This window comes from Crotalus tigris, unplaced genomic scaffold (assembly GCF_016545835.1).
Source record: "Crotalus tigris isolate CLP2741 ecotype Arizona unplaced genomic scaffold, ASM1654583v1 scf7180000017575.500234, whole genome shotgun sequence".
Lineage (NCBI taxonomy): Eukaryota > Metazoa > Chordata > Lepidosauria > Squamata > Viperidae > Crotalus > Crotalus tigris.
This window is the reverse complement of record NW_024096486.1, coordinates 197942-254540: the sequence shown is the minus strand read 5'-3', so window position 1 is coordinate 254540 and position 56599 is coordinate 197942. Positions and strand designations below refer to the sequence as shown.

Below are 56599 nucleotides of genomic sequence, written 5' to 3'. Positions count from 1 at the left end.
ATTTTGCATTACAATATTTAATGAAGATTAATGCATATTTTCTCTCTCTAGATAAGAATGAATGTGAGGAAAAAGATGTCTTAAAACAGAATTAGTCAAACTCTCAGTACAGGTTATTCTCAACTTACAACAGTTTGTTTAGTGACCATTCAAAGGCACTGAAAAAAATGACCTTATAACCATTTTTCACAATTATGACCTTGGCAGCATCCCTATGACCATGGGATCAAAATTCAGATGCTTGGAAACTGGTTCATACTTATGACCGTTGCTGTATCCCAAGGTCACATGATCTCCTTTTGCAACCTTCTGACAAGCAAAGTCAATGGGGAAGCCAGAGTCACTTAACATCCAGGTTACTAAGTTATCAACTGCAGTGATTCACTTAACCACTGTGGCAAGGGAGATCATGAAATGGGGCAAAACTCACTTAACAAATGTCTCACTTAACAACAGAAATTTTGGACTCAATTGGGATTGTAAGTCGAGGACTACTTAATGACTGTCCTGTTTAGCAACCATTTGAAGTCACGGCTGTGCTGAAAAAATAAATAACCCTTGCATTTAGGATCATTTTAGTGTCTCGTGGTCATGTGATCACCATTTTGACACTTCACAGCTTGCTTTCGATAAGCACAGTTAATGAAGAAGCTGATAATAAAATTGTAAGTTGTGGTCACATAATGTTTTGCTTAGAAACTCTATTACTATTATTATTATTATTATGCTATTACTGTGGTCAGTAATGAGGGTTACCTGTACTTCGGAGCAGGTTGGTTGCAGGTGCAAAATACCTCAGTTGCAGAATCTTGTAATACCTTCCCTTTTATTTATAAGTAACTTTGCTAAAGAGATGAGAAATTCCTTGCAAAAGGAATTTTTGGTTTTAGACAGAGCCTGCGTGCCTGAGATTAACCTAAGAAATAGCCTAATTCAGAAACAAGCTAGGGCATGATCTGGTCTAAAAGTAAATAAACGTCAAGGGCTGCTGCCACCTAATTCCAGATTCAATGTAAATTTATTTATTATCTAATACTATGAATATTATGAATGAATACTTGATTAAACTATTATTTAAACAATTGTCCATGTGGAATTTCAAGTAAAGTTGAATCTGAAAGAAAAAAAAAACCATCTACCTTGGGCATGATAGGTTTGTCCTTGTAACAATGCCTCCTAAACCCCAAGGCAAGGATGGATGCAAGATACAAAAAGCAATGGATGGCAACTGATCACGGAGAGAACCAATCCAGAACTAAGGAGAAATTTCCTGACATTAAGAACAATCAACTCGTGGAATGGCTTGCCTTGGAAGTTGTAGGTACTCTATTACTGGAAGCTTTTAGGAAGAGACTGGACAGCCATTTATCTAAAATGATACAGGGTCTCCTGCTTAAGCAGGAGGTTGAACTAGAAGGCCTCCAAGGTCCCTTCCACTCTATTATTCTGGATCTGAATCTGAAAAGTTTTATTTTGTATAGATGTTTCTATGGGAGTATGCTTTATTGCAGTAATCCCCAACCTTTGGGACACCAGAGACTGGTTCCATGGAAATCATTTTTTCCATGGACTGGGGGATGTGTGGTTTCATGTGCTACCTAGATCCTGAGCATGTGCCTAGTTCCTAACGGGCCACGGCCCATGGCCTGGTTCCAGTCTGTGGCCCAGGACCTGGGGACCCCTGCTTTCTTGGATTCAGTGGGACTTATTTCTGAGTAGACACATATTGTTTTGCCCTCATTAAAAAAAGTCAGATCAATATATTTTTCTGAAAGAATCATAGAAAGTTGCAAGGGAGTTTGCAAATTGTCTAGTCCAAATCCTCACCTAATGGTATGTATGTAGGAATGTTTTGGGAAAAGATTAGGGAATAATCAAGAGAAATGGTGACTTTTGTGCCATTCTGTATAAATATCTATTCTAATCCATGATTTAATAAAAATTAAATAAAATTGTTCCTTTTATATGTCCATTTATTGTTATCTTAGTTTTTTCTACCATTCTACTATTGTGTTGGTGGGTTTTCGTTTTCACATTTTTTCCAAATCTTTTCTAGTTCTGCTTCCTTGAATATAGTGCCTCCAAGCATTCCTCATCATTTTTTCCTTCCAGACCTTTTTCACCTTGATTGCTTCCTCTGGATTATTCCAGTTTGTCAGCATCTATCCCTAAGTGTGGTACCTGAATTTTAGATTTAGACTGACAACACAAAATAAAGAGAAATGGTGACTTTTGTGCCATTCTGTATAAATATCTATTCTAATCCATGATTTAATAAAAATTAATTTGTTTTTTGCTGTACTATATGTTAATTTTCTTAGGTAGCAGAGACATCTGGTGGTGGGTGTCTTCAGCTATTCCCTGAAACTATAATTTTATGCTCCCTTTTATTGTTTTTTTTAAAAAGTTATTATTAGTCTTTCACATCTTGAAATTTACAAATGACTTACTAGCAAGCTGTGCATGCTAATTATCCTAAAATTACAAACAGCATTTATTTATATTTCACTTTTTAATGTTTGTTATTGCTAAACTGTATTTCCTATGCATTTTTAGAAAATGTAGTAAATGAAAGACATTTTTCAAAAATAATGCCAATAAGGATTTCATCGATTTACAGAATACTTTCCCCCTCTGCCAATTATTGAAGTCTCACTGTAATTTAACTCAAGTGAATAAAGTACCGATATATAGGTAGATCCATATAGTTTTCTGGACAGCAAATACAAGTGGTTTGCCATTGCCGTTCTCTGAGAGATATTTATCTGGTGATCTATGATCAATATACAACTTCCCTCTATGGTCACAAGCTCTGGGCCTTCCTGGGTGAAAATAATTATCTCAAACCATGAATAGAATAGAGCTGGAAGGGACCTTGGAGATCTTCTAGTCCAGCCAGCCACTCATGCAGGAGAACCTATACCATCTCAGACAAGTGACTGTCCAGTCTCTTCTTAAAAACCTCCAGTGATGGAGTGCCCACGATTTCTGAGGGCAAGCTGTTCCACTGGTTAATTGTCCTCACTATTAGGAACTTTCTTCTTAATTCCAGGTTGCTTCTTTCTTTGATCAATTTCCAACCATTGTTTCTTGTCCTTCCCTCTGCTGATTTGGAGAATAATTTGACCCCATCTTTTTCATGGCAGCCTCTCAAATACTGGAATACTGCTATCATGTCACCCCTATTTCTTCTTTTCTTTAGACTAGCCAAACCCAAGACCTGCAGCCGTTAGTCTCCAGGCCTTGGATGATCTTAGTTGCTCTTCTCTGAACTTTTTCCAAGGTCTCAACATTTTTTGTAGTATGGCGACCAAAACTGGTTGCAGTATTCCAGGTGTGGTCTCGCTAGGTTTTTATATTTATATTATGCATACTATGCTAACATTTTTCATCATTACAATGCCATATTTACAGTAGAAAAAAAAGAAAAATTCTTCTGAATATTTTTTCTGGATAGAGCAAGCCTATATATATATAAGGTTAGCATGCTCTGAGTTCCTTTGATTAAAAAATGTCATCTATTAGGATCTTGGATATGTACCTTCTGTTGAAGCACTGGAATGAAGTTCCCTCTAGGATTTTGGTGGCTTCCCACTCTGCTGATGTTTCAGAGGGCCTTGAAGACCTGGCTCTTGACTCAGGCTGTCGACCAGGTTGATTGAACCTACTTCTGGATAGCATAGGGTTGCTTTTTTTTTTCTTGCTTGGTTTTTACCATTTTTGTTCTTTATTTTTACCATTCTGTTTTTATCTGTGAACTACTCAGAGTTAGGTAGTGTAAAAAAATAGATCAAAAATAAATAAATCATAAAAATGTAAAAATGTATGGCTGTGAAAGTTGGACCATAAGAAAGGCTGAGAGCAAAAGAATTGAGGCCTTTGAACTATGCTGGAAAAGACTCCTGCGAGTCCCCTGGACTGCAAGGCAATCAAACGGTTCAGTCCTAGAGGAGATCAACCCTAACTGCTCTTTAGAAAGCCAGATCCTGAAGTTGAAACTCAAGTACTCTGGCCACCTAATGAGAAGGAAGGACTCACTGGAGAAGAGGCCTAATGCTGGGAAAGATTGAGGGTAATAGAAGAAGGGGACGACAGAGAAGGAGGTGGCTGGATGGAGTCACTGATTTATTTATTTATTTATTTATTTATTTATTTATTTATGAGATTTATATACTGCTTTAAGTGCAAGCACTCTCTAAGCGGTGTACACCAGTAAGCAATGTATATATATATTTACATTGCCCCCAACAATCTGGGTCCTCATTTTACCTACCCCGGAAGGATGGAAGGCTGAGTCAACCTTGAGCCGGTGAGATTTGAACCGCTGACCTGCTGAACACAGTCAGCTAAAGTGGCCTGCAGTACTGCACTCTAACTGCTGCGCCACCTCGGCTCTGATGCAGTAGGCGTGAGCTTAAATGGACTCCAGAAGATGATAGAGGACAGGAAGTCCTGGAGGAACATTGTCCATGGGGTCGCAATGGGTCGGACACGACTTCGCAACTAACAACAAAAAAATAGGAGGGAAGAAATGAGTGCTGTATCATCTATCCAAACCAGCATCTCCTAAAGACTAAATATGTCTGTAATGAGTTGTATGGAGCAGTTTAGGAAGTTTCACTCAAGAGTATTTTTTTAAAAAAACAACAACCCCATGACAAATCCTATGAAATAGTGGCTGGGTTCACAAGAGGTGTAAAGCAGAATGTTATTTAAATTTGATTCAATGTATATAGCCACCCATCTCACATACAGGACTTTGGACAGCTCACACAATTAAAACTAGTATTGTTCGTTGAATAAATAAAAATGGCATTAACAAAATTATACTTATTTATAATTTCATGTTTCTATACTGCCTGTCTCCCATAGGGAGAGGATCTATTTAACTAAAATTTAGTTTAACACGAACACTATTAAGCTCTCCCTACTCCTGACAAAACAAACTATGAGTATTTCCAGCAGAGCAAAAAGCACTTATTAGGATTGGTTGTGTAGAGTATAGAAATAAATGATTAAATACATTTGATATATATGATGTTTCAGAAAACCATAAATCACATAATAAAAGCCACTAATGTGCAATAAAAGCTTTATTTTGTTAGACATAAAACAATAAAGAATTCTATTCTATTAAAATACTAAAATAAAGCCTGAAGTTCAATGTAAAAACAATACAGCAACTTAAAAAACCCCAATCTGAATAAAAAAGGGTGGTTTGCCAACCATCGTTTACAAACCATGACCAAGTTCACACAACATGTGAAAACCAAAACCAAGCAAACTGAATGAATTGCTTAGTCCGTTGTGTGAATCTTGTGGATTAAACCTATGTTCAGTCCTCTGTTGGGGAGAGCAACCAGTGAATCTTGTTGCCTTACTTTGCCGCAAATATTAAGGTTCTCGGTTTAAGCCCAAGGTTGCCACTCCCAGCTTCTGAAGCCGTCAGGCAAAAAACCTTGCTATTACTGGGGGGATCGGAATCGTAGTCAAATATATCTAAAAGTCATCCAGGAGAGTCGTGTGATGGGGAAGCCCTTCAATGTATCATTATTAAAAGGGAAAGTCAAGGGCGGGAGCGCAGCGAAGCGATCGCTCTAGAGTTCACGGGAAACCCTTGGAAAATATTCTTGGAAGCGCGTGAGTTCACGAAACATAGGTGATAAGACTGTAGATCTGGGAGAATTTATGCAACAACATTATAGTCATGAGGACTTTTAGCTCGAAAGGCGTGAGGTGAAAGGAAGGCGCAGTCCCCCCGTCAAGAGACAAAGAAAGAGCACGCGACGCCGACGACAATTGAAAAACCGTTATTCGCCCTTGAGTAGTCGCCATCTGATTGGCCGAACCGGCGCAGAGGGCGGGGCAAGAGAGTGTGCCGGCGAAGGTATAAAGAGCCGCTTCCCCCCGCCTCTTCAGGCACCTATCATCCTCGTGATTGGTTCCTGAGGCCACGGAACTAGCGATTGGAACAAAAAACGCTTCGCTCTGCGTTGATTGGCTGAGGGAGGGAGTGGCGCCCCTCGAAGGTTCTTGTCAGCCCCGCGGATCGTGGCGGAGCTTGTGAGGGAAGCCGATTGTGCGTTCTGACCTTTTCACGCGCTTCCTCGCATGCTCTGCCGCGGTAGTAATGCCATTTCTTAGTGGAGTTTCCATCGATAATAGGGCCTGATTGTCCTTCCACCGCCTCGGGAATAAGAAATGACGAGAGGGCGGAGGTATCCGCAGGGCATGGTCAGTAAAAGTCAAGCTGACGGCTTCCAAACTGCAATCACACCTTCACCTTTTCTGTGAGGCTTGGTTGTGGCTGCCGTTTTGACTTTTTTGACCTACGCTGCTTGACACCAATGCTTTCCTTCCTCTTTCGGCTTTTCTGTGGTGCATACTGAATACCCTGCCTCAATATTATTCTCGTCCTGTTTCCTTCTTAAGGATGTGTTAGGGTTTGACAATCACAATAGAGGTGCAGTGATCTGAAAAAGCTAAGAAAGGTCAGTGGGATTTGGAATCACATTGCTACAGACTGACTGGCAATAGAGCATCCTTGAAGAACCAGTGGGGTTGATTTTTGCATTGTTAAGCAAAACACTGCATATGGCCGGAGGATTGCAGCTCAATAAGGAAACCTTTAATTTTTATAGCACTACACAGTCTTTGCTGTGGCAGTAAGAAGACCTGTCTCAGTGATTTTTCTTGTTGAATAAGGTCATTGAAGGGCATAGTTCATTAGGGTTCTGAATGCATCAAACCTTGCACAATTAAGCCATTCCTTTTGCCAGCTTCTGAATTGGTGAAAAAAAAAATGCATCTGCTGTGCCATATTACAGTAATTTTAATCCTTTAAAGTAGGGGTCCCCAACCCCTGATCCATGGACTGGTATTGGACCGTGGCATGCCAGCACCCGGGTCACACAAACAAGCAAAGCCCCATCCGCGGGATGCAGGAAGTACATGAAACATCTCTTCCAGTCCACAGAAAAACCTATCTCCACAGAACTGGTCCCTGGTGCCCAAAAGGTTGGGGACCTCTGCTTTAAAGCAGCTATGCTTTTATTAGCCTGAGAAAAATACTGCTTTAAGGAATACAGTGCTCAGGCAAGGTCAGAACAACTTGTAAATAATTTTTAAAGTATGGAGAGCCCAATAATTCACTACAGGGTAATCGCAGTAAATAACATTGTATTTAGATCCAGTCTTCCATTACCATTGACTATTACACTGATGGTTAATGTTGAAGTCCAAAACTTCTGGAGGACATTAGCGTGTCTATCCTAGCATGAAAATGGTCTAAAATTTACAAAAATATCAGCCTTATGCTTAGGTTATAATCTAAAAACATATTCTTACTAGTTTTTCTCATCTTTCAACTTCCATCTCCTTAAATTAATTACTTCCCTAACAAGCATACATTTTGTTCTGAATATCCTGAAATAGACATAGCAGATGTTTTGTGTGGCACACAAAGCTAACATATGGTCTGGGTATTCCTTGTTTAGTATGTTGTGTTAACTACTCACTGGTTTGTATAGCTGAGTTTCCAATTTTTTTAATTAACCCAACTGTGGCCTTATTTCAGGAGAAAGCCATCAAACCTCTTTCATATTTTAAAGATACAATAAAAAGTTAATAAAAGACTGGATTGTTCTACAAAACAGTCGGAAGAGGTACTATCACTTTCCAAACTTGTTAGGAATGAATCGGTGTCCTTGTACAATTATGGTTTCCAAAGCTTTTGAGACTCTTTGAAGGGGCTTTCTGTTGTCATACTGTGACAAAATGAAGTAGGTAAATATTCTGCCGTTGTGTCATTCAAAGCAGCTACATGGGGCCAAAAGATCAAAATGGTGGGCACAATTGAAACCCTGTCCCTTAGTGCAAAGCTTTTCAACCGATGGTATGCATACCACTGGTGGTACTTTGGCACCTAGCAGGTATGTGACCATCCTAGACAAGTGTAGTGGGGGAGGGGAATGAGCTGAAGGCGTCAGCACTGCACAAGGCTAAGGAAGTGTCAGCTGGAGCTTGGTAGAAGCCCCAGGATCGTTGTGTGCTTCTGCAAGGCTGCAGGGGAGAGACAGAAGCCCCAGGATTGGTGCTTCCGGTGGCCATCATTCCTCACCCCATTTGCCTCCATGGAGGCTGATTCAATAATTATTGGTTTAGTGTAATTTGAGAATTCTATTTAAGACCTTTTGCCTTTTGCAGTCTATTTACTGAATATGGTTGTTAGTATAACACTTGTTGTTTAACATAACCTTGGTTTGCTAAATCCAGTTTTTTAAATTTGCACGACACATTGATGTATAAACTTTCTCCATGCTGGTTTCCATATTACGTGTTGCTTCCAGAGACTTGGAGGGCACTTTCCATTCTGCTATTCACAAAAACAACAGAAACTTTTGTTTTTCAACAGACTTAAACTGATTGGTGCTTGGAGATTCTGTCACACATTTATATTTTTGTTGCATATTTATTTGATTAGTATTTGTGCTTTATCTAACAAATAAACAGTGAATTCAATAGTCATTCCAGGTCAGTGGTAAAAATATCTGTATTGTATCAGTATCATTTAAGTCATGCTGTTTTTGTTTTGTTATAAAGTTTGTTCTAGACTTGCAAATATGGCTTAGAAGTACAATCATAAAAATGAAGCTTTTTGTTATGTTTTTATATTTAAGAACATTATATAAAATGAAATAGGATAAAATAAAAAACACAAAAATAATTCAGGCATAAAATCCTTATGCTATATAATCTTATTATATTTTTCTATAATTCTTTTGATGGCCAGCTATAAGAGTTTTATTTTTTAATTTTTATTTATGACACTTATTGAAAAAATAAAATAATAGTTGAAATGTAGCTAGATGTTTCTGTTTCTATTAAGGTAAATGGGATGAAAGCATTTCAGAAAGAAACCATCAATTTTGGTCTTTTAATTGAATAATTATAGCCCTGCTTCTAGTCTTGTCTGTAGCATCATGAAATAGTTGCTGGATGGCTGATGGATGAGGAAAAACCTTAATAAAGACAGCTTCTCAAAATAGCTGGATAGTTTCTATCTTTACCTTATTAGTATGAAGGAATGGTTTGTTTTTGATTATGTGCCATCAATTGAGTGTCAGCTCTCAGTGACCACATAGATAAATTTTCTTTAGGACAAAAAATGATTACTAAATGCTTGGTGACATAAAGCAGCTGTTTAAAGAGATTTGATTTAAAAAAATCTTGATTATTTTAATACAGACTATTTTAAATGAACAAATTATTAATAAATTGTCCTACTTTTCTACATTAAATATAATTGTGCAGATACAAATGTAACTATATAATATGCACTCATTTTTTTCTGTCTTTTTAGATTATATTGCTTAAGTATATGAAAGAGCCAAAATGCCTGTTAAGCGTGAAGGACAGGTATGGCTTGATCTGTTTCTTCTGATTGTAACCCTAACCCTAACCCCAATAATCTGGGTCCTCATTTTACCAATGAAAAACTGAGTCAACCTTGAGCTGGTGGAAATCGAACTGCCAAACTGCAGGCAGGCAGCAGAAGTAGCCTGCAGGATTGAATTCTAATCACTGTGTCACCAAGGTTTTTCTATATATAAACCATGAGACCATGAGTTCTAGCCTCACCTTAGGCATGAAGCCAGCTGGGTGATCTTGGGCTAGTCACTTTCACTCAGTCCTAAGAAGGAGGCAATGGCAAAGCACCTCCAGAAAACCTTGGCAAAAAAACTGCAGTGACTTGTCCAGACAGTTCTAAGAATTGGATACAATTGAACAGAAGTAAAAAATGGTATCATTGATTGTCCATTATTTAACATGCAGTTTTGTCAAGAAACTTGCTATACTTGTTTTATAGTTATCCACTTTAAATAATTCTCTATTTTTCCATCTGTGCCCCACTCATAAATCAAATATATCATGATGGAAATTATGGTTGAATACCGTGTACTAAAGTAATATTTATATATATTTTTGACAGCTTGAAAAATGTGTAGATGAAGCTATAAGAAAACATGATTTTCACGCATTGCAACAGTTTTTGGAAACAGATTTTCCTGATGATATTTCCCATAAATGCAGTAAGCAGTTTCTCAACAAATTAGACAAGCTTATATGCCAGGTGATGAAATCTTTTTTGAACTATATAAATTAAGATGGGAATTTATATAAAATATAGTTTAAAATAATTTTAACTTTTAAAACTCTTCACAGTATTATAAAATTTCATAATATTATCAATGCAACATCATACCTTGAGGATGAAAAGCATGCAGTACATATTTAGGATTACTAGGTGGCAGTGATTGATTGTTCGACTGATTATGTGCTATTAAGTTGCCATTGGCTCAAATAGATTTCTCGAGTCTAGGACAATAATTCCCTAACCTGGTGCTTGAGGTCTTCCAACAGTGTGCCCATTTGTACTGTAACTGAATCCTTCCACTTTGTTGCTGGATATCTTCTCATTCCTTCCAACTTTCAAAGCATTATAGACTTTTCAAGGTGCAAAGTATGATCATTGGAGCCCGATCATTTGTGCTTCAGATGAGAACTCTAAGCTGAATTTTTTGATGATTTTCTCCAGCCACAAATATCATAAATGTCAATATTCTGCTTCTTCACGGTCCTTAAGTGGTTAGTATCCTTCAGTTAGTTAAGTGACTTACCTAGCCAATACTGATTAATTTCAAAAAGCTAAATCATTTCAGATTTAGTTAACACTTAAATCGGAGACCACCAGGAAAACTCAGGGCTGTGCAAATTCTTTTAAAGGTACATTTTGCAAGCAGACACATTTTTTCTTAGGCTCATCTGGCTTCTTCAGAAGCTGCTTCTGGTAGTCTTTGTGTGCCTGTACATAAATAATGACTTTGCTTCCATGGCTTTAAAATAGTCACACACGCCTGAAAAAAGATGCTCCCTCTGTGACTGTTTGTAAAAAGTGCTTTGCATATGTTCCTGTGTGTTAGAAACATCTTTGCAATTTGCAATCTAGAGGTATATGACTTGCTTGATCTGAACAATTTCTAGCATTGTTCCAACAAAGGATGAAGGGAAAAGAAATACAGGTAGTCCTCAACTTATAACCACAACATTTCTGTTGTTAAGTGAGATGTGCATTAAATGAGTTTTGCTCCATTTTACGACCTTTCTTGCCACAGCTATACAGTGGTTAAGTTAGTAACATGATTGTTAGGTGAATCTGGCTTCCCAATTAATTTTGCTTGTTGAAGGTTGGAAAACGAGTTCACATGACCCCAGGACACTGCAACCGTCATAAATATGAGTCAGTTGCCAGGCATCTGAATTTTGATCACAAAATTGATCATGGGGATGCTGCAATGGTCATAAGTCATTTTTTTCAGAGCCTTTGTAACTTTGAAAGTAAATGAAATGTAAGTCGAGGACTAGCTGTATTCCCTCTCTGTTCACTCCCTGTGCCATTTTGCCCCTTTAGGCTTTATCTAAAGATGGTACTCTTATCATCATAGAGGGAATTTTTTTTTTTTACCAATGCCTAGATTTTCTTTAAAATTGGAAAGGAGTATCCAAGGAGTCCCCAGAATCAGAGTGATAGTTTTATTATGGCAGTCAGCAATGTGATTTTGATAAGTCACAAAATTTCAAAACTCAAATACAGTTGTATGTCAGTTTAGGCATTCCTTGTTAAACTGTATTTTTAATAAACTCCCAAATAAACAACTGACACAATCTCTGCATGGTACAAATGTAAACAGAACAACTTAATGCAGATTTGACTGAAACTTTCTATTGATGTGCAGGTATATCGTTGTTAAATTTGTTAAAATAGTATATAATTGTTATAGAATTCAAAGCTCCACATTTTGTTATTGTATTAAATATGGATTTTTGCATAAAAACTGAAACAAGTCTTGTTTTTGTTTACATGCACTTTTTTAAAAATTTCAGCAACTTGACAGTGAAGAAGTTAACAATGTTTCCACTTTGCTGAATATTCTTCAGAACCATGGCAGAAATATTAACATATTAGGTGAAGTTGGGTTTCCAGCAATGATTGAATATGGTCTTATTCAAAAGATAAGTATATAATATTGGAAAATAATTCTAAGACTAATTAGCTAGCAGGTCTGCATGATATCTGCATATGTTTGACTGCTGAGTGGTTTAACATTTTTAATGTTATTCTACAATTGTCTTTTGTATATAAATGAACAAATAACCATAATGATTGTACAAATTTTTATTTTCTTTCTTTACATGGTTAATTGGTTTGAAAAAGCCAAAGAGATTTTGAAAAATAAAGACTGTGAATGTAATGAGGCATTTACTACTCTTTTTGAAGATTTCTTTGATGTCCTAATGGTAAATATATCCCATGTGTATTCTTTCACAAATTATGTGATAAATTTAATATTTATATTACTTTGAAAAGCTTTTTTCATATTTGACTTTATTTTTCCTCATTGATATGCCTAGAATAAGATGGGTTGAGATTTACTAAACAAAAACTTAAAGTACATATTTAATTTCAGTTCTTACCATATGCAGATGATGACTACTTAGGAATTCCTTTTTATATTAATCTCAAAAGAATAGGTCCCATGTATGTATATCCAAAGAAATGCAGTATTTATTGTTTTTTGAAAAAAACATCTGAAACAATGTGGTATGTTCTATCCAGAACTATGGTATAACAGTTATTTTCTGTGTGCAGAGTAATTTTAATATATTGTTTATTTTAATTGTAGATAGTACATGATACGAGCAGTGAAGGTATGTTTGAAAATCAATTATGTTACAGTTTTTGACCTAATATTTTGTAATTTAAAGGTATTTTGCCTTGAATATTCTTTTATATCAATGCTTGTGAATGCCTTTGAACTTCAATTATATAATTCTGTAAATAACGCCTTATATTTTCATCTAGGTAAAATTCAAACACTTGAAAATTTTATATTGCGAATAAGTGCTCTTGCAGCTGATAAGAGAATTAGTATTTATATTCAGCAGGAGGTAAGAATTCTTTCTAATATTATCTTCTGTGGCTTTTAAACTTGAACTGGCTATCTTGCTATGTTTTAATTGCAATATTAATCTACTGTGTTTCAGATATTTGAATAGGTTATTAGACATGTAACTAGTACTCAAGCTTCATTTCTAAATATTGGGAAAAGATGAAATTTGTTTGTTTTTTAAAAAACCCTACTGTATTGATTTAAATTAACCATACAGATAAATTCATTCATTAATGTACTTTATTTACCTATTTATTCCCTTCTATAATTTCTAGTATCTACATACTCATCTTTTTGAATATCCTGTACTATAGGTAGTTCTTGACTTATGACCAGTCACACAGCAATTGACTGAAGTTATGACAGATTCGAAAAAAGTTACTTATGACACATCCTTGAAGTTATGATTGTTGCATCACCTCAGTGGTCCCATGATTGCATTTCAGGCACTTGGCAGGCAAGCTTGTATTTACAGCTAATTACAGTGTCTAGTCACATGATCACAATTTGCAACTTTGTTTCTGTCTTTCAGCAAAAAATGCCTTTTGGTTAAATTGGATTTGGACTTATGATCTTATGAGTTGCTTAATGACCACAGTTATTCACTTAACAACCATCATAAAAATGGTCATAAAAACAAGTCTAGTCACATGGTGACTGAATTTAACAATCCCATGACTTACGATCAAAATTCCAGGTTCAATTGCTGTTATAAGTCGAGGACTACCTGTACATTATTTGAAACTATTTGAATTTTATTATGTATCGCTTGACACCTTGAGTTATTTATAAAAGTAATAAAAGTGGAATAAAAATAAAATAGGGTAATGCTATTGCATTATATGCATGTATTTATTTGTCCGACTGCAGAGCAGTTTAAGATAATAAACAGTTTAAAAAGCAGATCGTAATAATAAGGAAGAAACAAAAAGATAAAACAATCATATACTGGGAAGGCAGAAATTACATCACACTGCAGTAAGTTTACAATATTGCTCTGGGCAAGTGTCTATTGGAAGAGTTAGCTTTTAAGACCTTGTGAATGATAGCAGAGTTGGGGCTTTATGGACCTCAAGAGAAATACTGTCCCAGAAGACAGGCAGGTCAACAGAAATGGTATGCCTATAAGATGCCATTGTTTAGTTAGTTAAGATTCCAAGCACATTGACCTTTTGTGATCTTAAACAGAAACAATTAAAGAAAAATGGCCTCCAAATATCTAGGTTCTGAACCACAAAGGACTCTATAGATACTTTCAGCACCTTGAATTACACCTGGAAACCAACTGGCAACCAGCGCAACTTGCAAATAGAGGTGTCGTATAGGTGTATCAGATGTGCCCATAACCACTTGTGCTGCTGTAGCTTTTGAGTGGCCTTGAGGGCAGTTCCAAATAAGGTCTATTACAGTAATCTAAACAACCTAGCCTAAGTCCAACTGGTACAGAAGTTGACTCTCTGTGAAGACCCTTCTAGCCATTACTACTGCCTCTTTGAGCAGAACTGCAGGACTGGGAGGAGTTTCAAAACATAGGTTACATGTAGAGAAATGCAGTGCTATCCAGAAACTAAAGCTGGAGAGTCCCTGGAAAACCCCGCACCCCCACTGTTCAGTCCTACTAGAATTGATCCTCAGGCTATTTCTTCCCATCCAGACCTCAATAGTCTCTTGACAATATGGCAGAACCTTGATGGTGTCACTTGGTAAAGCCAGGGGTCAAGATGTACAACTGGGCATTACTGTATTGATGATAACTGACCTCATACAGTTGGATGACTTCACCAGGGAGATAAGTCTCTTATAAATATTAAATAGAGATAAGAATATGGAGCCCTGAGAAACCCCACAGAATGAAACCTTAGGTTTGATACCACCTCCTGCTCAGCATTGATTCTGGCAACCATTGATTTTGATTCCATGGTTTATTTTTCAATAAATTAGTTTAGATGGTCACTGTGATTGTGTCAAAATTTACTTCCCTTGTAAGAGAAGGTCTTCTCTTTGCTCCATTGATTGCCTTTAATGTGCTAGTAAATACAATTGCATGTAGTACAACTAACTCTCGGGAAGCAAACTAATTAAAACTAAAATCTCCTTCATTACATTATGTGGTTATTTAAAGATGTTTTGGGCCTCATACTGAGTTTCTCTTTTTAATATGCTTAATATTCAATTACCTCTTTTTATTATCTTTAGGCAGTAAGAAAACTGAATACCATGCTTACTGCTATGCCTCGAGATATTAGAAAGAAAACAATTTCTACAAAGGAAATGCTACGAGTCATGTAATTAACTTTAATATAATGTTCAAATTTCACTTTAGTATAACACTTGGGTCCCTTGTGGAAACCTAAAATCTTATTAGGATAATGTTATTTCATGTTAAGATCATTTCATTTAAGTTTAATCGGAATTTGTTCAAAATGAAACATTTTTAAAGTTAATCTTTAAAAGCTGATATAAATATGACACCGATCTATTAATTAAGAATAATATGCAGTATTTTAAATAAGGCACAACTTATACGCAGTTTAAATTGGTTTATGGATATCCCATGGCACTTTCCAAAACCTTCTTCTCACAGATGGAATAAAGATTATATTTGGGGTGTCTTCTTCAAATTTTCATCTCACTTGTTTCGGATGATACTTTAAAGATGTAATATTTGTATTATAATGTTGTGTCAGCAAGACCACTGGTAACTTTTGATTCTGTTAATAAGACACAGGCAGTTTATCAATTTAAATGTCTCCTTCAAGCAAGAGAGGTTGAATAACTACATATTGTAAGAATATTTCTGTAACCCTTATAGATTAATTGACACAATCCAATAATAACAGGAGTTTCTTTCCTGAAGAAATAGAACTTACAAATACTCTTAATGGTATGTCTCCCATGGAACAAAATCATACCATAGCTAAATTGTCCTGATTAAGAGAAAATTGATTAATAAATACAGTACATACAGTCTGTATCTATAATTTCACTCCTAACCTTAAAAGCTCTGAAAAGGAGAGATCGGTCCATGGGACAGAGGCAAATATAAAAAGGGGGAAATGTAGGATATAAATCCAATAATAAATAATATATATTATTAAAAGTAATGATGATTAAATCATATCAATAGTTATTATTATATCAAACATTTCTTCTTTGTACTTTTTTTATAGAATCAAAAGCTACAAACAAATCATTATTAACAAAAACAATACATGCAAATAAGTTTGGATACATGCAGACTTTTAAAAAATAATTCTTAAAAATGCTTCATGCCTAGATTGTTCTTAGTTCTGGCATCATCTGGAAATATAGATTGAAAATACTAAATCCTCTGAGAACTGGTTGACATCCAATCTGATGACATTCAAGATGCTATTACAGACCTGATTGCTCTTCTAGACTTTGGGCAGGGTAATAGTTCAGTCCCTATTGGATGGAGTTTTGGGGGTTTATACGTTTACTTCAGACTGCCTCTGGTCTGTTTTTTTGTCTTTTTTTTTTTTTTACTTTCAGTTGTAAGTTGTCCAGAGTCAACAGGTGGCCTATAAATTAGATAAACAGACATTATGTAATGTAAGTAATGTTTAAAAAGCCAATCAAACTGAATCACAGTATTTGTTTGACAGGAATGATATGGGGAAAAGAATTTTGGATGCTGGGGGTAAGCACAGATTATGATTTCAACATATGTATTAATGTTATCCAGAGCTGCTTAATGCTAAGTGTATGTGTTTTAGAAGTTTTCTATAGCTTCCATGCCACACACGGAAACAATCTTTTTCATAGGATCAGTGATACAGAACTTTCACAGTGGAGCCATTGTTTCGTTCATTATATTCCACCCAATCATTAATACATCAACGTTCTTAATTCATTAGTTTACTTATTTGCATATCAATTTTATTCTTTAGTTGCTTTATTTTGACTACATTATATATCATTTAAATCCAGCACCTACCTTCAACTTAAGTCAGAGGGTTCAAAGAGATTGGGTTTTGAATTTTAAGAGCAGGGGGTAGACCATTTCATAAGATGGTTTTTCTTTTTCTTAAGAGGTAGGGATACTTTCAAATAAGGAACTGAGGAATAGCCAGCCACCATTTTTATTTTGTAGGAATATCTCTGAGATTTAGGTAGACCTTGAAGCTTTCTTGAAAATCCAAGTAGTGCTGGCCTACAAGCCATCTTCCCATTTTGTTAGAAGGAAAGGATCCTTTTAAAAATTCAAGTAGGATGGCAGAGATTCTTGTGAGTGCTAAGAAACCTGTCCACAAGTATATTCATACTATGAATAACAGTCTGAGTACTTCAAATATATGCAACAAACTCTATGTATTGTTTGTATGTGTATACACACACACACACACATACACACAAACTTAATTAATTTGCAGGCAGTAATAATTAATCACTATCAAAAGGCTTTATGGTAATATTCCTATCATATATATTATAGACTATGATCTTCAAGTTGCCATTACTGAAGCATTATGCAGAATGACATCAGAAAAACAAAGAAGAGAGCTGGCAATCCAGTGGTTTCCAATGGATTTTGTCAGCAGTGCATTTAAACAAATTAAAGATTCTGAATTTGAAACAGTAAGTCATATTCAAATACTGGTTCTTTCAAAATAGGAAAATTGTCAAAGGACTTATACTACTTTTCTTTTTAAACAGGACTGCAGGAAGTTCCTTAACCAAGTTAATGGCATGCTTGGAGACAAAAGAAGGTATGCATAACATTAACCAAATGTAGATTTCTAATTACAAAATATACTCCAAGTATGGCTTTTCATAAGTTGAAAAAATAGTCACAAGATCATTCTTTTGAAGTTGTTATTCATGTTGCCAACATCAGCAATCTAGATGTAGCATTAGTGTTAATGAAACATAATTAGTGCATCCTATAAATTTTATCTTACCAGTGTTTTGAGAGTGTATCCTATTGTATGGCAAAAGCTCGGATAAAACCAATTGCATAATAAGTAATAATTCCATATATCTTATGGAGAGAAAATCATGTGTAATTTTATCAGTAGTGTATGTTTAAACTTTTTTCCTCAAGGAAAAGGTTGATGGGAATTGGAAATTCTATTTTTCTAAGTAGAGATGAAGAAAGAAGCAATTAAACTACTTTTATTATGAGAATACTGTACTCTCTTACAGGGTATTTACCTATCCTTGTTTATCAGCTGCCCTGGATAAACATGAGGTAAGTTCTTTTCTTTTGACTATGTATACAATATATTATTTGAAACATCATGATGCTTTATTTGAATTCAGGAATTTTGCATTTGACTGCTAATAATTCAAAGAGTTTTGATTTAGAAATGGGAACAGAATGTTCTTAAACTAGTATCAGAACTAGTCATTTGAATGTAGACATCAGTACAGCATAGAGGGCCTGTTCAGACATAAGCTATTTTAGGATAGAAATTAGCTACTTAGCTAAACTGAGAATGGCGATTAATTCCATATCCTTTTTCTCACCTCCTTTTAAGTCCTCGCCTTTGTGCTTTTGATTTATGCTTTATGTCCTGGCCTTGTGCTTTAACTAGAGTTTGAAACCAATATTAAATTACAACTCCTATTTTCAAACATAATTGAAAACTGAAGTTTAAATACTAAAATAAAACACTGAAGCTGTTCCATAAGAAGAGTGAACACACTTACCCTTGGCATAATAACCCATAATTATTAACATGAGAACATTGCAGAGTGTTATAAAAGGTTTACATATAGAGACTTACAATGATTCTTTTTTAAAAATCTGGTTCTATTATAGCTACAGATGCCAGCAGATGAAAACCTTGAAGAATGTTGGATTGACTTTAATGTTGGTAGTAAAAGTATATCCTTCTATGTTGCTGCAGATGATGAAGTAGGTTAAGTTTTCTTTATTGTATCAAACTTTTTTTAGATTGTAACAACCTTTTTAGTTATCAGAATCAGAATAGTTTGTTGTGAAAGTCAGTGTTAAAAAAGCTCGCTCCTTCCTTCCTTCCTTCCTTCCTTCCTTCCATCCATCCATCCATCCATCCATCCATCCATCCATCCATCCATCCATGTTGCATCTTACCAATTATATTTTAGTATGATCATCTTTAAAATATAAAAAATAATCCAGGATTTTTAAAGTATAGATGGTAAAGAATATCAACCCATTTCTCAGTGGGTTTTTTTTTTTTGCAGATGCATACTTTCTTTCAAATTAAATAACCATTAAGCTTTATAATACCTTATACACAGTGCTTTTTTTCAAAAAAAAAAAAAAAAAAGGTGCCGGAACCCATACACATCATACAACCCGCCTTGCCTACCCTACAAGATTCCATCCCAAAAAGGTGCCGGAACTCCATTTTGGGCGTTTTATGAGAAAAAAAGCCCTGCTTATATATGTATGCTCCCCCTGATGAAGATCAGTCCCTTTCCATTGCTGTTGCTTAGGCATTCCATTATCTAGCAATCTTCTTACCAGCCCAATAGTTATGATCTAAGTTCTATTGCTAATGATTCCTGGATGGGAGATACAGTGGGATTTTCATGTGTATGATGAAGCTGTTCTATTTTGTTCAAATCAGGATAACCACTGACAACATATTTAGGATTTGATTTTTATAATTGGGCAAGAAAAACTGAAAGACTAATCTAATACTTACCCCAGTGTCATGAAAAGATAATTGGCTGCTCAGACTTAACTTTTAAGGATAGAATGAATCTTTGTAAGGATGGAGTGGACATTAGAATAAATTTTGCAGGCAAATGCATTCTAATGTGGTCTTGATGCCTCTGAGTTTTCTGCTTAGTTTGGCTATTATTAAAGTTATTAAAGTCCTCCTAAATCACAGAGTCCATATTGCTGACAATGGGATCTAGATAGTCTCCAAAAGAGTTATTTTTCTTCATCCTAAATGCTAAATGTTAAGTTTGGAAAACCTTTTTTTCACTCTATTGGTATTCCAGAGCAGTTATTAGTGACTATTTAGTATGATCTCACATACTGCCAGGCTGTTATGATAAATCTACTTAGCTGTTTAATTCCATCTTAATACTTACTGCTCATAATAGGAAAAAGCCCTTGATTCACAGGCAAAACATTTGTTCCTTTTCAACAGCAACTGTCTGCTCATCTAAGTGTCATATTGTCTGGGAATACAAAAGAGGGATGAAGAAGAGTTTTATAGCTGCTATTATTTCAAGCTGTAATATTGTGTGTACATAAAAATATATCCTACTCTGGCAAAGTTACTATCAAATCCATATTCCAATTTTGATCTAAAGGAGATAAAAATTAATATCATTAACTGACAAACAGTTGGCATCCTGCAGAACTATATTTTGGAAATACTACACCAAATCTTCAGCTGTAATCTATAACAGTAAGCAATATCACACTTCTTTACTTTTTTCATAAATTTAACTTCTAGGGTCAACAGTGGGAAACTGTGTGCATACCAGAAGAAGACGTTAAGACCTACTTAATTGAAGGTACTTGAGATTTTAATGCTTTTCTTATATTCAGAATGTTAAGGATAAGTATGATATTCAGAACTCCTATTTTTATTTCAGAAAAACTTTTACTATTTTATTGTGAATTTTTTCCAATGTTTGCAAAGCAAGTACGTTACTTCCAAATAAACAACTATTTAATAATAAAGAATATGTTTCATTTCTGTGTAGAAAAAGAAAAAGAGAAATTGTTAATGGTACATCTAAACAACTCAATGTCTGTTGGTGCCCAGGAAGGTGAGAAAATAATCTTGCATTTTGATTCTGCATTGGAAATTATGGATGCAATAAGAAAAGTTTATGATGCTACAAAATGTCAGGTAACATCTTTTTCTTTTTCTCTTCTTGAATAAAAATTACTAACCACTGTTTACTATTATATTTGTAGTTGGTTATACTTATCTGTATCTACTCAGTTAAAGATAGCATAATTCCAGCAGTTATTGTCAGAATAATAACAACAACCATAAAATAAGGAAGGAATGAAATACACACCTGTTCACATTTTTTACAGAGCCAGTTTGGTGTTCTGCTTAAGGCATCAGACTACAAACAGAGATTGTGAGTTTTAGTCCTGCCTTAGGCACAAAGCCAGTTGGATAATCTAAGATTTCACATCTGAAATCTGTCAAAAAAAAACCTACAGGGATTTGTCCAGGTAGTTGACAGGAGTCGACACCAACTTAAAGGTGTGCCTACATGTGTACATGCACACACTCTTCACATCCAGTTGTTTAAAAAAAATACTGAATTTGTAGTGTTACTTTCAAGTAAGATAAAATGAAAGAACTGAAAAAATATTTTGTAACTGTTTGCAATCTGGAGGATTTGTTTCCCAAGTGAAAGAAAAAGCAACAAAACTAATGCATCACATTTTTATCATAATATGATATGTAATGTAAATAAAAATAAACTAAACTAGAAAAAATATGAACTTTTTATGTAATGCCTTTCTTTTTTTGCCTATTTATTGCTTCAGGGCTTTACAAGGAAGAATACTGGGTCAGTTGCAAAAACAATGGTGCATGTAGTTTTTGATGAAAGTGGATCACAGGTAAATTTTCCAGTTACAATGATAAATATTTAATACATGTGTTTAACCTGGGCAATACATAGGGAATGCAAATTTTGAAGCTACAAATGGTATACGGTAGATTTAATTATTTTTTTGTCAACGTGCCTTTAATAAAAACCTAACTTTTATTTAGAAAATTAATCTCGCCCCTATTCAGCAAAAATTGGATCCTAATATACAGTGCTTTTTTTCTTAAAAAAAAAAGAAAAGAAAAGGTGCTGGAACTCACACATGTCATACAACCCACCTTGCCTGCCCTATAAGGTTCCATCCAAAAAAGGTGCGGAACTCCGTTCTGGGCGTTCTATGAGAAAAAAAGCCCTGCTAATATATAGGATCTCTCTGTTAGAACCGTAAAGTTAATTTTTAACAATTAGAAATTATAGGCTGATTTAATCTGAACCATAATATTTCTAAGCGTTATTATACTAATGTCCTATGAAATTAATGGGGAATTTTGTTTAAAAATGAACATATTGCATTTGCAGCTTTGTTAGAATAAAAGGAGAGGCGGTATCACGCAAGCTGATGGGTGTTTTATGTAGCCCATTTACCTCCCTTCCTCTCTCTTTGCTGCCATCTACTGGTCAATAAGTCAAACAGTTGACCAGTCAATCACCTCATAGTTTTCTGATGTAAAAAAATCCAGACAATTGTCAGTACGGTAGGGGGGGGGGGGATGTATCTTATGGAATAACCAGAGTAAGGGAATCACTAATTAGTATCCTTAATATATTATGGGTCAGGGCTAGAGTTTCGAAAGATCTAAAAAAACCCAACTATCTTGTCATATAAATGTCCTCATTGCTAGCTGGAGTTTAGTCTCATTTGAAAGCATAGTAATAATGGTTTTTTTCATATTTAAAATGACTAGGTTCTTGTACCAGAAAGTCAGATATCACCTTTGAAAGAGAAAGAATGTAAATCACAGGAAGAAAAAAATAATTTCTGCTCTAAACATCTCTCTCAATGTCCTCAGGCAGAGATAAATCCAAGTAAAAAAACAATGGAGATGGACTTCCAAACAGGTCAAACCAAGGTAGTTTGAGCTTTTAAATAGAAAAGAAGAATTCTTGTTTTGTCATCTTCAATTAAATGTATGAATGCTAGGTTAAATTATACTTCTCATTTTATTTCAAGACCACCCCTGGTAAAAGGAAAATGTCTGAGGCATCAATGATTTTGTCATCCACTTCCAGGTTTTCTGTGCAGAGTCCATTTTCCTTAATTAATACTTGTAAGTAAAATGGCATATAGTATTGTGCCTTAATTCAGCATGTTTCTAATGTATTTTATTATTTTTAGAAAATGTTCCTCTGTCATCATGGGTCAATAGCTATCATTAGCCTCTAGAAATGATGTTAGTGAGTTTGTAAGTTGGTCAAGATGACCTCATAAAATCACTTCAAATTTTGTAATTTTTTTTACTCTATGATTCCCTGTACATAGAGCTATTAGCACGAGTATCATAAGTAGTATCATTTAAGGTCTAGTGAGTTGATAGATTATGTTCCCATTATTCAGTGGAAACCAAATAACCTAGAAACACTTAATTGATAGGCTGAGATGAATCATTTTACTTCTTCCTTCTCCAGCCTTAGACTGTTACATTTTTATATGTAAGAGGAGACTAAGGTGTGTGGGTTCTGATGAAGAAATAGAGAACCAAGCCTCCTTGGAAATAGTATGAATTTAGGGAGTTCCATAATCCCTAAAAGGGAATATTTTCTCCTGTGTGCTATGGAAACAGAATTCTGGATAAGCACTGGAGGTTGTGAAAATATCCCAGCCATTCGGATTCATGCATTGCCTTACTCCAGATAAAGGGATCAGGCAGGGAAGTTCCTAAATGACACACAGCCAACAAGAGACAAAAGAAAATCACAGTTTAGGAAACTCATCAAGCAGCATTTGTAGAAATCAAGTTCTGTGGAAGCAATTCTGCTCTGGATTTTTCTTACGATAACACCCAAATTACTAGCTGTGATGGATTCTGGAAAAGAGCAATACCCTATGTTTTAATGCAAACATCTACAGTGCAGTTTGTTTATATACAGACTGTTTTATACCCTTCCTCTGTTGGGTGCAGTGTCTTAACTTAACCCATCTTAGTTTTCCACTGACTTGTAGCTCTTGGTTTATCAGAATCTTGTATGAAGCAGGATCTCAAGGTGATGAACATTGGTTAATTGGCTGTAAATCTGAAGGATGCCTTGAGCAATTCTTTTCCATGAAACAGTGAATTCATTTATTGTAATGTTTGTGGAAATGGCATAAAGCACTACAGGTTGCATTAAAAGAAATGAACTGTGGGTTCCTTCTCAGCAACTCCACGGAAAGGGAAGATTAAAACCCCTCTTCAGATGACAAGCTTATTGGAAAGAAATGATGTTTTCTCAGTACCTGAGACAAGAGCAATGAAAGCTGCCCGGGAAGCTAATTGTGCACCTCTACTTTCTGCAACCAAGGCTCTTAACAGGAATAATTCCATTGAGAAGGTAACTTTTAGATTTGTACAGCAATTTCAATCTGAAAACTACATGGATCTTTTCTTTTCTTTTTTTTTTAAATAATTTTTATTAGTTTTCCATTTTACACCAACACAGCTTAAGAACCCACGTGGAAACATGGTGATCAATTTTTTAAAAAACAAACAATAACATAATAAATATATACACAATATTTCTTAAAATTCCCTCTCTATATAGAATATTATAGTCAAATTAATACATTTTCAGATAAATTCATTCATTGCCATGTCTAACCATCAACTACATTAATCAATAAAAAATTTTCAATCTATAGAAACCTATATTTTTTCACACATTTAAACTTAAACTTAAAGAGCTCTCCATTAGATTATAAAAATTATAATCAAATCAATATCCTTCTAAAACCAATTCATTCACTAATATATCGTTTCATCCAGGTTATATAATTAAAAATAAACTAACATTCTCTATCTATTTATATTGTTATAAGCTCATTAAAACATTTCTAAAACAAGTTTTCATTAAATATATCACTCTATATAAATTTCATTAATCAATAAAAATTTACAAGAACTCATTATCCATCCCAAAGATCCACTACATGGATCTTTTCTAACCTCCAGAGTTTGGTTAAAAGCTACATATTCCCCCAAATAGTAAGCTTTTTTAAATTGAAAATTAATGAAGTATACCAGACAGTTGAATAATTCTGTACTTGAAGCACAACATTTTTTATAAGAATCCAATTTGGTAAAGTGGATCTCATGAAAAAATAATCATTAAAAAAAAGAGAAAAAGTGAAAGAAACAAAAGTTAAGTAGAATAATTGCAAGAGAAAGAGCAAGCCTTATATGGGAAAAAAATAGAGGACAGCTTAATCTTCCAACAGATTGATTGGCAAGTAGACATAAGAGGATATCAAAGTTGCTTGGGAAAATAGTTTTATAACAGTGCCGTAGATATGTGTGAAATATTAGAAAATATTGAATTCACTTTTAATTGGGGATATGCTGTTTACATCTTGTGCTTGAGCTAATTGGCGTAGAAAATAACATAAATAAGCATGCATCTTAATAATATTTGTGATTTATTATGTATACATATAGGAAGTTCCAGCTGAGAAAATGAAAAATATGATCCACAGTGAGGAAGATGTAGATATTAATGGAAAGCAAAAATTAGGTAAATTGCTCAACATATTTCAGTAGACATGGTTTAAAATAGTTTTCATGTTGGTGTAGAAAATCTTCATTAGGATTGCCTTTCATGTCTAATTTAATATGTATGTTTCACATAGATGAATTAAGTGATATTGTTCCTGATTCCCAACCACCAATATGCAAAAGTGACAAATCATTGTAAGTACTACAAATAATTATAGCTAAGAAATATATATGCTAATATACCTAATTTGAGCAATACAGTTTGCTTTAATTTGATGTTTATAGAGATTTTCCGCATGTATGCTTCAGGAATACAACTAGTTATCTTTGATTTTACTTCTGATTTCTCAACAAGTATCTACATAGACTTTAGAAAGGAGGGGTTGTATCTGTATAGGACTAGAAAATAATATTTGCCAACTTTTTATCATAACTTCTTTATTTCTTGTCTTAGAGAAAGTACATTAATATATAATTATGATGTAAAGATTAGTTCGTTAGTGACCGATCAAAATTACAATGGCACTGAAAAAGTGACATGCCCATTTTTCACACTTATGACAATTGCAACATCTCCATGGTCATGTGATCAACATTTAGATGCCTGGCAACTGACTCTTATGACAGTTGCTGTGCCCCAAAGTCATGTGATCACCTTTTCTGACCTTCTAACAAGCAAAGTCAATGGGGAAGCCAGATTCACTTAGCAGTGGTGCTACTAACTTAACAACTGCAGTGATTCGGGTCGGAAAAGGGGGCAAAACTCATTTAACAACTGTCTCATTAAGCAACAGAAATTTGTGGCTCAATTGTGGTTGTAAGATGAGGACCATCTATACTGAACTCTGAACACCAGATTTTGAACCTGGAGACTTTCAAGGCCAACTTAATACAGCAGTTTCTGCCTATCCAATATAGCAGTTTCTGTCCCTCCAATAAGCAGGGACCACGAGGGCCTGGCTTTTCTGTTGCCACCCCTTTGCCAAAATGTTCCACCTGAGTCAGATTAGTATCAACTCTGCTACCATTTGGAAAGCTTTTAGTGCTGGATTTTAGTACTTCTGGGTCTCCTTCACAAATAACCAATTATTATTGTTACGATTGTTTTTCCATCATGTCTTGATGCAAAGAATCAATGTTTGCCACGGTTATCTTTAAATTTGCATCCCTGAATGCCATGTTTTTGCAGATAGCACTTTCAGCCAATCAATGCTCAGCTCAAGCGGGATAATAGTTGAACACCAAGAATGCAAGCCAATCAATGCCGACGGTCTCCACTTCAGACCTGCAGAGTGTCATGTTCACTACCTGTCTAACTTAAAGGGTGCTGAGAATACAAGCAGCTTTTTTCACTTCCTCCAAAACAAAAGAAACAAAAATATTCTAGCTTTCTTTTGTCCAAAAACATGCACAGAATCCAGGTGTCTGTACATGTGTATCTCTATTCATTTGTCTGTTGATTTTTTTAAAAAAAAATCATTACTCTTGATAGCATACTATTAGGATGGTTGTAAGGAAGGTTGAGTTTTAGAATATTTACAAAATGTGAAAAAGCAACATTATATAAATCAGTGTTGAACTGATTTGTCAGTAATTTGAATGAAGTAAGATGAACAGTAGCTTGGTATTCAGGATGGTTATAATTTTGTTTTGTTTTTTTAAAAAAAATAAATATCAAGAAATGTGAATTGGCATTGCAGTATAGTTTGGAAAACTGTAAATAACTCTTACTCACCCCCTTTGTATGGGGATCTACATTTGGATACATATAAATATCCAAATGCTGCAAGTGGTTGTACAATTTGGCTACTTTGCTTAAACAGAATGCATTTTATGTTTGAAATAATCACATAAGTGAAATCATTAAGAAGTTGCTAAAATATGTGTGCTTTTTTTCAGATTGCCTTGCCTTTCAGACAATTATATTGCTGAAATTAAAACGCAGAAAAAAACAAAGTGCTGGATACCTGAAACAATAATAACTCAATGTCAAAAGATTACTGCATCAGAAAATATAGTATATCAAGGTTAAGTCCTTAGTTATATAAAAAGTAATGTCAAGGTTATATTAGGTTTTTTTTGTATTTATCCAAAGAAAATATTTAGAAAGAAAATAGTTACCTTAAACTGTGTGTTTGTTTGTGTGTGTATGTTTATATGTGTGTGTGTTTGTGTTATTTTCTAATAGCAGAAAAGAAGCAAATATTTGAAAAAGGCAGGCAGCTGTTGAAAGGGGTAGCCATTTTTGTCTCATTGTCAGTGAGGACTCTAATATGATTATCCATTGTGTCCATGATTGTCCATGTTTCTCCCTCTCTCTTTCTCCTGCACCACTGCTGAAACGCAACCTCATCATATAGAGGACAAACACTCTAGGCCTAATATTAAAAAGTCAACATTTAAGCAAAGGACATCATCCCCTCTCCTCCAGAGTCAGACTAGGGATGTTTAATCTCAATATCCAAGCTTTCAGCAATCACGTTATAAGACCAGCATGATTTAATAAGAGAAGAATTTATTCCATCTGCTCAATAGGATAATTAATTCTTTCTGCCAATTGCGAAAAAATTTCCTTTCTCCCTCTTTCCCATTATGGCCCATTTGTCTCTTTTCCTTGTCTCCTCTCCATTTCTCCATGTCGTTCGGTTCTCCACTTTAGCTTTCCTGTCCTTCTTGTTTTCCCTAACCTTAACCCTAATATCTAAATGTGGACAAGACCTATTTTGCCTCCTTAATATCCCTGTGAGGTAGGTTGGATTGAGAAAAAGTTACTGGTTTGCATGCACACATAACTTAGGGCAGTGATGGCGAACCTTTTAGAGACCGAGTGCCCAAACTGCAACCCAAAACCCATTTATGCATCGTCGGGTGCCGGGTGGGTGTGGCCCATTGGGTGGGTGTGGCTGCGGTGGTAACGGCAGACTGGGTGGGACTAAAAAGTTCAATCAATCAATTCCAACTTTGCAAGATCTTTTCTTTTCCCACAAGAAGTTGACATTGACTGATTAATTGAGCCTTTTTTTTTTTTTTTGCACACAGCAGCAGAGGCCTAAAGCGAAAAGGTTTTATAAAACCCAGCTGAAGGCCTAGGACTGGGGCGATGGCGCGCGTGCCATAGAGAGGGCTTTGAATGCCACCTCTGGCACCCGTGCTATAAGTTTGCCACCACTGACTTAGGGTACAGCTCAGGATCTCCTCCTTCTCCCTCTGAAAAGAGGACGTATGCCTTGTGAATGAGAGACACAGTGGTGTGCAGATAGAGGATCAATTCATTTCTAATATTGCCTTATTTATAGGCAATTAATTTTAAACAATAGTTATTAATTCAACTAATATTTATTAATTTGTCCTAGAATTTCCGTTTTTAGAATGAGGCTTCAGAACCAATATCTAAATACACACACACAGAGGCGTAAAAATGGGAAATATTGGGATTGGGGGAAATCCCTAGAAGTGGTTTTACCTGGAGTTGGGAGTCCTAAGTTGACAAGTGTGTAATTTTTGTGCTTCTAAAAACATTAAATTCTGAGTTGACTTCCATTTGAATAAGTATGGTAGTTTATCTTTATTTAATTTTAAACTTTTGTTTCTGTTTTCTGTTAGCTGCTAATCTAAGTGACAGAGCTGCTAAGCAAAAAGCTTTTGCTTCAATATTTGAAATGACTTCTTCTGAGCTAAGACATAAACAGCGTTTCAGTGGTGAACTCATAGAGGCTCAACACAGCAAAACCAATAAAATGCCAGACTCACAAACCAATTTTAAGCATTTGGATGAGAAAAGACCAAAAAGTAAAAGCAGAAAAAGTGTTTCCAATACATCTGAAATATCACTTCCTGCTACCAAAAAGAATAATAGTTCTCTAATAAATTCAAGGCATTCCAAATCAATCTCTGAAATGAATGATCATGATACTCGATTGAATGTATCACCTCCTGAAACTGCTAATAAGAAAACTGATCCAATAAATTATGAAAAGGTAAAATAACTCCAGCATTGCTTTTCTAGTTGTATAGTAAATCAAAATAGTGATTGCTTTTAGTTTATTAACTATTTCTCATATTATTTGATACATTAGGTAATCCTAATTAGCAAACAATGAAGAACAGATAGCACTAAGGATGCTACAGTATTTAATTTTTTTTCTTTCTTTTCTTCAGAAAGCAAAATCAAAAGATGTGATTGAAGCAGCAGAAATGTTAATAAGTAAAATTAGCAAAAGATATAAAGAGAAGAATGGTGTAAAAAATACAGGAAACCCATGCCAGTCATTTTCGGATAGCAGGTATTGTACATATATTGTATTTTTATGTAACTGAAATGTACATAGATATTATATGTTAAAAATAAATAGTTTGCAGTATTTTTTCATTATCTTTTTTACTTTTCTTAATGTAGTTTTCCATATTTTCTTATGTGTATATTTTATCTGTTTAAACATTTTCTAATATAATCATGAATTGAAACAAATTTTTGGTGATTAACTATCTTTTTCCCCATCCTTTCATATTGCATTTGTGAAATTAGTTACATTGTATATATTTATTTTGTTTATTAAATTTATATATCACCCATCTTACCAATTAGATGACTCTTTTACATAACAATAGTATAGTTATAAGGTTATAATTCTGTTTATGAATAATGTCACAATTTTTTAAAGAAATGTTAATTATAATATTTTGAAATTTAAAGGTTGTGGAGCTGTTTCACTCTCTGCTGCCTGAAAATACTGATAAAATATACTGAAAGTAATAAAATGCAATATGTAGCTAATTCTATAAAAGTAAATGATCTCAACATCTTTACTACCAATAACACACAGTATAAAACATATTTTGGAAAATTGCTTATGACAATATGGTTCAGGTAGTTCTCAATGACCATTCGAAATGATGGCAGTGAAAATGGTGACTTATGATTGGTCCTTGCACTTCCAACCATTGCAGCATCCCCCGTGGTCACATGATTTCGAGGAATGCATTTCACATTATGTTTCAATCATTTAATTATATTATTTAAGAGCAGTATTTAAATACAATCTTATTTCCAAATAAAGATTTCCAGCTTGGGATTGATCTGTGTTCCATCCATTTTTCTTACAGGACATCTTTAAATAAAATTGATAGCGATAGTAAGGTATGTTTTTTTTTTCTTTACAAATTTGCCAGAAAATGGTTTTAGATATTTAATTTTATAAACAGAGTAGATTAAATACGTTTGAACTCTGCAGCAAATATATATATATATATATATATATATATATATATATATATATATATATATATATATATATATATATTTCAAGTGTGAAATATATAGTAGCATTTTTTTCAGGTTTTGTAACTGAACTGATCACCATGACTAGGCCAGTGTTTCTCAACCTTGGCATCTTTAAGATGTATGGATTCAGCTTCCAGAATTCTGGTTGGTGAATGCTGGCTGAAAAATTCTGGGAGTTGAAGTCCACACATTTTAAAGTTCCCAAGGTTGGGAAACACTGGTATAGGCTCTGGTCTGTAATGTTTTATTACTGGGTTACTCTGTAATTCAGAAATTGCCTAATTTGACTTTGCTGGCATGTCTCTCTCTCTCTCTCACACACACACACACACACACACACACGTACAAACAAGAAACAATTCATAATAAAGAATAATGAATTATATTACATTAAATTATTTAAATTTATTATTACATAAATAAAATACTTGCATAATTGTAAATATTTTTTCAAAATGTCTATCCGTGGCAGCTCCAGGTCACACAAAATCTGCAAACTTTGGAGAATGCTCTTGTGTGGCCTTGCAACATCTGAAAAGAGCAGGAAGCATACCCTGATCTCACATGATTTGGGGAGGCTCCAGAGGCCACTCAGAAGGTCCTCCTAGCAGGGCCCCCTCACGTGGCTTCTAGAGGGTCTGGTGTATTACCAAAACTGACATACAGTATCATCATCACGGCTCCAACACTGGAAGTTTTTAAGAAGAGACTGGACAGCCGTTTATCCGAAATGTGTAGGGTTTCCTGCCTGAGCTGGGGGTTGGACTCGATGACCTCCAAGGTCCCTTCCAACTTTTTATTATTACTATTATTATTATTATCAATCATCGTACAGTCAGCCAGATGTTCAGACTGGATTTGGCATTTTGTCTACCTATCGAGTCCTTACCCAGGACCTGAGATAGGCAGATGTGGATGTTTGATGGTATTACAGATATCGTCGCAGGATGGAAGCAGTTCCTAATAAGGCTGCCTTTTGCAATTGACTAATAGCGAATTTGTCAATGCCAATGGTGTTCAAGTGGTGCTCCATTTGTTTTGGGATTGCACCCAAGGAGCCTATCACTATTGGTACTACCCTTGCTTGCTTTTGCCACAGTCTTTCTATTTCTATTTGTAGGTCTTTGTATTTTGTTATCTTCTCCAGTTCTTTCTCTTCTATTCTGCTATCTCCAGGCACTGCCACGTCCACTATCCAGACTTTTTTGTCTTTCTTATCGACAATTGTTAAGTCTGGGGTGTTGTTGTTGTTGTTATTATTATTATTATTATTATTATTATTATTATTATTATTATTATTATTATTATTATTATGGATCATCGCACAGTCAGCCAGATGTTCAGACTGGATTTGGCATTTTGTCTACCTATCGGGTCCTTACCCAGGACCTGGGATAGGCAGATGTGGATGTTTGATGGTATTACAGGTATCGTCGCAGGATGGAAGCAGTTCCTAGTAAGGCCACCTTTTGGAATTGACTAATAGCGAATTTGTCAATGCCAATGGTGTTCAAGTGTTGTTGTTGTTGTTGTTGTTGTTGTTATTATTATCTGTAACATGCCTGCCATAGGCTTACCATCACCAGCTTTGACTGAATGAGATAATGCGTAGCTGGGAGGAAAGCAGTTAAACCAGTGGTTCTCAACCTTTTTAATGCCGCGACCACAAGCGGTCGTAAGTCGAGGACTACTCAACTGGTGCAGCACCGTTTGCAGAATGGGACTTTTGGCGGGCTCAGTAGGGTGGAGACAGCCTGGACAATTCCTATTGGCTTTTGAAAGCCAATAGAATTAGACTCTATTCAAGAGAGTCTATTCTATTGGCTTTCAAAAGCCAATAGAATAAAAGGGAGTAGCACAGCTAAGGAAAAGGGGAAAAAAATGGCAGACTGCGTTGTTTGGCGACCCCGTGAAATGGTCGTTCGACCCCAAATGGGGTCCCGACCCACAGGTTGAGAACCACTGAGTACCAATGACTCAATACACAAGGACTCCTCACAGCTAAATGACTGCCGAAACTAAACTTTGCTGTGGAAGACTTAGAGTTCATTGACTGTTTTTTTTTTTTAAAGCCAGGAGCCACCTTTATGTGTAAAGAAAAAACATCAGCAAAAAAAAGTAATAATTGCTTTGCAGTTACCATAATCTGTTACTTGATGTTGCTAAATAAGTAAGGTGTTAGCTCTTACAGAAAAGCTGCCAGAAGAATGTTTTTGTTTTAAAACTAAGCATTAGGAAAACCTCAAAGAGGAGATGTACCAATTGTGAATGTGAAAGGATTTAACTGCTCCCTTTGCCCTTTATTGGTTGGCTGAGCGATCCAGAGGTTTTATTTAAAGAAACTATGAAAAAAACCACATTTTTTTCTGTTCTTCCTTTTGAGGTAGAGGGGGTTTCTAAGAACAAGTTCTAATTTAAATAGATTTTTCAGTGGGTGACCATTGTAGGAATGTATTGTAATATTTTCAAAAATATTTAAAAATTATCCTCTTTGTCAAATTTTCTGCAAGATCAGTGACAGGTGATTTTCAGTGTAGATTTTGCATTCCACCTACTTTGTAGCCTTCAGGAGAAAGTTAAGGAAATAGTTGCTGATCTTGAGTTCCCATTGTTTCCTCTGGCCAGAACACTCAAACTATTTTGAATTGTATTGTTTTATTCTTATTTTTTAAAATGTGAAATGCCCAGAGTTATCGGGAGTTGGGCAGGGTACAAATTTAACAAATAATGATTTTAAAAAAATATTGAAGCAGGCTTTGAATGAGACAGGATATTTTTTCTTAATTTTAATTGCTAATTGTCTGACTTTTGTTGATTACTTTTTTAAAACTAACACTACTTGGAACATAAGGGCAGGATATATCTGTTTAATGAATACTCTTATTTATTCATTTCATTAAATTTGAAAAATGGGTAGTAGTGGTGTGTCATAAATCTGCTTGTATAATTATTCTTTTATGCCTAGAAAAAAAGACAGAATAGAAAAACTGGAAATTTCAGAACTACAGTACATAATAATACTAATGAACATGTGTAAGTAAACAGTGATCTAATACAAATCTAGCCATTTGAGAGATGAAAAGATAAAACACTAAACAAAGTTTTATCTCTTTTGATAGGGATGATGTCTATGACTTTAATCTAAGTGGATTTGATGAACCTACAATAAAGCTTGGAGTAAGAAAATTATAGTATATAATATGTCAATAACTATATTCTTCAACAATTCTTCAACAACATGATTTCTCATTATTTGGAATTTATGCTTCTTATTAATTCATTCCAAAATATAATTTGATTCTATAGCAGTTTCAACCTTCTGTTGGCTTATGTTAAAATTGTATTCTGCTGTAGCTACCCAACTGTACTACTGGTATTTCTTAATAAAAAAGAAGAAAAGAATAGGCAAAGTTACTGGAATTAGTCATCTCCATGTCATACGCAGTCTTCCTTAGTAATGGTAAGAATATTTCTGGTTAGTTTTGGTGCATTTTGGTCAATGTTATCACAAGCTTAGCCAAGTCCAGTTAAGCTGTTGTATGCAAGCTAAGAACACAAGCTTACAGATTTGCAAATCAACATCAGTGGACTCATCTTTACTGGAGAGGCTGGATAAGTGTTTCTCAACCTTGATAACTTTAAGATGTGTGGACCTCAACACCCAGAATTCCCCAGCTAGCACAGCAGAGTTGAAACCCACATATCAAGGTTAAAAAAAACATTGTTTTTCAAAAGCCATTTGTTCAGAATGCCGGAGCCCTGAGCAGGACATTGGGCTAGATCTTCTATATGGATAGTCCTTAATTTATCATTGGTCCTTAATTTACTATCATTTATTCATTTAGTGACAGTTCAAAGTTACAACCGCACTGAAAAAATTGACTTACAACTGGTCTCCTTGCACTTATGACTCTCACACCATCTCTACGGTCATATGATCAAAATTTAGGCACTTGTCAACTTGCATATATTTACAACAGTTGCAGCCTCCTGAAGTCACATAATCACCATTTGCAATCTTCTCAGCCAGCTTCCAACAGACAAACTCAATGGGGGAAGCTGGATTCGCTTAACAACTACATAATTCACTTAACAACTGCTGTGATTCCCTAAACAACCATGGCAAAAAATATAAAAATGAGCATGACTCACTTTAACAACTGCCTTGCTTTACAATAGGAATTCTGATCCCAATTGTAGTCATAAGTCCAGGACTGCTTGTAATGCCTTTGCTGATCTTTCCATTCCACGTTTAGGATATTGTTTCTTGTATCTCACCATTAGAAATTACTGGCACATTAAGATACATTTATTTTGAAAATCAGTATTAAAACCTTATGCATTGTCCTGCTGATACAATAATAAAGACAAATGGTATTTGTAAAGAAAATAAAGATTTTAAAGCCATATGTGATATTGAGGTCATTTTAAATAAGTACCAATTATCTTTTGTAAAATAGTCTTCATAAAAATTACAAATGTACAATTATAAAAATGTATACCATTTTCATTGGAAAAAAATAGGAAGAATGATTGTGTACTTGACGGAAATATTTACAAATAGGTAGAAAAATCAGCGACAAATGGAACTGTAATGCTTGTGCTGTTTATTTAGGTCCAGGAATTACATCTTAGTTTAGAAGCTACTCGTGAACTCCCAAAGAAAATGTAAGTATGTCTTCTATCAGGAGAAAAACTTGTAAATAAGAATTATTATAATAAAATTAGATGATTGCAAGATTTTAAATACATATTTTATATTGGTATGATAAAGGAAAAAAAATCTCTAGAAGATATGTGTAGGTGCTTTACCTATGGAAAGAGGTTGTTTTCCACATACGCAAATAAACAAAAAATTAACCCAAATGAAGTATGTATTTCCATTCTAATTACTACAATAAGATATTTTTTATTTGTTTTAGGACTCAGAAAAATGAAACAAAAAGTAAAACCCAAAAGAAGCAGGAAGGGAAGGTATTTTTTTAAAAGAGACATAATTTTAGTAAAAGTTGTATTTTGTAAATACAAGGATGTTTATAGTAATAGTTCTCCTTGGCTACTATTATGTATATTTATTATTATTGCTTGGTTGGATTGTGTTTTTAATGCTATATCATATGTTGCTGTTGCTAGATGGACAGGTATGCAAGAAAGTAGTGTGGGGAGAGAAATATCACAATTTTACAATGTGAAGTTTTAATTTTTTAATTTTTTTTATTTAGTTGAATCTTACTTGCTTTAATTTAAAATACTACATATCAGGGATGTGCTGTATTAAATTTCTTTGATAGCAGCTAGACAAATCAGTTAATTAAATTAGTAGAATTGTGCTTTAATAAGATCTTAACACTGGCTTTTACAGGATTACATTGGTTTCCAAGTAGAATATGCTAATGAAGTTATTTAAGTCTTTGAAGAACTTGTATCTTTGACATTTGAGAAAATACATCAACTCGAATTTGGCAGATTAAGATCTAGATTTTCATTTATATGCATGTTATGGGATAGGTTAGAATATTTTAATAGACCATTCAACTATACAGTAATTGCTTCTAAAATATATTAGTAGATACAATGGTCTGGTGTTTCCTTGCCACATCTAGTCAGAACATGTATTTTGCAGTTCTATAAAAGAATAAAAGTTCTTTTAAACCAAAAAATACATATTTTTCAAAGGAAATGATTTCTTTTTGTTCTATAGGGCAAGACAAATAGAAATTACAAGCATCTTTTCAGTGACACAGACACTGAATATAGAGGTGATGATACGAAGACAGATATTAGCTGGTTAAGGGAATCAAATAGAAAGCCAAAACCTCAGCTTATAAACTACACCAGAGCCAGAAAACCAAGGAAGTCCAAAACACTGGAACCAGGCAAGATGCATATTTATTACAAAGTCTATAAATCAGATTATTTTTCTGTAATTAAAATGCAGTTCTCTTCAGGTCAATTCAAATATTGGTATTTAAATGAATTCCAGAATCTGGGTAGGGATGCTCCCTCAAGTTTCCCAGCAGGAGGTTTGCTAGGCAGAATACAATCCAACTAGTATTCATTCTTACACAATACACTCATATACAATTGACAATACTAGCTTTTGGTACAGGTCAAACATTGTTATCTCCCTACAATTATCCATTTCTGGTTGGATTTTTAATAAAAAAAATGGACCTAGAAATTGTTTGACATAGCAGAAAGGAAATAGAGTAGCTTTATATTTGCCTGCTAAATACATATTCAGAAGTAAGTTCTGCTGAGTTTAGTGGTATTCACAATGAGAATTGGCCTTAAATTATTTATTTGTAGTATACATACAGAGAAAAATGCAAGTTTTTCTGTCTCTCAGATTTTTAGTTTATTGTGAACAAAGCAGCTCTGATTAATTTCTGGAGTTGGATATTTTATTTCTTCCTGCCATTACTAATCAGAATACACGTTTCATTTTCCCTAGAAGCATAAAAGTACTTTTAAAATATAACTTATTTTTCAAATTTTCAAATTTAAAAAAATCTCCTATACTTCCTAATCCTTTTGCAAACTTTTTTATACTACTTTGTTATTTGTTCTTCCACTACTATTGCAGATGCACAGAACTAAAGATATGTATGTACTGTATATGACCCAAAACATCCCTCCTCCTATACTGAGGCTACACCTTTGCTTCTGAGTATAGCACACTTTGCATATCTTAAATTACATTCTAGCACACTACATTCCAATAAGAAAACACTAAAATATTTTAAAATATTTTATCTTAAGTGTATTTTTACATGTCCCTTCATTTTTGCCTCTTGTTATTTTATTTACCAACTAATAACTAATTTGATGTCATTGAGAAAATATGTAAATATGCTACGTATACATAAAACATGTTCTCTATCTCCAGTGCTTGTCCTGAAAGCACAGTTAGAAATTTGAGGCTCCAAGATTGCATGTTGGCCTTGAGCAACTTTTTGCATCTTCCAGCTTCCCCTCCAACCAACAGTCACCAAAATGCCTGCCCTCCTTTTTGCCACAGGGAGAACACACATTCCCACAAAATCAAGCAAACTTTTAAGCTTTAATTTATTTTAAATAAGAAAAATCTTTCAAACTCCCTACCCTAGGAAAATACAGGAAGTGTGGCATGGCCACACTTTTACTATTCACTGTTTCAGCATTGATAATCAACATTTCTGCAGTTTTTTTTATCTAAGCAACAGGAAAAAGTTAGGTTCATATGTGAAGGACAAGAAGCAGGGAAGCAAGTAGTTCACACTGAGTTCTACTTGGCACTGTTGCCAAATCACTGTAATCTGGACTGGAATTTCTGAAGTTAGTTTAAGAGCAGCACAGGAGACAAGCAGCTTAGGCTGCTGTACAGAATTGCTTGACTTTTCTAGGGGCATCTTCTTGTTCACTATTCCCACCCCATCCCATATCTTGATCCCATATTAGAGATTGTCTAATAATTTCCAGAGAGTCTTGTAAATGAAAATGAAAATAGACTTCAATCTGACATCAATTTTAATAGTGTTTATCTATCTATTTATCCATCCTTCCATCCATCCATTATCTATCTATCTATCTATCTATCTATCTATCTATCTATCTATCTATCTATCTATCATCTAGCTAGCTAGGAATCTGTTGTCAGGAATCTGTTGTCAGGAATCTGTTTGATGTTCCACGTAGTGCAGAATTTGTCTCCCAGTTGATGTGGGGGTAATTAAGTCCCCCATTACTATTGTGATGTGCTTCCTACGTACCTTTGCTAGCTGACTAACAAAAATTCATCTATTTCCTCTGTTTGGTTGGGTGGCCTATAGTATACACCTATGGCAATGTCATTTTTTCCCTGTTTTATATTGACCAAAATTCATTCGAGACAGTTTTCATCATTATTATGCTCTGTTTCTGTAGAAATGTAGTTATTTCTTGTATAGAGAGCAACTCCACCTCCTCTTTTATTTGGTGTGTTTCTTTTAAATAATTTAAATCCCTCTAGCTGTGTATTCCATTTGTGGCTTTCATCTCACAAGTTTCCGTAATGGCAACAATATCATATCTGCCCTCATTTACCTGAATTTCTAGTTCAGCCTGTGCATTGGTGTATAGACATTTGAGTCCTTTATGACTGACTCTGTGTTTACTTTCTACATAATTTGTGTGGTGCCTGAGTTCCCCTATTTTCTTACCACCCGTTTGATTAGTGCACTTGGTGTGGCACTCACTATTAAAAGCTTGATTTTGCTTGACAGCAAGGTTGATATTCTTGTCCACACACATCTCTATGTTACATGCACTGATAACCCTATAATTTCTAGATTGCCGGGGACAGGAATGTTCTGTATTAATTAACTCACTGTCCCCATTGTTCAGTTTAAACATCTTTGTGTAATTGTGGATTGATTGTGTAATTCTAAACTCTTGTTTAAAATGCCTTGGTAATTTCTTTATTAAGATGATCAGAGGCAGTGAAAATTGAATGCTAATTGTTTTGATCATTGTAGTAGGATATAATTAATCTTGGGCTTGTTTTGTCATTAATGATGAATTTTTAGATAAATTCTCTGTATCACCAGAGATAAGGGAAACATCTCCACCCCCAAAAAACAGAAGTAATAAGGTAACTCTTTCATTTGTTCTTTTTTTACAAGCATTGAAACTGTCTGTTTTGCACCCAGAAAGAGTTAAATGATCAGATTATTTTTAAGATAGTCTGTTCAATCTGCTATTCAATAAGAAGAGTTTCTGTTCAAGAAAAATATTCTTGTATCCTCAGCGTAAGAAAAATAACTTACCATTCTTTCTACTCTGCTATTCTTGCCTTGATGAATTGTTCTTTGTTTTTTTAATGTGGTATATTAATATTTGAAGCCCATTGTATTAAGCTTGTACTGATGATTGTGTTTCTTATGTTATACCTAACTGACAATCCATTTTTGACCAGTTTGTCCCCTCTTGGGATGAATTAAGACATTGAAATTTCCCAACAAGATGTGATCATCCAGTGTACTTAACATGGCCTTTTCTGAACTACCATCCTCTATAGGTGTTCCTATTTTCCTCCTGCCAGCTTGTCTGGTTGAGATGTAATAATAACAGTATTATGTCACTAGAGAGATCCAGACAGGGAATTCTGACATAGAGTCTCTGAAGCCAATCTCTGTACTGAATTTTACTTTGTAAATAGCTATAAGACATGCTGAACAATTAGGAAAAGGTCTAACTTTAATATTAACACAGTGTGCAAAGTAATTTTTTTAAGAACCTATTTCTAAAAATCAGAATGATAACGATGAAGGGGAAAGAATACTACCGACTAGATCAAAAAAACTCAGAAAAGCAGCACAAGCCAAAAAATATTACAAAGAACTCTCAAGTTCAGAGAGAGAGAGTGAAGAGGAAATTTCTGAATATTTGAATAAGAAGGAGACTTCAAAGGAATATGTAAGCTTTGCATTTTATTGTACCTTTACTAAAAGCATGTATTCCTGGAATTTGTATTTTAGGGAGTCATTATTTCTGTTTCTATTTTACCTACAATATGATTTTCAAAAGAATGGAATAGTATTTAACAAAGAGGAATAACAGTCCACAATTCAAAGAAAAAGAAGTTTTACAAAAATTTTAAATATTTTTTAAAACAAAACCATTATCTCAGCTGCTTTTAATAAGTTCAATTACAATGTCATTTAAAATGTTATCAAAACCCAACATCTTTATATGAATTCAATTTAAGCAGCATAATTCTTGGAAAATACAGGGAATTCTCTGACCTTAAATATTTAAGGGAGCAATTTTATGATTTGCTGGGAGGAGAAATCATAAAATTTTTTTCCTGCAACGAGGAAAAAAATCCTCCACTTAAATCCATCACAACAAGGATTCCTGTAGTACGGTTAGTCCTTGGCCTATGATTTGCCCATTGTGGTCATAAGTCATGATGGTTGTAAAGCAAGTCATCATGTAACCAATTTTACTACTAATTTTTTTTGCAGCAGTCCTTAAGCAAATCGCCATGGTTATTAAGTGAATTCACAGTCATTAAGCAAACACCACAATCAATCACGGTTTACTTTGAGGCATTTTTGACAAAAACTGGAAATAAGCACCAGCTTTCAGCAAAAATCATGGTCAGATGTCACAGGATGCTGCAAACGGCTGTAAAAGCAGGCTGGTTGCCGAGCACCCAAAATGTGATCATGTGACCGCAAGGGGGGCAACTAGCCGAACTTCACAACCAGGTTGTAAGTACATGGGGGTGGGAGAGTTCATTGTAACTTTGAATGGTCACTAAATGACTGATGGTACGTCAAGGACTACATGTATCCTTGCTATGCTGTTGCTGATGTTTCACAGGCAGCAAGTCATGACTATGTTATTCTGGATGTAGATCATGGATCTACATGATTGTTATCCCAAACACGATGAGAGTTATACAGGAGCTGCAGCTGACATAGAAAAGACAAATCAGAGTGGAGATGAACTATGAAAAAAGGGAAACGGCCATGATAAGAGAAAAGAAGCAGGGTGGGAAACAAAACTGTATGAGGTGAAGGAAAGAATATAGAATAACAGAGCTGGGAGAGACCTTGGAATATTCTGGTCAAAAGAAAGGAAAGAGGAGCTCGTTTGATATTATAACATTAAGCAAATTCACTAAGCAAACAGACCGATGTTTTGATTTTATCAACAAGTATGAGACAAATCACAAGTAATGGTTTGGAGAAAAAATATCTTATTGGGTAAGATAGGTCTACAAGTGCTTGTGAGGAGTTTTAGTACCTTAAAAGACTAATGAAAACACAAGACTTACAAGCATCCAAGGAGGAAAGTAAGCTGAAGAAAAAATGGGAAGAAACATGATTTTAGCACAGTGGAAGTTTTACTTGCGTTTCCACCTGGAGCTTCCATTTTGTTTCAGGGAAACTAGATTTTTTATAAATAATATTTTAAATACTAGTTTGCTTCTTTCTGAAATGCACAGTTTAATTAGTGTGCAGTGAAACTGTGTTTTTGTGTCTCTAGCCAGAACATAAAATTACAGCAAAATCTAGAGCTGTTAATCAATCTGAGATACAACATCATACACTTGCCAGTGAGACAGTCAAAGGAAAATTGATAAATCAGCCAAAAAGACCTACTAAAGAAAAAGATGACATGATAAAAAAACAAATGGAATTGCCATCATCTCCTTCATCTGGGAGTCCACCTTTCTCTGAGATAATGAGATGTAAGATTTATGTTTTGTTGTTACATTTAACTCTAGTAGGACAGTCTTAACTTAAATTTATGTACTTGAGATTTTTCATCAGTTAACAATTTTTGGATAACTATAAGGTATATCTGGTCAGCTTAGTAAACTCCAGCAATTTTGCTATAACATTTTTCCAGCACTATGTTCAGACACTTTGATTTATGCTTAACTATAAATATACCTTATCATAATAGTTATCAATGTCTGTAGCGCAGGGAAGAGCCTGCTCATGCAATCAGGTATATTTACAATTAACCATAAAGCTATGGATAACCACTACTTATATTATCTATCTATCTATCTATCTATCTATCTATCTATCTATCTATCTCTATCTATCTATCTATCTATCTATCTATCTATCTATCTATCTATACATCATCTATCTATCTATCTATCTATCTATCTATCTATCTATCTATCTATCTATCTTTGTTTTCTGAGGTTTTTGCGGGTGTTTGTATACAGGTCTTTGGTTATTCGGGTTTTCTCCCGCGTAAAATTGGAAGTGTCTTGGCGACGTTTCGACAAAGTCCCATTCGTCATCTTCAGGCAAATTGCTCCTAGAAGCACGAAGCTTAAAACACCAGCCTGAAGATGACGAATGGGACTTCGTCGAAACGTCGCCAAGACACTTCCAATTTTACGCGGGAGAAAACCCAAATAACCAAAGACCTACATCTATATCTATATCTATATCATCTATATCTATCTATCTATCTATCTATCTATCTATCTATCTATCTATCTATCTATCTATCTATCCTTAATAGTATTAAAAACATGAATCCCAGGTATACACATAATGTGAAGTAAAATAAGGTGATCACCAGGATACATATAAACTAAAATAGTATCCTTTTCTTAATGCAAATCACACTGTTTTTCTTTTAAAAAAATGTGACTCCCAGTGCAGGAATAAGAACATCTTATGCCTGCGCCTGGTAATCACATTTTTTTAAAAAGAAAACAGTGCGATTTGCATTAAGAAAGGATATTATTTTAATTTATACCTTAGAGTTAGTTTAGTCTAAATTTTCTTATAGCAATTTGCTTCTTAAACATAAGCCACATTATTTGGATATAACTTCCATGAGCATGCTTTTTTTCCTCAGATACATTTTGGATGGACTTTTGGTAAGGCAAAGCTGAATATTGGCAGTTTAATGCTGGTCTTTGTCCAATTGTGAAATCCAGTTTGAGTGAAATACCCACACTTATTATCAGGTGGTATTGTTTTACTGCTGTAAAAGTCACCTAATAGTTTTCATCTAAAATAAAATGGCTTGCTAATCACTTTTCAGTACTGAGGCTGAAAAAAAAAATATTTGAAGGAGTACTTCCTAAAGACATGTTGCTGGAACCCAACTGCCCTTAAAAAGTTGAGATGTCCATATTTTTAGAAAGGTTCAGAGGCACTTTGAAAGCTTTATCAGGTTCTAATAGTCCACAAGTCCATGCACAGGCACTTCTGCTGAGACTGCTGGCCAAGTGAAATGGCTATGCAAGCCCAGGCATATGGAGATGATATGGGGAAAGTTTTTGAAACTTTGCTGAACCTTCTGAAGGATTCATTGGTGTCAGTGGAGGAATGTTACGTTCTCACCAAAATCCTTTGTGAAGCACTTCAAATCATTCCATAGCCCACAAAAACTATCATTCTGAACTCATTTCAGTCACAAGAAAAACTGTAAAAATGAGCTGAGGATGCCCAGTTTTAAAAAGTAGACTTAAAAGATGTTCTTGCTACGCAAGGTTGCCCCAGAAAAGCAAATGCAATCAACATATGAACTACATCTTGTCTTTTCTTAGATTTCCTTTACAATTTCTATCTTGTGATAAAATAAAAATATTTTAAATGTTTTAGAAAAGACATTGTATTCACTAAGATGAGGGGTGTGGTGGCCTAGTGGTGAAGGTACTTGCCTCCCAATCGGAAGGTTAAGAGTTCAATCCTAGGTAGCGACAGTGGTTTCTCTCCTAGGGTGCAAAGAAAAAATAATCTGTGAACTCCACGTGGCATCAGGAAGGGCATCCGACCAATAAATGGTCAGCTCCATCCAGTTGCCCTGACTCTACCCTGAATTAAGGGATTTACAGGGTTATAAAAAGGGAGTTTTATTGTGTTTTCTCAGATATATCATGGCCCATAGCAAAAAACTGTGGGAAACATTTCCTAAAAATACTGTAATTTATTGTGCATTGTAACATTATTGTAGAGGACTAAAGCTCAGCAGCACCGCATTTCTCATGAAAAATTTATTGGAAAGTAGGAAAGCTTTTTGTTTTCAGAGTACTGAGCTTCAGGGACTAATGTACTGCACAATACAAGGCAACTTTACAGTTTTATTTTTCAGATGTCGATTCCTCATTTGAACTGCTCATAGTTTAGTATTTCAGGGAATACAGCTATGTCTGTTTGCTCCCTTTCCAGCACAAATTTGCAATTTCACTTCTGTTTTAGATTAGTCATAACTTGGTATGATTTATCTACCTTGGTATGATTTTTAAAGCCGGAGGATCGATTGTAGTACATCTTAAATTTGAAAAAAAGGACTTGGGTAGGTCAGACATAGATCCAATCAGTTTCAACCTTTAGTTCATGAAATTAACTATTTTTAACCAAAAAAAAGGGATTTCAATGATATATCTAAAATAGAAGTTTCTGATCTGGGCTGTGCCAGAGAGAAGAATACACGTGTAAGGTTGATTTAATGTTATATGTTGTAGCCAATATTTTAAAGTCTGTTTATGGAATTTGTTAAGGTTATGAGAAACATAGAGAAGAATCTACTGAAGAGCACATATCAATGAGAAGGTCGTCCTTATCGTCCTATCTTGAAGAATTAACACCTGACAAGGAGAAATCCTTAGAAAATATTAAAGAAAATTCGACTATGGGAAAAATTAATTCAGAAAATAAACTATTGAAGGGTCTTTCTGAAAAGGGAAGAAAACTGGTATTTGAAACTGAAGATCTCTCACCTGTGATAAGTCCACTTTCTTTGGTAAATATTTACAACGTATTTTAAAATGAGGTTTTCCACTTCCACTGTTTGCTTTTTGGTATTAATTTAAAACTCCCAATCTTCTGCACCGATAGTATAAACCCAGATTGGCCCAGAGGGGTCCTCCAAGAATTTGGCCAAATGGAGGTGATATACGAATTACAAAAATCAAGAGAATAATAAAAATACCTTTATATAAAAACCAACTGAATAAACTGAACAATGTTTATAAAGAATAAATATAATAAATATAAAACCATTTCCCTTGGAATTGAGATTAAAGGCACTGAGATTATTTTTTATCTTTGCTAAAGTTTACATGAATTTAGATGCAATGTGGCAGAGCCTACATTTTCATTTCTGCTTCTGTTCTTCACAGATAACTTGGATGGTGATAGTTTAATAATTATGTATGTATGTATGTATGTATGTGTATATATATATATATATATATATATATATATATATATATATAGGTCTTTGGTTGTTCGGGTTTTCTCCCGCGTAAAATTGGAATTTACGCGGGAGAAAACCCGAACAACCAAAGACCTATATACAAATACCCGCGAAAACCTCAGAAAACATATATTATATATATATATATATATTACTAAATTTTACTAAAAATTTTTAAATACTCCCTGGTGCTCACGTTTATTTGTTTGATTTTAAACGTATATATATATATATATATATATATATATATATATATATATATATATATATATTTAAAATCAAACAAATAAACGTGAGCACCAGGGAGTATTTAAAATTTTTTAGTAAAATTTAGTAAAATTTAATACAATACCAATAAAATCACCATAAAAATTAATAACTAATAAAACGCCTAGCTTTCGTCAGCAACTGCTGACATCATCAGGGCTCAAAATGCCAGTCAGTGGGAGAGTCCTCTTTTATAGATTGGTCAGAGTCTGCACTCGGCTCCTAGATCTTGTCAATGGGCCTGCTGCAATAGGCTGTTTCTCAATTGCCGGTTTCTTATTGGCAATGATTGCTTTCTTGCGTTTTCTATTTGTGTAGTTGTCATTGGGTGTTTTCTCTTTGCCAAATTCGGGGTCTGAATCCCATCTTCCCCTATAGCACGCATGGGGTGGCATGCCCCCTGAGAGTGATACGTCAGACACGGGGGAGGAAGATAGCCAGATCTGGGATTTCATCGCAGGATCGGTCTGCAGTTACACATGTTACTCTAGTGCGTAGTGACATGAAATGCTCGCCTCCCAGCCTAGGAGCCACACGCAACAGAGAAGTAATCAGCTGCAAGAACTTAGAACTCAGAAACACTTCTGACATGAGTGATGAGAGGATCAATCGACCGGGCCCCATAACAAGGTCTATGAGCCGTGTGCAGGCGCGTTTGTGCCTATAAACGAGCTTCCCCACCCTCTGGCTTTTAACACCCTGACGATGATGGCAGCAATGTAGCCATCGAAAGCTAGGTTATTTATTTATTAAACATTTAATTGTTTTACCTCCTGGTGCTCGTTTTTATCTTTTGAATATGTATACACACAGGAGACTACGTTCCTCAATTTTTATGTTAATTTTATATATATATATATATATATATATATATATATATATATATATATATATATATATATATATTTCTTACAGAACAATCATAAGAATAAATACTAAAATAAATAAATAAATGAAGTTTAATTGCAGAGTGAATGTATTTAGAATTTCAGGTTTGCAACGTAAAACTTTATATGCTGAAAATAATGGATAGGATTGCAACCTTAAATATTTCTGTTGTTTTTAAATTGGAGGATATTTATTTATTAAATTTATATGCTTGTATACTCACTACTATTAACTATGTTTTTATTGTAGTCCAATCTTAGCCCCTTCAATAGAAAAAAACCATTTATCAATTATAAAAATTCAGAAATTGCCAAGGATAAAATCTGTGAAGCTGATGAAGCAGTGAGCATTACAACGGGCTATTTAGATAAATCATTTCATACAGAAATAGAAGATACATCTGAAAATATCATGAATAGTAGAGGAGAGGTATAATATTGTCAAGATAATCTTGACCTTTTTTGGTAAATTGGTTTTATCTAATATAATTCTGTTGTTGTTACTAACTTAAGTTCAGTTTAAATGTGTTTCTGGTTTAATAGTTTAATCCAGAATTGCTCTTTTATAAAGAAAAGATCCTACTTGTCTTTTATAACCATTCCTTTGTTCTATATTAAAAAGAATGATTTCCCTTTTATCTTTGAAATGTAAAGGCATATTTTTATGAATGTCAAATTATTAAAAACCAAGCGTCGAATAAAACCTTGTACATGTATTCTGATGTATATTAGAAGAATCTAAATTATTAAATAGAAAAGGTCCCTACGTTGATTAATGTATCATTATTTTTAGGCTTCTTTACCTCCATCTCAGTTAACCACACCTTGCAGAAGCAGAGAAAGATTACAGCATGAAGAATGTCTTACTGATGTACACGAATCTGGTATAGTTTCATAAAAATTATAAATACAGATTTTCCACAATTATACAGAGAATGAAAATCTCTGTATTTATGGCAATGTGCAGGCTAGTTATTTTAAAATGCGGTCTTTTTTGCTAAAATTTTAAAATGTCCAGAGTCATTTAGAAAGTGAGATGGACATTGTATAAATCTGATTAGTAGAATAAAATAGACATTCTTACCGCCCCAATTTTCTTTATTATTGCTAATCACTGCCTTATCCATGGAGACCGTTTCTCGTCATAATATTGCCCATTCACCTCCATACATCTTGTTGGACTGCCATTGTAGTTTTTAGTGGACTTTTCATTACCGAGAAGGAAAAAAAAAAATCAGTGACAGTTTTCCTGAAGTGTTTGAACTTTATTTGGAGACATCCTCTTCAGGATGCCTGAAATGTGCAAAGCAGCATTGTTACTATTTTTATAACGTGTTTAAATATAATCTTATTAAAGGACCTACAATGCATTCTAATTTCAAACGACTGTATCAGGAAGATACAGAAAATTACTCTGATGATGAAGAAGAAATCAGGAGGGAGGAAAGGAAAATAAAGCTTCTCCCTAGAAAGTTATTTAAAGCAGATGATAGCACTTATAAAGGTGAGCTGGAGCTTAAATTAAGCTGTAAAAATCATTGGAGTAAGAAATGACAGAAGACATAAGGCATATAATTAAGCTGTTAATTTATGTCACTTTATGTTACTTTTCAATTGGAGAGGACCATGCTACCAATCTACAAGCTCTTTTGATTTCATTTTTGGATTTGCTAGAGTCAGTAATCTTCAGACTTTTTGAATATGAGATTTTTTTTTTGCAGATATCTGATAAAGGGTAATTTTGTAGTTTAATAGAAAATTGTATTTTATTACTGTATCTGTTGTATAAAAATAATAGCAGGAAGTTATTTTGAATAAGGGAGTCCTCAGTAATGGTTTTACAAGAATTTATTTTTGACAACATGCAGTTCAAAAATAGTATTACCTCTATATATTAGTATTTAATCTTTTTATAGGAAGCTGTAATTATTTTTTTGTTCAGAGAATAAAGCCCTCTGGCAACTTGCTAAAAAGGTCCAAAGAAGCAATGACCTCTTGGTTTTCTGTCCGTTATTCCCAACACTGAAAATTGCTTAAGCCATATTAGGGGAATATTCTCTGAAGAAGATGTGTTAAGTCTTGTAGAGCACATTAGAACTAAAAAGATAATTCAGTTGAGTAAATAACATCTAAATCTTAAAATAGCATTCTTTTTCAGTATCTGAAAGCTTATCTACTTTTTCTGTCAATGAGACATCTCTTTTTGATGGGGAAGGCTGGGATACAGACTGTTCAAATGTCGAGATGATTTGTCAGAAGCTTCATAAGGAATTTGCTAGGAAAATACAGGTGAATATTTATATCTTTCTTGGAGGTATATATTTAGTGCATACTGCCTTTGTCTCAAATATTCCGGTAATGATGGACATCTGTGTTATGTATATGTAACATAAACATTCATTCTACTCTTTTATAAAAGTTATTCTTTATAATCTCACTGTAGGGTCATATTTCCATGTATATTCAGAATATTACAGAAATTTGAATTTATTATTTTTGTCCACCGAATTGAATGTATAGACAAGAATGTGTGTCTGTGTCTTGATTCTCTTAAGATGTTTCAAAATGGCTACCTTCAGCAGAACGAAATTTGAAACAACTAAATCATTCTGCATTCCCAACAGAACACAACTTAAAATATTTCAAATGTCCTGGACATAAAAATGATGAAAACAAAGAAAAAGCCCCTTGAACCTTAATTATTGTCTGCAGGGCCAAACCATAATCTCCAGAAGATTTAGTTAAAGGATTAATTTTAAAAACAGTTTTTAAAATTTTAAAGTATCCATAGGTAATAACAGGAATACTATTCTGCTCTCTCCTATTGAGCGATCAGTTAATAGAGATCACATTCTTAGAATCAGAAAATAACTCAAGCGCTCTTCTCTTTGTTCTTTAAATGAATCCTCAGCCACCGAGTTGTCACATTTACAGTATAGGCAAAGGAGTTGATATTCTTTTCAATTACAGGTAGTCCTCATTTAGTGACTACAATTAGGGTTGACAACTCATTTATTAAATGAAGTGGTCACTAAATGAAACCACAATTGTGGTTATGCTCTTACTTCAGCAGTCTTTGCTTTACAACATGCAAAGGTCATAAATGCGAGAATTGGTTGCAAAGTCCCTTTTTATCATCATCATTACTGTGAATGTTCACTGAACAAACAGTTACTAACTGAGGACTATCTGTATCACCTGTGCCAGCCTGACGATAAACAGTGCTGGCCTGAAGATAAATTATCAGACACTAATAATATTCTATTCCTGTGGGTTTTTAATTTTTATTTTTTTTAAAAAAAAAATCATTTAAAAACGATTTTTTAAAATCTTGGATAATTCTTGGACATTTTTTTGGTAGATATTGCTTTCCAGGCTATTGAGCAACTCAACAACAAAATTATTTTATCATGCCTCATGGAGTGGCGAAAAATTCAGAAACATTTGGGATTAAATACATACAGTGATAAAAAGAATTTTAAAGATTAATATTCAATTGAAACCATAATTTTTTGTTGAAACTAAAGGATAGAAAGTGAGAAAAGAGATATGGAGGATTGTTTTTGTATATAATAACTGCTGTGAGATTATACACAAATTTGAAAGACTTTGAAATACCCAAAAGCAAGGAATGGCTAGTGAAGATGTCAAAATTAGCAGAAAGAGCAAAATTATTTTTTACTCAATGCCTGGAGACTCCTTATGGACTCTGCTGAAAAAAAGAAAAAAAATCAATTTGTGATTTATGAGTTTGGTGATTAGAAAATAAAAAAGAAGGAAATTATGTTGTCATCTTAGAGAGAGAGAGAATAAAAAAACAAATGTTTTTCTATACTCTTTTTAAATGATTGCTGCTCTGTGTGTGTGTGTGTGTGTGTGTGTGTGTGTGTATACAACATGTTTGTGTGTGTATGTGTATATGTAGATATCTGTTGGGTGAGACACCCGGTCTACCAAATATAAATCAGTCTGTTCTGCGTTTTGCTCCAATCTAAGAGCATGCTTTGCAGGTAGACCTCATATACTGTGAACACTATAAATTCAAAATTTTGTGGCTGACAAAGAGTTAGTGGGAGACTAGTATAACTATTTCAAGCTCATTAGCCCTCATCAGCTAGTCACACCCTTCAGGGATTCGAACCTGGGCAGCTTGCATGTTAGGCACCTGTATTACCCTTTTGAGCCACAGGTTCCCCCCATATATATTAGATCAGTGGTTCTCAACCTGTGGGTCGGGACCCCATTTGGGATCGAACAACCATTTCACGGGGGTCGCCAAACAACGCAGTCTGCCATCTTTTCCCCCATTTCCTTAGCTGTGCTACTCCCTTTTATTCTATTGGCTTTTGAAAGCCAATAGAATAGACTCTCTTGACTAGAGTCTAATTCTATTGACTTTCAAAAGCCAATAGGAATTGTCCAGGCTGTCTCTGCCCTTACGACCGGTTGGGTAGTCCTCGACTTACGACCGGTTGGATAGTCCTTGACTTACGACCAGTTGAGTAGTCCTTGACTTACGACCGGTTTGGTAGTCCTCGACTTATGACTGGTTGGGGGTCACAGCATTAAAAAGGTTGAGAACCACTGTATTAGATATATATGTAGATATATGTTTGAATAGTATTGTTAAACAAGAAAAACTTTTCAGGATGATTGATGATTTGAGATTTTTAGGTTACATGGACATGATAGGATTTCACAATTTTTAAAAAACTTTTTTTTAATTTCAGTCCATGCTCAGTTTGAAAGGAATAATGATGTAATCTTTGTATTTTTAGAACCGATCAAAGAAAATTGACTGTTTTGCAAAGCAGTCACTGCAAACAGCTAACCAGCATATGTACACAATGGGAAGAGATGTACATAAGCACAGGTTTGTATAGAATGAATTCCCAGAATTTCATGTTGTTATTATAATATGTGTTGTATATTTAACTTTTGCTTATATTTTTCCAGAACCAGACAGCTGGAAAAACTTCATTCTTGCCTCCTGAAAGAACTTGAAAGTTTTGAAAGAGATTCACAAATATTGAGAACTATGGAAAAAGATTTTTCGGTATGTTATTTTCCTTTAGAAAAATATTAAATTACTTAAACATATTTTAATAAATAACTTTTAAAAATATTAAAGTAAAGCATATTCTTTGAATTGGTATAAAAAAGGAAAACATACCGGTCACCTTCTAAGGCTGGCTTTGACTATAAAACAAAATTTTGCAACTAATTTAGTAAACCATTCCAGCAGTGGTAAATTGCTCCATAGCTTTGTTTCCTCAACCACTGCTTGGAACTGACTGGCTTCTAAATAAGAAGGAGACAAAATGCTTTCTAGCAGCAGTACCAACTTATAACTGCTATCGCTATTTTTTTTTTAAAGGAAAGGTCAACTCATTTATCAACTCTGTCCCATTTTTGATTTGGTGCAATGCAAAAGTCTCAGTACATTAAATGGATATCTGGATTAAAATTTCTAAGACTTGAATCAGTTTTTTTTTAAAAAGAATGACATCATGCTTTGCGATTGAATATGATCATGATTCATTGTACCTCTTACTTCACCCCACATTTTTACAAGTCTGAGCTGCTCAATAAAAATGACTTCATTATGCTGTCTGAAAATTTATGGGCCTTAGCAGAAATTCTTGTAAGCTAGTGATTAAAATAGAGCATGAAATCATTACAGCTTGTAGTAAAGTTATATTTGATTTATGTTTAAAGTCCAACGAACTCAAATTTGTATTTCACATTGGCTATTTTTAGAATTTTTCAAAGAAGCATTTTGAAACATTTAGCACTTACAACAAGAATGAGCAGCAGAGGTTCGTATATTTCCTTTTTATTATAATATAACAAAGACATTCTATTATCAACGTAATAATAATTATTATAATTATACTTTTAAAAGCCATTAATTTATATTCCTTAGGAGGTGTACGATATAATAATAATATCTGAAAATCAAAGTTGATAAATGATGGCATAAGCCAGCCATGGCAGTCCCAGTGATTATCTTTTTTCTTTAAGAAAATTTTCATTTTCATAATCCTAGAATTTCAGCTCACTCATTGACAGAGATTCTCAGTATAATAACATAAAGTGTGATAGCAACTTTTAAGGATAAACCTGTTATTTGGATAATATAATCCATAGTGCTTAAGTGTTACCTTCAAATGTTTATAACCAAGGTGCCACTGAATACCATTTGGCAGATAGGAATCAGCAGAGAACATCTATTATCTTTATTCCTTGTTGAAAAATATTTCCAGAGATATTTAGTGGGCTGTCAGTAGTGTGGAATCAAAATGCAGGACTCAAAATCAATAATCAAGGTTCACTACAGTATTTATACTTAATTGTGCACAATGGAGGGATATCCTCCAAAGAATTTTGAGAGAAAATGATGCATAAGTAATAAACGATAAAGTTACTCCTCACCCTTCTACTATTATTATCTTCAAGAAAGAAAACTTATTATCTTCAAGAAAGTCTTAGAAAAAAACAGGTCAGTAGGTTGCCATATAAATGTTGATAAAATGTACTGTGACACTTCAAGACCTCTATGTGTCTGTTTGATTAACACACATTCCTTCCAGGTTTTTCTTTTGCTGATATGCTCCCATTCCTCTGAGAACTTATTTTCCTCACAGTAGTAACAGATTGCGAAAGCAGCTGGCCTTGATCTAGAAGGGCTGCAGTCTTGTGACTATATGTCTGACTATGATAAAATGGAAACAAGTGTTTTTATTATGAATATTTTTCTGTATATCAAAGCAAATAATTCAAATATTGGTTTGATCTACGCTTTCTTAGATTCCAGAATCTTAGAACTTCATTTGAGAAGAACATTTTCCATACGGCTGATCAAGAGGAAAATATTTTTCTGTCTCAAGTATGTATTTTTCCTTGTGGCTGGCTGAGGTGATCATAATGGCTAAGGCAAAAAAGGGAAATAATGATCTAATTGGGGTCAGAGCAGGAAGGTCCTTATCATTAGCTAGCACAAAATAAAGTACTTGGGGTTTCATTGACAAAACAAGGAAGAAATTAGCTTGAATTAGTAAGGTTTTGTATGCTAGTATACAGTTGGTTTAAAATACACTCCCCTTCTAAAAAATACTGTTTCTAACATCTATTTCAGTATACAGAAACATTCTGCAAATTGAAATAGCTACTGCCCCCCAAAAGTTGATATGGTTTGAATTTTCTACTCCTTGTGATGATTATTAGTGTTTATGTTGCAAACTTAGTACGAATGTTAAACTTTCCTTATGAAACAATCAGTCAATACATCCTTCCTTCCTTCCTTCCTTCCTTCCTTCCTTCCTTCCTTCCTTCCTTCCTTCCTTCCTTCCTTCCTTTCTTCCTTCCTTCCCTGTGTCCTGAAATATTCTGGAGCATAAAATCTGAAATCTTTCCTGTTTTGCTGCCTCATAACTTTGGAACTAGTGGGTAATCACCTCTTCCTGCTTTCAACCTGTGCTTAATTGTATATAGCAGTGGTTCTCAACCTGTGGGTCGGGACCCCATTTGGGGTCGAACGACCATTTCACGGGGGTCGCCAAACAACGCAGTCCGCCATTTTTTCCCCCTTTTCCTTAGCTGTGCTACTCCCTTTTATTCTATTGGCTTTTGAAAGCCAATAGAATATACTCTCTTGAATAGATTCTAATTCTATTGGCTTTCAAAAGCCAATAGGAATTGTCCAGGCTGTCTCTGCCCTGCTGAGCCCGCCAAAAGTCCCAGTCTGCAAACGGTGCTGCACCAGTTGAGTAGTCCTCGACCTACGACCGGTTGGGGGTCGCGGCATTAAAAAGGTTGAGAACCACTGGTATATAGTGTTTAGGGCAGTCTGACAGGTGGAATATGATTCAGCAAGCATATTGTTGGCATCTGTGAGTATAATTTTCCAATCATAATGTGTGCTGACTGCTGTTTCTCTGTGCAGTTACTGTAATTTCTTTGAGTCAGCTTTGCCTATCAGTAAATAGTTCTGCCATGATCTTTTTGGGTCTCTGAATCATTCCCAATACAAAATTGTGGCCCCAGAGGAATTTATATGGGTGTATGATTTATATGTCTATTATTATTCTCAGTTTTTCCCTGTAGACAAGATAATCAGTAGTTTAGTCTTATAAGCAAAGTCAGAACAATTATTGAGAGCATCAGGATCACTTACAAACTTGGAGGCACTTTTATTTTATTTATTTTTTTGTTTATCACATTTCTGAACCACCCATTTCCCTCAAAGGCTTCTGTTTGAAGTTCTGAAACATAGAAAATGTGAATTTCACAACTAGAAGAGGGATAATGAAAGAAGAGGGATAACTCTGAACCTTTAAAAGAAGTGCTTACAACTCTTGAAACACTGTTACAGACTAGTGATAAGTTGCAGCCTAGAAGTTGTGTTATACCAACACAGAATTCTGAAATGACTATGTGTTGGAAGCATTGTAAAGCCATTTATTTGCCATTACTATCAGTTATAGATTCAAGTTTGCTTCAAAATAAATAATTATTTTGGATGCATTTCAGGTACATTTATTGAAAGAAGATATTAAGGGGATTCAAGATAAATTTCTTAAGGAAATGGTAAATATTATATTTTCATCATACGTTAAATTCTGTATTTATTATATATAACTTTAAACAAATTTTTGGGGAAATTATTGTTAAAAATAAATTATGCTTATTTTTTTTAATCACAGCATGAAGAAGAATTGCTTAATGTTCGCAAAGGTTTGCAATCCCTCTTTATGGCAGAAGGTAGAAAATTGTAACATAATTTAGAATGTAAATGCAAAAAAATGAAAGACTATATATTTATGCTGCATTTTAATGTGACTGATCAGTAAATTTACCTCTAGGACATTATTGGTTAGACATAATTATAAAGAGCAAACAATTTTCATGAAAATTATTTCAATTGTTATTGTAACTCATTCAGCTTAATGTTTTTTAAAATGCCATTATAAAAACAACACCAGTAAATTGGAGACATTCTTAATATACAATGGCCAGCTAATTACAACTGACATTCATAGAACTTAGTCATAAATAACTTTAGATGACTTGGATCTAATTTACAAAAGGCAATCTAAAATCCAATTCTGAATATTCTGAGAAATTCAGTTTTCTGACTAGTAACTATTTTTTGCTATTATGTTTGGGACATAATGTGAGACCAATGTCCATTAAATCCTTCAGATCTAATGTTCCTCTTTATCCTGCACAATGTCCAACCACACCATGTCTCCTTTTGTAGTTTCTGAGGTTAGGCTTTTAAAATCTCAGAAATAACTAATAGGAAGGAGATAATTTGATCTGTTCTGTGTTCTCAGGACTATTGTCCTTGAGGGATTACTGGATAAAACTTATCATATAATAATACATTTGTTATTTGTTGATCTATTGAATTTCTTTAACAGTGAGTAAATCTAAATTCAATATGCTGTTCATCATAATATTACCATTAAAATGGCAATATACTAGGTATATAATAATTAGAAATCTTTAGAGATTTAAAAATAAATTTAAAGGTTTTATGAAGGTTTTTTCCAAGTTCTCGGTCATAATAGGTTTAACTGAAATTGCTGGTCTAAAATTGTAACTCTATCCAGCTGTATTGTAAGTGTATTTTTAAAATTATAGAAAATTGTACTTTAGAAGATTAAAGTATTTTTTAACAAAAGATTAATAAAGAAAAATGGTAGTAATTTTTCCTCTGTCATTCGAAGAAGTTATATAAGAAATCTATATTTGGGGATACATTTAATTTAATGCACTACTCTGAGTAGGTAGTGGAATGATGGCTTAAATCAGTGGTTCTCAACCTTTCTAATGCCGCGACCCCATAATACAGTTCCCCATGTTGTGGTGACCCCGAACCACTTATACATCACTGGGTGCCAGGGGCGTGGCCAAAGAAAAGGGGAAAAAAATGGCGGACAGCCTTGTTTGGCGACCCCCGTGAAATGGTCGTTCGACCCCAAATGGGGTCCCGACCTACAGGTTGAGAACCACTGGCTTAAATGCTTTCTTTGAATGTAATTCTAATGTAATTTTGCAGTGATAAATTTTCTATATATTATATTTTCATGGAAAGTCAAATTTTCATGGTTATGAGTTCATTGAAGCATATGGTCTATTTTTTCCACTTTAAAAAAAAACTACTAAATCGGGTTTCAGAAAAAGACAATATTTAACAGG

At 34.3% G+C, this 56599-nt stretch overlaps 1 protein-coding gene across 3 annotated transcripts; it reads left to right on the top strand.

Annotated features, from left to right (window-relative positions):
* The first annotated feature begins 6061 nt into the window (after positions 1–6061).
* On the top strand, positions 6062–56074 carry SYCP2 (synaptonemal complex protein 2). Of its 3 annotated transcripts, none has more exons than XM_039357041.1 (44): positions 6062–6234; positions 9362–9417; positions 9992–10132; positions 11944–12072; positions 12253–12357; positions 12744–12768; positions 12923–13008; positions 15207–15295; positions 16637–16671; positions 17467–17609; positions 17688–17740; positions 18177–18222; positions 18796–18891; positions 20438–20498; positions 20691–20839; positions 21499–21573; positions 22469–22633; positions 22735–22831; positions 23920–24092; positions 25193–25268; positions 25384–25444; positions 27149–27276; positions 28853–29226; positions 29408–29532; positions 30353–30386; positions 33496–33563; positions 33650–33707; positions 35146–35198; positions 35453–35504; positions 36232–36406; positions 39077–39141; positions 39804–39965; positions 41547–41751; positions 44542–44783; positions 46644–46823; positions 47187–47277; positions 47751–47897; positions 48552–48682; positions 51172–51266; positions 51350–51449; positions 52154–52212; positions 53204–53282; positions 54926–54982; positions 55099–56074. In XM_039357041.1, the coding sequence occupies exons 2-44, from the start codon at positions 9394–9396 to the stop codon at positions 55168–55170; spliced, it is 4581 nt and encodes a 1526-aa protein (XP_039212975.1). In that variant the 5' UTR covers positions 6062–6234; positions 9362–9393; the 3' UTR covers positions 55171–56074. The 3 variants fall into 3 exon arrangements, with proteins under 3 accessions (XP_039212975.1, XP_039212968.1, XP_039212980.1); XM_039357034.1 differs by having other exon boundaries at positions 6062–6491; XM_039357046.1 differs by lacking the exon at positions 46644–46823 and having other exon boundaries at positions 6062–6491.
* The last annotated feature ends 525 nt before the right edge of the window (positions 56075–56599 follow it).

Excerpts from the sequence above, each read along its gene's own strand:
- SYCP2 (XM_039357041.1), top strand. The coding sequence starts at position 9,394 with ATGCCTGTTAAGCGTGAAGGACAG. Across the intron at positions 51,450-52,153 it reads CTATGGAAAAAGATTTTTCG|AATTTTTCAAAGAAGCATTT; the intron begins GTATGTTATTTT and ends GGCTATTTTTAG. Across the intron at positions 53,283-54,925 it reads AAAATATTTTTCTGTCTCAA|GTACATTTATTGAAAGAAGA; the intron begins GTATGTATTTTT and ends GATGCATTTCAG.